The sequence below is a fragment of the Pipistrellus kuhlii genome, unplaced genomic scaffold (genome assembly GCF_014108245.1).
Source record: "Pipistrellus kuhlii isolate mPipKuh1 unplaced genomic scaffold, mPipKuh1.p scaffold_m20_p_2, whole genome shotgun sequence".
In the NCBI taxonomy this organism is placed as follows: domain Eukaryota; kingdom Metazoa; phylum Chordata; class Mammalia; order Chiroptera; family Vespertilionidae; genus Pipistrellus; species Pipistrellus kuhlii.
In genome coordinates this window covers 70524379-70596467 of record NW_023425515.1, presented here as the reverse complement: position 1 = coordinate 70596467, position 72089 = coordinate 70524379, and the positions used below count along the sequence as shown (strand labels likewise).

Here is a 72089-nt window from a genome sequence, read left to right as displayed (position 1 = left end):
GTGAAGGTATGGTAAATTTCCATCTTACTCTTTTATTAGTGTAGACTAGAGGCCCGGTGCACAAATTTGTGCACAGGTGGGGTCCCTTTTGGTGGCATGTGAGATCGGGCTGGAACCCGCAGTCCAATGCCACCTGCAGCTCCTACCTGCTACTCCCGCTCATCCCAGCCCCACTGTGTTTGCCACTGGCTTGTGCCCAATCAGTCCCGAACAGAAGAGGCTCACACGGCTGCAGCAGCACTTGCCAGCCTTGTGTCTGGAGCCCTCTCAAAGGGAGTGGCCTGTGGGATCAGGCTGAAACCAGCTTTCCGACATCCTCCAAGGGGTCCTGGATTGTGAGAGGGCACAGCAAGACTGAGGGACCCCATCGGTGCACAATCAAGGCTAAGAGGGACCACAGGAGGGCTCCAGCACATGTCTGGTCCATCTCACTCAGTCTTGATCAACCGGACCCCAGCAGCCAGCTATTCTAACTGTTGGAGCATCGCTCCCTGGTGGTCAGTGCACATCATAGCAACTGGTTGACCAGTTGACTATCTGCCCCTTGGTGGTCAGTGCACATCATAGTGAGTGGTTGAACAACTTTAATTGGTTGTTCAATTGTTCTGCTGTTCAGTCTATTTGCATATTAACCTTTTATTATATGGAATAGCTTCTGAGAAAATCACATTATAGTTCAACATGATAATTGATGATTAGAGCAATGTATTTTCTTCTCTTTATTCTTTACTGGTTTCTGCTTTTCTGATAATCTTTTAACCATTACACTCTTTAGGGATGCACACTGGTAACATTCTCCAGCCACACATTCTATCTGGAATAACTTATCAAGTAAGGTAATCCTACCTATATGTCCAAAACTCTTAAATTTGTGTTTCTAATTCTAACCTCTTTTCAAGACTCTTGAATTATGTGTCCAACTGCTTAATTGACATCTCTTATTTTCAATATCAACTAGGGGTGTTATTTAATACCTCTTATCTCTTTATGACCTCAGAGAATGTCATTCTCACCTAGCTTTCAAGCAAATTATGTGTTTGTGTGTATACTAACCCAAAAAAAATATATATAAAATTTGAATAAGTAAAAGGCAGTGCTTATTAAAGCGTATTTCATTTTCAAAATGTAGTAGAATCTACAAAGTGTGATTAGTTAATATATATGAGTTACTTTTAATTCCTGTGATTTTATGATTATATAATATATAACTATTCTAACAACAAATCCTATTAACTCTATCTTCAGAACCAATAATGATATATATATATATATATATATATATATATATATATATATATATATATATATATATCAGTTCATTAAGTTCCTACTTAAATCTCTTCAATGGTTTTTCATAATAATTAAAATAAAATTTAAAATCCTTACTGTGAGCTACAAGTTCTATAAGATCAAAACTCCAACTATCGTTCCACCAGTATCCTCTACCACCATCCCTTTGATGGCTATGCTATAGTTGCACTCATGTTTTTGCTGCATCTCAACCATGTTAAGCTGGCACCCATCTTAGAATCTTCTGTTACCATTAGCTGAAATACTACTTCCCTGAGACAAATCTAAGTTTAAATGTCATTTCCACAGAGACCTGTTTTGATGATCCAATCTAACATAGTTACCCATCCGCTCTCCATCACATCAACCTATTTTAATGATTTGCATATAATAAATATTTATATTTCCTTGTGCATTTATGTATTTAAAATTCTGATTTCACAAGTTAAAATTTATCTTTTTGTTCAGTATGTGAAAGGCTCTGTACAATTTTTGAGTGAAAAATTAGAAAGATAATGGGAAACATTAGTTCCTTGTTTCAAAAATTTTATATTTGCCAAAACCAGTTTGGCTCAGTGGATAGAGCACTGGTCTGCGGACTCAAAGGTCCCAGGTTTGATTCCAGTCAAGGACATGTACATTGGTTGCAGGCACATCCCAGGTAGGGGGTGTGTAGGAGGCAGCTAGTTGATGACTCTCTCTCATCGATGTTTCTAGCTATCTATCCCTCTCCCTTCCTCTCTGTGAAAAGTCAATAAAAATATATTAAAAAGAAAGATGTAAAAAAAAATAAATTATATTTATACTAGAGGCCCAGTTGGTGCATGGGTAGAATCCCTAGGCCTGGCTAGTGATCAGGGCCAATCAGGTTCACCACCTCCCTGACTCCTTGCTTGCTCCTTCCCTTGCTCCCTCAGCACCCCACCACCATCCTGGTCACCCGACATGTTTCATGTGCCACCCCCTAGTGGTCAGCACATGGTATAGCGAGGGATTGAACTCCCAAGGGGACACTTTGCATATTAGTCTTTTATATAATATATGTATAGATTCATTACATCTGTAATTTCAGTGTTGCTTTTTATACTTTCTTGAAAGATATACTTTTCTTCTGCAGGTACTGAACAATATTCCCTTATCAATATGGAAACTTACCAATTTATAATGATACAACAGAATGGAAAATTCTTGACATGTTCTTTGTCAATTAAAATAACTTTTACAAACATCTAATTAATTCCTAGATCATATCAATGAAAGCATTCTATTTCAAGTAAGGTCTAAAGAATGAGAAAAAAAGAAATCTTGATATTCTTGGAAAATGTTGTTTTTTTTATATGAGAATGTTAAGAAATCTTAATTATGCTTTTAAAAATAAGAATATATTTATGTTGGGCTATGGAAAAACCATGCTGTTGTATATATTTTTGAAGACTTAGAACACATGTTCTATTTAATTATCTTATCCTGGTAAACTGAGACTTCTGTAATTAAACCTGTAAGCAGAAAAATATGGCCTAGAGAGTGTCCATGCTTCTAGATTCAATCAGATTGAGAAGAGTACCAAAGCAACATAAATGGATGGCAAATACCAGATGAAATGGAGCATGCACTGGGAAGGATACTCAAATAAAGAATATTTTAATGAGCAGGAAAGGGAATACTTTTACCAAAGTAAAAAACTATATAACATTTTTCTGTGGTTTTCTGCTTTCTCCAACTGAAATCACACAGGAAAAAAAATGCTAAGAAACTGCAAAGCCAAATAGGTGACTTTTCTATTAAAGTATTAAATGGTTGTTCAAAGAATTAAAGCCTGAATAAAGGACTACAGGAGTTTTGACTCCTTGTGGAGGCATCAAAATTTAAAAAGCAATCTTACCTAACAATAGACAAACATGTAAAATGGCCATACCTCTGCTACACATACAGCCAATCAGAGTGAGTATACAAATTAGAAGGCCAAAGATGGTGGCCAACCAGATGCTCCAGACATGGAGTGGCCAGGTGGGGCAGGACGCCTGTTATGAGAAGGAGGGCAGGAGCTAAGGGAGCAGAGTGCTGAAGTGAAGACAAGACTGCAGACTCAAGAGTCTGCAGCAAAGCAGCGAAGACAAAGATGGCAGACTTTGGCCAGGGTGTAGGCCTGGGTCCCGGATGCCAGAGGAAAACTGGTGCTGAAAGCCAAGAGAAGGAAGGCCTATTGCATCTATTTCTTCGTGCAATGGGCCTCTAGTTAGCATATAAAATCACTCTGAGTAAGATATTCACAGTGAGCTAATTCTGTGCAAGCATGAGAAACATAACTATGTTAATCAATGTTTAACAACAGTTTAGAGATAAGAAATAGAGCATCAAATGATTCTGGGTTTTTGTCTTAAATTTATTTATACCTAGATCTAAAGTGTATATAATTTACTTTGTGTATACACATTGCTTAGTTAAAAAAAAAAAAGTACTCTTTTTTTTATTTAAATTCTTTATTGTTTAAAGTATTACAGGGTCTCCTTTTTCACCCATTGACCTCTCCCCATCCACTCCCACCACCCCAGTGCTTGCCCCCACCCTGCTACTTTGTCCACTGGTTATGCTTATATGAGTGCAATCAAGTTTTTTGGTTGATCTCTTACTCCCTCCCCTCACCTCCCCACTTGCCTTCCATCATAAGTTTTGGTCAGTCTGTTTGATGCTTCTATGTCTTTAGTTCTATTTTTGTTTAACAGTTTATGTTGTTCATTATATTCCACAAATGAGTGAGATCATGTGATATTTATTCTCTTTTTAAGAGAATGCAGAAGAAAAAAAAAAAAAAAAAAAAAAAAACACCTGTGTTGATCTCTTCATTAACCACAATTATGCAAGACCAAGGTGTTTGCAACAGAATCCCACCTGGAGACCATAACTCCTAATAGCAATGAAGTGCCTGGAAGAAAATAACCTCAAAACTGCTGGTGTAACAACTCCAAACCTTTCAAGATCAGCAAATATCACAAAAAATAACAATTATCAACAACTAGATTGAATAACCCTCTACTTGTCAGTTAAAGGGGGTGTTGGGAAGTGATTCCTGAAGTTCCACACAGGAGGAACAGTACATGTGCCCCAGTCAGTGTCCCTGCCCTGGGGTTCTTAAGCTGGCTTGAAAACTGTCATTATATGGGTGCTTTAAGAAAACTATTAATGCCTGAGCTCCAGTCCCACAAATATTTCTTTAATTGATCTTGAATGGGCTCTAGCCACCAATATTCAAGGTGTACTCCCAGAAATGTATACAACTTTAACACCTGATAGCTCAGTTTTGAAAATGAAATAGTTTTAAAAATTATTTATAGTTTAAAACATCACATATAGTGTTACATGTGTCTCATTTTCCCCCACCATTGAACTCTTCCCGACCAACCCCATCCCCCAGCACATGCTCTTAGTGTCCCTGTCCATTGGTTATGCTTATATACATGCATAGAAGTCCTTTGGTTGATCTCTAGCCCCTGTCTTCCTCTTTTGCCTTCCCTCTGAGGTTTGACAGGCAGTTTAATGCTTCACTGTCTCTGCATCTATTTTTTGTTCCTCAAATTATGTGGTTCATTATATTCCACAAATGAGTGAGGTCATGTGATATTTATCTACCTCTGATTGGCTTATTGCATTTAGCATAAAGTTCTCCATGACCATCCATGCGGTATTGAACGGTAAGAGTTCTTTCGTTTTTACAGCAGCATAGTATTCCATTGTGTAGGTTTACCACAGTTTTTTAATCCACTCATCTGCTGATGGGCATTTAGGCTGTATCCAAATCTTAGCTATTGTAAGTTGTGCTTCTGTGAACAGAGGGGTCCATATATACTTTCTAATTGGTGTTTCTAGTTTCTTGGGATATATTCCTAGAAGTGGAATTACTGGGTCAAGTGTAAGTTCCATTTTTTGAGGAAACTCCATACTTTTTTCAACAGTGGCTGCACCAGCCTGCATTCCCACCAGCAGTGCATGAGGGTTTCGATTTCTCCACATCCATGCAGGCTTGGATGATTTGTTGACGATAGACATTCTGACAGGTCTAAGATGTCCTTTTGATTTGAATCTCTCAGATGATTAGTGACTTTGAACATGTTTTCATATGTCTCTTGGCCATCTGTAAGTCCTCTTTCAAAAAGTGTCCATTCCTTCTTCCATTTTTTATTGGATTGTTCATCTTCCTTTTATTAAGATGTATGAATTCCCTATAAATTTTGGATATTAGGCCCTTATCAGATATAACATATCAAATATTTGATCCCATGCTGTGGGCTTACTTGTTGATGGTTTTTTTGTTTTTGTTTTTGTTTTGTTTTTTTGCTGTGAAGAAACTTTTTTATTTTGAAGTAATCCCATTTATTTATTTTCTCCTTAGTTTCCTTTGTCCTAGCATCTGTTTGAGTAAAAATATTGCTATGACATATGTCTGATATTTTGCTGCCTATGGATTCTTCTAAGTTATTTATGGTTTCCTATCTTATGTTTAAGTTCTTTATCAATTTTTTAAGTATATTTTAGTGTATGCTGTATGTTGGTGGTCTAGTTTCATTTTTTAAGTATTTGTCCAATTTTCCCACACCATTTATGAAGAGACTGTCTTGACTCCATTGTATGTTCTTGCCTCCTTTGTCAAATATTAATTGAGCATAATGGCTTGGGTCCATTTCTGGGTTCTCTGTTCTGTTCCATTGGTCTATATGTCTGTTCTTGTGCCAGTACCAGACAGTTTTGAGAAAAGTGGCTTTGTAATATAGCTTGATATCTAGTAGTGTGATCCCTCCAACTTTATTGTTTCTCAAGATTGTTTCAGCTATTGGGTTGTTGTTTTTTATTCCATATGAATTATTGGAGAATTTGTTCTAGGTCTATGAAATATACTGTTGGTATTTTAATGGGGATTGCATTAAATCTATTAATTCCTTTGGATAATATGGACATTTTAATTATGTTGATTCTACCAATACATGAACATGGTATATTTTTCCATTTGTTTATGTCTTCCTCTATCTCTTTTTTCAACATTCTATAGTTTTCCTAGTATAGACCTTTTACCTCCTTAGTTAAATATCTTAATTTTTTTATGCAATGGTAAATGTGATTTGTTTGTTTGTTTCTCTTTCTGTGAGTCTGTTATTCTAATATATAAAAAACCTGGTGCTGTCATGACCTAAACAACCAGACAGACAACCAAACAGCAAGTTAGGGAGTTGATGGAGCAGGAGCTGTGGGCCCCAGCTGCCAGCAGCATGGCAGTGGGAAGGAGCTGTGGGCACCTGCCTGCAGGGGGTGCACTGGAACTCTGGTTGGAGGCTTGGACAGCCTTCAAACTGGACCCTGACAGGAAGGAGGAGGGAGCTCCATTCCTCACATAATTGGCTGTTGGTTAATTTGCTATCAGCGACATGCCAGCCAGGAATCCCATTTACCAGGACCCCAGACCCCCCTTGGAGAGGGCAGTTGGGAGTAATCAGGCTGTCAGGGGAGGGCAGTTAGGGGCAATCGGCCTGTCAGAGGAGCAGTTAGGAATAAATTGGGGCAACAGGGGAGCAGTTAGGGGCAATAAAGCAGACAGGCAAATGGTTAGGAACCAGCAGTCCGGGATTATGAGAGGGATGTCAGACTTCAGGACACTCAGACATCATCTAAGGGGTCCCAGATTGGAGAGGGTGCAGGCTGGGCTGAGGTACACCACCCACCCCACCCAGGGCATGAATTTTTACACTGGGCCTCTAGTTGGTGTATAAAAAAGCCATAGATTTATGGGTGTTAATTTTGAACCCTGCTACATTGCCAAATTCATTTATTAGTTCTAGTAGTTTTTTGATGGAGTCTTTAGGGTTTTCTATGTACAATAACATGTCACCTGTGAATAATGACAGTTTTACTTCTTTTCCAATTTGGACACCTTTTATTTCTTCTTGTTGTATGATCACTATGGCTAGCACTTCCAGTACTATGTCAAGCAGGACTGGTGAGAGTGGGTATCCCTGTCTTGTTCCTGATCTTAGGGGAAATGGTTTTACCTTTTGCCCATTAAGTATGATATTGGCTGTAGGCTTTTCATATAAGGCTTTTATTATGTTAAGGTGTGATACTCCTAGTCCCACTTTGCTGAGACTTTTTTCAAGGAAGGGTGTTTGATTTTTTTCAATGCTTTTTCTGCATCAATTGATATGATTATGTGATTTTTATCTCTCAATTTGTTTATGTAATGTATCTCTTTTATTGATTTACAGATATTGTACCATCTTGCATCCTCAGAATAAATCCCACTTGATTATTGTGTAGGTCCCTATGGCAATGCACTTGTGGTGTGGTCCTGTGACCCCTGGCTGGGCAGATCAGCTTGATCCAGGGCATCCCGTCAGCACTTTCCCATGGCCTAGACGAAGCACATGCTGGGTTGCTTCAGGTAGTCCCTGCAGTACTGTCCCAGAGGCTGTGGAGAAGTGGATGCAGGTTGCTCTGGGTCGTACTGTCCCTGCCTTCTTGTACCCCAGAGTGAGACATGCACTGGGATGCTCCAGTTCACCCCTCAGAGTGGAAGAGGGACAGGTTGCCCCGGGTCAGTCAGTCCATGCCCCCTAACACCTGGAGTTAAATGTGCATTTGGTTGCTCTGAATGGCTCCAGCAGGACTGTCCTGGGGGCTGGGGTGGAGTGGGCACAGGTTGCTCTAGGTCACACAGTCAGAGCTCCCTTGTGTGCTCTGAGTTGATCCAGGTTACCCTGACAACAGGTCCCAAGGCTGGGGTGCAGTGGGCATTGGGTGGCTCCAGATCAGGCTAGCAGCATAGTTCTGGAGTCTGCAGTGGGGTTGGGCACAGGGTTCCCCCTGGCTTGCACTCACTGCAGGGTCTTGAAGCCAGGTTCTGGGACTCTGGGTCCCAGTGGGCTGGTGAGTAGGCCTGGTATGGGAGTTCATTTTGGCGGCACTTGCTCTCTGCAGTGTGCTGGGAGGTACTGTGCCACTCATTGCCAGGGCCCTGTGGTGGTTCCATGTGGGTTGTGGCCGGCAAATGGCATTCTCTGCCCTTCCATATTGAAAATTGTCTCCTCAGCTTTGTCTAATTTGTTAACTCAGGGTGGATGTTCTCTGATTTAGTTGCTTTTCTGCTCTGACTCTAGAGGAGGTGCACAACACTGCTGCCTATTTAGCCACCATTTTCTCTCAGATTTTAAAATGAAATGTATTTTAATAAACACTGTCTTTATAATTATTTGAAGTGTTATATACCTTTTAGGGACACCCTACATTTTAACACCCACTACCACCACTACGTCCACCATCTCCACCAGGTGATTCTAATGTGTAGCCAAGATTGCAAACTGTTGTTGTTGGTAGAAGCTTCCTTATTGAAAATATCAATACAATTGAAGAGAAAAAATTTCATGGCTTTGAGTTTTAAATTAGCTCTATGATGGACAGAGTAGAAGAAATAAAGGTAAATATCACATTATCTTACTCATTCATGTGTGGAATCTAATGAACAAAATAAACTGATAAATAAAATAAATTCAGAAATATGGAAGCATGGAACATACTGTCAAATCTCAGATGAAAGGCCTAGGGAAGGAGGGGAATATGTGGGTGAGTGGAAAGAGATCAACCAAAGAACTTATATGCATATATGCATATCCCATGGACACAGACAATAGAGTAGTGAAGGCCTGGGGGGGGGGGGGCTAGAAGAGGTCAATCGGCTGGCAAAGGGGACATATGTAATACTTTCAACAATAAAGATTTTTTTTAAACTACATTTTCAAAATATTGAGTGGTCACTCAATGATTAGTGATGAAGCCTAAAACATAATACATAAGAAATTCTGTGAAATGCTGAGCAGCACTATGGAAATGGAGTAATGAAGTAGGGTGGAGGTGGCTTTCCCGACTCCTCACTGGAACCCAGCTCTGCACGTCAGGGCCAGCTGCCAGGTTGGGAATAGCACCATTGGCATCCCCATGAGTATGCTGGTCATGGGCACTATTTGCCACGCCAGCCATGAGTCTTCTCTCAGGATATTTGTAGACAGCATACATGGGCTAGAGGGGGACAACAGATAAGAAAAGCCATATGATACTGTTAACTGTAGCTGGTCTATTGATTCGCTGAGGGATAACCTTTGGGGATCCCTAGAAGAAATTGGGGTATATGTTTTAAGGTCCTATTATAGAAGCAGGGATTAAAAGTTAATGTGATTTCTACTTTAGAACATACAAGTTCTACACATAATACACAAGGGAAGAAATTCAACAAGTAATTTATCTTAAAGACTTTCAAGGTTTCTTACCACTATTGCTAACATTTAAAAAAACAAACAAACAGAAAAAAACAATGATCTAAGTGACAATAAGAATGAACTGGTTTCTCTCATTGACTAAATATGTGTTTGTTTTTCCTTTATTACCACTTTACCTGTATCCCTCCCAAAACTGCCTACTCATGCCGAAACCGGTTTGGCTCAATGGATAGAGCGTTGGCTTGGGAACTGAAAGATCTCGGGTTCAATTCCGGTCAAGGGCATGTACCTTGGTTGCGGGCATATCCCTAGTAGGGGGTGTGCAAGAGACAGCTGATCAATGACTCTCTCTCATCGATGTTTCTAACTCTCTATCTCTCTCCCTTCCTCTCTGTACAAAATCAATAAAATATATTTAAAAAACAAACAAACAAAAAAACCTGCCCACTCAATTGAGAAAAAATTTTCAGGTAGAGGGTGAGTACTATTTGGCCAAAAGTATGCACTCGTTTTATTTCACTGCCCTTCTGCCATAAATGCCAAAGAAGTTATCATCTATCTCTGGTACACACACACACACACACACACACACACACAATATGGCATTGCCTCCTCTCTCAAGGACTTCATAATATATTAATATATAAATATATAAAATATATAAAATATATATAATATATATAAAATATATATAATATATAATATATAATATATATAATATATATATTATATATGTATATGTATATGTATATGTATATGTATATATATATAAAGGCCTAAGTGACCGTTATGACCGAATGACCGGAACAACCAAAATGACCTGTTGCTATGACACAGACTGACCACCAGAGGGCAGGTGTTCAATGCAGGAACTTCCCCCTGGTGTTCAGTATGCTTCCACAGCCAATCTCCCCTGGCTGGCCAACGTCCTGTGGTCCTTTCCCCCTGGGCCGGGCTCAGGCTGGGACAGGGAACCAGGGGTGGGTGGTGGCAGATGCAGCCCCTTTCCCAGAGGGCCTAGGGTTGGCTCCCTCCTCAGGGAGAGCAGCCAACCTCCTGTGCCCTGTCTCTCCCCCGGGCCCATAGGCCCTGATCGGCTCGCCACCCACCCATCGTGGTGGAAGTGCAGCAGCATGGGAAGGAGAAGGAAGGGAGACAGGGAGCCATGAGGTAAGAGGGTGCCAAACCATGATGGCATCAGCATCCAGCATCTGTTCCTTCTGCGCCTGGGCCAGTGACCACTGTCTCCTCTCCCGACTCTACTTGGACCTTTGGGCTCCCATCGGCCTGGCCCCAATCAGCCCTGATCTCTGGCCAGGCCTAGGGGCCCCATCTGTACACAAATTTGGTACACCTGGCCTCTAGCAGAGAACATAGTGCTAATGGTCTATGTAGTGAGATAAACTTGGCATAGATTATAACAAAACATTAATCCTGATTCTCTGTGACTGGCTTGTGCAGTGCAAGTTTACCATTATTAATATTTATAGCTCAAGAAAGATGAATACAATTCATAAAAATGTGGTCAACTAATATCGATGGCCACACTGTTTATAAGACTACGCCAAATTGGGTTTGATATCATTACTGCATGTTAAAATATAGGTTTTATTATTATTAAGGTGTGGTGATGAAGACAGACTAGGAGATAATTGCCACTGAAAAGATAATTTGTTACTCACAGGTCTCAAGAAGAGGGACGTGTCACCATGCGTGGTCACACAGAAAAGCACCAGCATCAGTCAGGAGGCAGAGAGATCAGGAAAATGTGGGCAAGAGCCTAACTTGTGGTTTCTGTGGAAAGAAATAAGCAGTACAAGGAAAACAAGTTTAGGGTTGGCTGTTTGAATAATTTTAGCAAACGTTGGGGCATAAAGGCTGTCCCTTCTTGGCCAGTGCCTGGTCCTGGGGTGACTGGGACAGGTGGATATTGTCCCAGATTATGAGAGCCCTATTAAGGAGATGGTTAGGGGTGGTAAGAGCTCCAGATTGGTTGGTTTACATATGAAAAATACACTGGAAATTTGGTATCTCTAGAAATTAGCTAATCTTGTGAGAAACAGCCCCTTCAAAGACATCAAGGCCCTATGATGTCAAAGCATCCTATATAATAAAAGCCTAACATGCTAAGTATCTGGTTTACTGGTTGGCTGTTCAACCAATCAAAGCATAATATGTTAATGATATGCTAAGGTCGCTCAACTGCTTAATGTGATATACACTGACCACCAAGGGGCACATGCTCCAACTGGTAGGTTAGCTTGCTGCTAGAGTCCAGCCAATCGGGACTGTGTGAGACAGGCTGGACACACCCTGGAGCCCTCCTATGGTCCTTACCTGGCTGGCCAACCTCCTGTGCCCCTCCCTGGCCCTGATGGTGCACCAGTGGGGTCTCTTGGCCTGAGCTGTTCCCTGGGATGTCAGAAAGCCAGTTTTGGCCCTATCCCAAAAACCAGGATGAGGTACCCACTGGTGCATGAATTCATGCACTGGGCCTCTAGTCTGAAAATAAAAGAGATGGTTAATGCACTATAGGAATTGGTAGGACTTTTGGAACTACCTGTAAGCTTAGATTTGTAACTAAACTTACCCAAAAAAAAAACAGTGTGACCTGGAAAACTAACTCCAAGTCTAAACACAAGAGAGTTCTCAGTTTCATTGTGTTGAAGCAGACTCACCACTCATCAATCGTATTTTTAAAAGTGAAAATGATCCTGAACTACAACAAAAGAAAGGTAATAGGGAAAGGTGCTGCAATAACCCTCCCATCAGGCTGACATTAGTCAGACCCTTGTTCAGGAGTTCCATTTTTGAGCTCTACTGGCCCATCCCTAACCCAGGGAAAGGTGAAAAATCTGTCAATTGCCAAAGATGGGAGTAGGAGATGGATTTACCATTGTCTGCACTAATGGGGAGGAAAGCTGACAAAGATCTCATTATTTTACAAAAATAATGTCAAAGCCACACTTTTGTTTAAGAATTCTGGAAGTGCTCAGATAATCAGTCACACACCACCACTCTTCCTTTCTTTGCTTAGAACAAACTCTTTTCCTCACACCCATGGCTTTCAGCCCATGGTCTAGAAATGTAAATTTGGGAAATGGGTGTGACTATTGAGGTAAAAGTCTTTTCATCCATAACTGAAGTTTTGCACATTCTCTCTGAAGTATTCCTTGCAGTAGTAGTTGTGGGCTCAATACCCAGTGTGGGGCATGCATGAGGCAACAGATCGATTATTCTCTCTCACCATTAGTGTTTCTATCTCTTTCTACCTCTTCTTTCCTCTCTAAACTATTTATTTTTAATGGGCATTTGGGAAGAGTTATTTTATGGTATGATATCAAAACCTCTAGGTCTCTATGCTCATTAACCTTATGAGATACTCAGAACTAACCTACTATAAGCCACAATTCTTTTCATTGCCCATCATAACAGGGTCCCCAGACATCTAAACTGTGCCAGATTGTCATCCCTAGAAAAATCCTCTAACCCCAGACTCCTCCTCTCTCTTCCCTGCCTCAAACAGAATCCTCAAGAGATTCATAAGGAGAAAACTGCTTATATTGTCAACTTCTTCATCAGATGTTCTCTCTCTTCTTTGTCTCCTTTAAGACTGCTTCCTCTATGCCCCTTTCCAATGCTAGCCGCACCTCCTGTACCATGCCTACCACCCCTTCCCCCCAAGGATTGCACCAAATTGGGAGCTGGTGTCATCATACAAAGCCCTTCCAAGACTCTCAAAATTGACCTCTTATTAAATAGAAATCTAGATCATACACATGTATTATACAAACATGCTAGCTCCCTAGGCTTATACCATAACCGATGATCCATATTCCTGCTACACTCCTCTTTGGTGTCATCAACACATTTGCCTAGTCCCAACCACATTCACTGAATATACTGTTGTAGGCACAACCTTCCCCTTCATCCCAACTTCTGCCATTACCCTCGTTGAATTCAATCAATATCATTTTCCTGCTAATAATCATTCAGTTTTTCTCACTGCTTACAGTTCTGAGCATGGTCTACACATAAACTAGCCAAATTGGTGCATCTATTAATATTTGCAGTAGCCACTATCTCAGGCCATTCTTACTGGCCTTTTTTCAATTCCTGGAATATTTCAGGTTCATTCTCACTTCAGGGGTTTTGTATATACTGGGCTTCTCTCCTAGAACACTAAGATCTGCCCATCTCTCAAAACTTCATACCCTTGCTGAAACCGGTTTGGCTCAGTAGATAGAGCGTCGGCCTGTGGACTGAAAGGTCCCGGGTTTGATTTCAACCAAAGGCATGTACCTTGGTTGTGGGCACATCCCCAGGAGGGGTGTGCAAGAGGCAGCTGATCGATGATTCTCTCTCACTGATGTTTCTAACTCTCTATCCCTCTCTTCCTCTCTGTAAAAAATCAATAAAATATATATATATTTTAAAAACAAAACAAAAAAAAAAAAAAGCTTCATACCCTTTCCTTCCACAACCCTAATTTCTACTAATTCCTGTGCATCCTTCAGCTCTTAATCCAAATGTCCTTTTAAAGGCAACATTTCCACAATAAACATATCCCCAAATCACACAGTGACTAGAGTTTATTTTCAACTAGAGGGGCAATTTTGCCCCAGATAATATTTGTCAATGTCTGGAAACACTTTTGCTTGTCAAACTGGGGACTGGCATGTGTGAATAGAGGCCAGGAATGCTGCTAAACATCCTATAATGCAAACAACACAGTCTGTACAACAAAGAATTATCCAGCATAAAATATTAAAAATGCCAAGTTTGAGAGACCCTTTAATTGATCATAGTAGTCCCTGTGCATTTCTGAGTCAGTATTCATCACATTTTCATTATTATTTACTGAGTGTCTATCTTTTTTTAAAATATATTTTTATTGATTTTCTTTTACAGAGAGGAAGAGAGAGAGATAGAGAGTTAGAAACATCGATGAGAGAGAATCATCGGTCAGCTGCCTCTTGCACACCCCCTATTGGGGATGTGCCCACAACCAAGGTACATGCCCTTGACTGGAATCAAACCTGGGACCTTTCAGTCCGCAGGCCGACGCTCTATCCACTGAGCCAAACCAGTTTCGGCTGAATGTCTATCTTGCTCATTACTAAATCACAAGGACACAACAACTGGAACACAATGGTGACTAATGCCCATTTATAGGTGGGATGAATAAAAGGTAAATTGACAAGAAAAGAGGTTGGGGGGAGGAAGATCAGTTGGGGAAGTTTCAGTAATTCAATAATGAGGAAAGTTTAGATTAGACTTCTGCAGGTGGAAATGATGAGAGTAAGAGGAAGGAAAGAATCTTTCTTTTAAGAAAAAATAAAAAGGACATGCGAATGGTTAGATATAAGTGGAGTGGTTAATAAAAATCAAAGTGAGAAGAAACTTGAGCAATCTTCACTGGAACTGCTTTATTGTTTTTTATATAAAAGTTATTTGAGACAGCTTCAAATCAAAGACATAAAACAGAACATTAAATTAAGAACAAAATATCAAATATTGAGAGCAATCAAAAGATAAATAATTTTCCAGCAATCTAAGATAAAGATAAGTGCTGTCATTCAATACAAAATATAAATCTGAGTTTTCTGAGAGTCAAGACACAAAGCAAAACATAAATATAATTGGGTTTCATCTTGATGAGAACATCACCAAACTTCATGCTATTTTCTTCTGAATTGTTTTGTTGTTATATTCTTAATTTTCTTATTTATTTCATTGGGACTTTTTTTTGGAATTGAACTCTAAGAAGAATACATCCAAATGATTCTTAAGGAACACTAAATTACAATGCATCATATTTTCAGTAGTAATTTTTTGGAGGTACACTTTTTATAAAGGGTCATAATTAACTAGAGCACATGTGTCAAACACAAGACCCGCGGGCCAAATCCGTCCCGCCAGGCCTTGCAATGTGGCCCGCACCACGCTGTCATCACTGCACTCCGCTGCGTTTCCATCACAATGACAGTTTATGACTGTTCAGTAAACCATTCGGCCTGCGATTTAGGCTGGATTTTAGATTTTGGCCCCTTCTCTGATTGAGTTCGACACCCCTAAACTAGAGAATCATCATGTTATAAAGATCTTTAGATAGCAGTGATTCTCAGCCTCATGAAGGACTTCTGATTTATTGGGAGCATCTTTCAAATGATGTATATGCCCTCTCACAGAGCCAATGAGACAGTTGTCTTTTATTGGATAAGTGCATTCCTTCTTTTTTTAGAGAGAGAGGAGGGGAAAGGGATAGAGAGACAGAAACATCAGTGAGAGAGAAACATTACCCATCTATCAGCTGCCTCCTGCATGCCCCCTTCTGGATTAAGCTAGAAGCCCAAGCATTTGCCCTGGCTGGGGATTTATTCCTGATCTCCAGGTTCCTGGGTGGAAGCTCCATCACTGAGCACACCGTCAAGGCAGATAACCACATATTTACTAGATGTCTATCGCACCATGTGGTGGTAGTACAGAAAACTCTCTTTCCAGCAGTTTGTACAGTTCTAAACAGAGATTTTCTTATTAAACTCAGATGTTAATTTTCTAATTTGCTTCTGGGCTTTAGATGACATTTACTGTAGTGTAATGGCGGGGAGGGAGTATTACTGGTGTAAGAGTGTTGCACAAGTGAACAGAAAACTAAGTGAAGTCATCATTTCTTGCACGGGAGATACCAATTTGATCTAATTAAAGAAAGGCCTTGTATTTACTGAATATAAACTTAAAATCTATCTTTACCACTATCTGAGCTACTTCAAAAAAATCTGTTGAGAGGTTTAGAGACAATACATGGAGTATTCTCAGCAGCGAATATGTCAAATATTAGGTGCTTAATAAACTATATTAATAACAATGATGAAATAAATATATTAAGATATGTTATTTTTAAGTCTCTTGACAAGACAAAATATTAAATGAATATTTATCACTTTTCCCCACTACTCTAAAGGTTATGACAATCCTTGATCTGAAGGAGGAATTAAAACAATTAGGTAGAATCATTATTAAAATAAATTTTTAGACAAGCTATAATAACAGAAGAGAAGTATCATAGACATTTCTAAACCGATGATGATGTGCAACACAATTAGATCAGTATTCCCAAAGAGCCATCATGTGGTGGTGACCTAATTGTTATCATTAAGCAGGCCATCTGAACATTGAAATAATCTCTTGAAAACAACTGAAAATCATTTCTCAGCATAGGTTAATGTGGGTTTGGAACAAAAATTTTCCACTGAAAAAGCCTCCAAAGTGAGAGCACTCAGATTCTATAATCTGAGTATTGGCTGGCACATTGCTGACATTTAAAAAGAATGCACCGCTCACTATCATGTGCAATTTCTCAAACCACCGTTTTGAGGGATGGTTTGCATCATGTCCTAAGCAGAACATTTTTGGGAAAATAAACTATTACTTCTTCATAACTAGAGGAGTTAATAAAAGTCTAAGGCGGTGAGACAGTTTCTTTCATTGGTTACATGCATTGTCACTAAGATGTCCTTTTGGAGAGAAAGGATTAGGGATGGATGGGGGTTGAGTTGGAAACATGTGAAGGTGGTGGTAGTACAGAGAAGTCTCTTTCTACCAGCTTGTGTAGTTCTAGGCAGATATTTTCTTATTAATGTCAGATGTTATTTTTCTAATTTGCCTCTGGATCTTTAATGACATTTACTCCAAACATGACATTTAATAGCTCTATAAAAATAATAATAAAGTTGTACAGAAGAGAAGTGTTTGTTAAAAAGAAGTTGGACTTAAATTCATTTTCCCAGTCCTCATCTTCTCTTTCCCCTTTTGTGTTTTGCCATTGACAATAATTCCAGTGTCCTAACAATGAGAGTCAGGGGGATAAGTCAAAATATAAATTATCCGTATTTATTTGGGTATCTGCTACAGGAAAGACAACATCCCAGTGAAGTTCATTATTAATTGAGATTAGATCTAAGTCTTCGCAGTTAAAATTGATTTATGTTAGCTATTCTGGCTTCCAAAATCAGCTTGGCAAATTTACGACACTATTGTTTGAGAGTAGAGACATAATTTAATAAAACATTCTATCCTAACCCTCGGTTGGATTCACATACTGTCGTGTGCTAATTGCTCACTGATAGACAACAAAAACACTGAAGCTCAGGAATGAAACCTCATGGGTTATGATCTGTCTACCCATTCCTTTGTTCAGGATAGACCCAGACATAGTCTGTGGCTTTAATGTTTTTCTACCTCATGATGCTATTTTCTTACTGCCAAGTTTACCTGCTAGGATTCTCCTCTCAAGCCTCCTTTCTTTTGATATTGTTGTATGTTTCAAATTACATAATCCTTCTTTCTTACCCACCAGTAAAACTCCTGAGCTTTAGTGCATTGATCTCAGCACTATTTACTTCACATGGTATCACTTGGTTCATATCCACATGCCTCCTTAGACGCTGAGGTACTTGAGGACTCATATTCATCTTTGCATCTCCAGCCTCACACAGTACTTGTAACATTATAAGGACTCATTATTTATGGAAGGAAGGAAGAAGGGAAGGAAGAATGAGAGAAAAGAAACTAGGGAGAAAGAAACAAAGAGGGGAAAAAAGAGACATGCAACCCTAAGCAAATGTTTATTAAAATAAAAACAACTTGTAGACAATTTTAAATGGTGAAAACTCCAAGAAATTTTTACAAAATACTTGGTAACACAAAAATAAATGCATAAAGGTGAAATGCCAGGTTCTCTACTTCACTGGCAGAGCAATGATTCATGGTCAGGAAGCTCCAGCAATGACCCGTAACTCACCTTGTATTTATGACCCTAAAGTAAATGAGTCCAAGTAAATGGGACCCTGCCTATGCTACTCATTCATACCTCTCTGCAATGGGGATTTCAGAAGACTGGAAGAAGGAGATTAAGGAAATTAACCATCAGACAGAGGATAAACTAGCAAAATCTTCAATCAAGGTACCAAGGAGATGAGCAAGTGAATACTGAAAGTCAAACTTCAAATTAGCGGAACTACTCTCGAGAAGTTCTGAAAGTGAGAAGTTCAAGTTCTCTGGCATTCGCTGAATGAGTAGTCCTTTTATATTTATTCTTCTCACCCACTCTCAGAGAAAAAAGCCACCCACAGTTCTAAAGATAAGATTTCCTCTTGTCTTTTGACAATTCTCCAGTTTCTGTCTCCACAAATACCTTTCCTGCAATTAACACTACAAGAAAACACTTTAGTCTCCCTCTCTAAATTACCCTCTTTCCTCCTGCCTTAAAACACGCTCACATCTCTCCCATCTAAAAACATAAGCAGTATGATGCAGATATTCCTCCTGTCAACCCACATAGCTTCAGAATCCATTTCTTTTTTTTAACCAGGCATTCCCTTTGTTATTTATCCTATCAAATCTTTTATAATTAACCTATAAAGTTACCGATGTCATTCTAAACAAATCCAAATATCTCATTTGGGTAACATTTATATATTTGACCATTCTCTCCTACCAGAAACTGACATATTGGCTTTTTTAAATTTTATTTTGTTTATCCTACCACCCTTGTCAATTACTCTTTGTTTCATCCCTCCTCTTTTATTCCCTTTACTGAAAGGATGATCTTCATACCTCTGTTTCTCTTTCTATATGATTTCAAACATTCTCTCCATCTCTAACCTTAACCTCTTGCCCAGTTTTCAGTTACCATACATTGAGTTGTGGACTCACTTGATATATACATTTTAAAGAGCTTCAGATAAGGAAAGTGGGAGGACACTAAGTGGAATGGTATGAAATGACATTACATGAATAAAAGAACAGACTATCTTTATATTTGTTATTTCAGATCAAATTGACATTAATAATTAATCTCTCCTCTTCTATACCAAATGATACATAAGATATAATGTTATTTTTTAAAAAAAACAGAATAAAAAGCACTCACATATTTCTGTACAGAACCTGTACAGAATTAGAATACTATAACCCCCTCCAAATTTCCTCATCTTGGGTGCCCAGAGTCATCCTTGAGTCCCCTGCAAAGGCAAGAAACTCTATTGATCTTTTCTTCCACTATGCATTGGATTTCTCCTATCCTTTCCATCTTTACTTTGGACACCTTAGTTGGGGCTTTCATTACCTACTGTATTGATTGCATTAAGGCTTCATCTGCTGTGTTCCTTATCCCTGTCTTTCAAACTCCAATCCAGCGTCAGATGTATTAACAAATATATCTTTCTTAGAGAGATGCTTTCTACATTTTGCCTCATCTTAGAACTGAAAATGGCTTATCCACAGGTCTAAATTGAAGACATTAGAGAATAAGTTCATTTACAAGTTGGAGGAACAAAGTTTGTAGATAAGAGGGAATGTCTTAAAACATTTGACAAATTCTCTCAAAATAAGTTTATACTAGTAGATAAGCTGAAGAAATGTAAGCTAGGTTTTGGCAGAGTAAGGGGGATTTGTGCCTGACTGAAGAGATACTGTGCTTTAAGGCTTGTTTTTGGCCTTGTCCTAGTCCAGTTGTTTATCAGTTATTCATATGAAGGCAAATACATGCTTATATAATCTTTAGAAAACCAATATTTTGAAGATCTGTATCAACAGGACATAAATTCAAAACACTCTCTCTGGGTTTAAAAATATGACTAATCTTGACATAAATTTTAAAGAATAAAGTAACCTGTTCTAGAATAAGAATAAAATCAATTGTACAAGGTCTGGAAAGAAAGAATTTGGTTTAAAAGCAACATTTATGAGAATGAAAAAAAAAATTTAGTAAACAAAGATTCTAAATTAATATAGATACCAATGACATGACCTAAGTAATAGAATCTAAAACTACCCTACTATAATATTAATTGTCTTTTGTATAGAAGATGCAAAAGCAATTTGATGTTTCCTAAGTTAAGAGATGAGGACTAGTTTGTTGTTATTCTAACAAAAGATACATGACATTGGTTCTACATCTACCAGCAAAGGAAAAATGCCACAACCTCCCAGGATCATCTTTCCTACTATTCCTATCAAAGATCCTAGCTCTCAGTAGAGATTCAATACTTTTTGCTTGAAAAAAATTAATAAATGAACAGGTGGTGAGATAGTAGCCAAACCTATTGAGAGCACAATTACCTTCCAGAAGTTGTAAATATTTAAGTATTCCAATTATGTGTACATATAATAAATATGTGTAAAAGTAAAGAAGGTTTTAACCTTCTTTAAAAAGTTACAAAATGGGCAAGTGCAATTGATTTGTTTAAGAATAATTTTCAAAGGCAGTTGAGGGAACAGAATGTAAGAATGAACAAGACATAAATATATCTCTTCTGGCCAAAGTTACAAATTTTATTTCAAAGAGAGATTTCGATGTAATTGAAGCTGATAAAGGCTATTTTTCCCCAAGTTCCAAGAAAAACTTGGCCTTTGTAGAGCCAAACATATTGAGGCAATGTAGCCTGGTGGAACTACTCCAAAGCTGCATAGGAACAATTATGTGGCATTCAACTCTACATCCATCCACTGAGTAGAATCTCTAATTAAAATGGGGAGTGAGAGGGCTCACACGTTCCTCTCCTCTCTGGCATATATCTTTACTTTCCTCTCCTAAACTTTGAGGGTCCCCATGAGATCTGCAACCAGGGGAGCATTGGGCAGCAACAACTTGTCCCGGGATAACCCCCTGAACCCTTTCCAAGGTCCCTTTTACTCTGACCTTTCTGTGAGCTAACAGCAGCTCCACCATGGTTCACTTCTTTTCTGTAACATTTCTCTGGAGCCAAAGCAGCACCACCTAGTCTCTCTCCTGTTGATTATTCTACCTTAAGCCCTTCCGTTGTTTCACTGTTCCCAGATTTAATGAACTTTCAAAATAAAATAAAATAGGGATTGAGTTACACAGAACTGTACTTTCAAATACCACTTATCATTGGTGATGATGTGAGAAATGGAAAAAGTCAATATAACAACTATTTATTGAGTGCTTAAAGTTCTCTGTCTTCAAATAAATGACTTGATGCTTTCAAAGTGCTATGAAAGAATGACACAATATGCTATATCAGGGGTAATCTTTCAGGTTATTTAATCTCCAGCCAAGTGTACTTTAAAGTACATCTAAAAAGTGGCACTAACAAGACAAGGATCTAGATTTAACCAACAATCTGTGAACTATAATACGAAGGTATCTTAGAGATAACTTAGTAATAATGGTATACAAGTTGACCTGCAAACATCAGAGATAAAAGTGAGCTTTCACTTGTGCCAATTCTAATTATTAGATAGTGACTGTTAAATGTACTATGATGAGAAGGATTCTGAAGCTTTGACTAAGCTAATAAGACAGAAGTACCATATCAATCATGTCCATTAGCGATAGAAATCAACAGCATATTTCCTATGGCTGTTCTAAGCATGTAACATGCTAATAAGTTATAAAATTGATAAACTTTCAAACACCAAAAAGCATCTTTTTCAAGTTTTCAACCAAGCTAACCTTAGTTTAAAAGATAAATAGCACAGGAATTATTTGATCTGAACCTATTTATAATACTTTCTCTTGAAATGTTCTCTCTTTGCCTTCAGCACCCATGTCTATTGGCTGAGTCTTTAACTTCTAGTAACCCAATTAAATATTTTTTAAACTAGGGTTTATGATCCTAGGGTTCTCCACAACATATAGGGCATATTTTATATGCCCTATCAGCCTTCTGAAAGTGTTTTATTTTTATTTTTTAATATATTTTATTGTTGTTTTTACAGAGAGAAAGGGAAAGGGATAGAGAGTTAGAAACATTGATGAGAGAGAAACATCCACCAGCTGCCTCCTGCACACCCCCTACTGAGGATGTGCCCACAAGCAAGGTACATGCCCTTGACCGGAATTGAACCTGGGACCTTTCATTCCGCAGGCCAACGCTCTATCCACTGTGCCAAACCAATTTCGGCTGAAAGTGTTTTTTAAAGTGAAAGCTATGTAAGCTGAAAACATTCAGCCTCACTTAAATTTAAAGGATGCTTAAATCTAATGGCATCCCCTGAACCTTCTACCTTCTAAGTAATGTTGCCCCCTTTTCAGAGACCATGCATTTCCCTTTCTCAGTCTTTCTACTTAATCCAAAAGAATAAATCTAATAGGAAATATTCAGGGTGAAAAGAGTCTTAGAATATTTATTTTTCTCCCCTACATTTTTTCAACTATACTTCTCCTGTTACTATAAACTTCTCAAATCAAACCTCCACATATTAAATGGAATACAATAGGTGTGCCATAGCATCATTTCTCTTGCCCACCTATAACAGATGCTGCTCTTATAACTAATATTGGAAAATTATGTCAATTAAAGAGGTCAAACAAAGGAGAGCTTATCTGGGTAGGTACTATTTGTTACCTTAGCTTAAAGGCTAAGTTACTATTTTAATGTAGGCAGAGGAACCATGATATTAATTCAAAAATGCTTATTTTGTGAACACAAGATAATATACCTTTGGTTTTCTTTGCTATAGAGATAAACGACACCAACATACTTGTTTGATTCTTCTCAAGAAATACACATTTTAAACATGTCTAATGAGTTACTTTCATGGTCCCTGGGGTCATTTCCAAGGAGAGATACCACTCTGAAACATGAAGACAGATAATAAAACTTGAAGTCTGTTTCTTAACATTACTTCTCTGAAAGCAAATTCACTGAAAAATAATTTGCTATGCTTACTTGCTTTGTTGATTTTCCAAAAGCATGTTTAAGAATAATATTTTTGCCTGGCCAGCGTTGCTCAGTGGTTGAACCAATTCACTGATTCAATTCCTGGTCAGGGCACATGCCCAGGTTTCAGGCCCAATCCCCAGTGGGGGGCATTCAGGAGGCAACGATCAATGTTTCCCTCCCATAGATGTTTCTATTTCTCCCTTTTCCTTCCTCCCTCTCTAAAAATCAATTTAAAAATGTATGTTTTTTTAAAAAGAATAATATTTTAAAATATATTCAAAGAATTTGAGTATAGATTCCTTAGGAACATATTTTTTTCTTGAAAATTCATTTAATATTCCTTAAAACAACTTTTTATGAATTGAGTAAATATGGTACATTTTGTGAATTACTCATTTGATATTTGATCCTTTGGCAATGACATTTTGTGAAATTGGCCTTTGTCAGCTTTTGTAAATTGGTTTTGAGTGAAACAACTAGCTTCCATATAGCAGAGAACATTATGTCACATGATATTGTAGAATAGTGTAAAACAAAGAATTATTTAGCATAGGGCAGTTGTCTCAACCAAAGAAGATTATGTTTCCTAGTGGACATTTGGCAATATCTGGAGATGTTGTTTGTTGTCCTAACTTATGGAATGAGGATGCTATTATGTCTAGCAGGTAAAAACCAAGAATACTGCTAAACATCCTATAATGGACAGGACACTCCCACCTCTCCCCCAAAATGTCAATAATGCCAAGGTTGAGAAACCCTGAGACACAGAAGATATCTTCTTCTAAATCTCTTCTACATCTCTCTACAACATTTGGGGTAGGTGTCCCCATCACACAACCTTATAATTAAGAGTGATTTTTATTTCATTTGAATGTGTTTTGTTTTTTGAGCCTAGTAAATACTTAGAATGAGTCAATGGATAGGAAACAGGTGCTGAACAACTGGGTTGGGTTCTTGGGATATACAGTCTCATATGGCCTTTGGATATCTGGCCCCAAGGGAAGCATGCCTACAAGCAGAGTCAAGGCTGTAAACTCCAAATTTTTCTGAGTTATACTTTCAGCCTCTTCTAACCACATTTGGCTCTTTAGATAAAAATATGTGTTTTATAGGACCTATGAGAAAAACAGGTGCTCTTTCCATGACCCCCTCCCTATGTCATTTATAATATAAATGTCAAGGATAAGAAGAGAAACTAGAAAGGGAGTGGAAGTGGCTCGTTTTCTCACCTCTCCTCTCCTATATTCTCTCTTCTCTCCCTTTCTGTACAGACTACAGAATTTCTTTCATAGAAAGAAGAAATATTTGGCTCTAAAGGAACTTACAGGTTGTTCTAGCAAAAGTACAGAACCAAAGAAATGAGGAGGGTACCAACAGTACATGTAATAAGTGTGAACAGTTTTGAACTATTTAAACAAGCCCTGAAGTCCAGGAAAGAAAGAATGCTCAGTCAGAAGAGAGTGTCTCTACTTCCAAAGATAAGATTGGCCCTAACACCTAATCCCAGAGGAGAGCCTTCACCAAGGTCTGTCCAGTAGAGTCTAGGTGCTGAAGGTAGAAGAAGTCATAAAGTTGAGGTTCCTCCAGTGACTAGCATGTCCTATCCTCCCAGGACCACCAGTTGAAAATAGCCAGAGAAAGGAAATGTGGCTGGTATCTTGGGAGCATTTTTTTTCACTTCCCTGGAGTCAAAGCAAAAAGAATGGAAACACAAAGATGAATACTATGGTTTTAGTGGAGGGAACAAATGGCTTGAGTAATGAGGAGAAAGTCCAGCACTTCCCTTTACAGGACCAGCCACTTTTGAACAGCTGGGATTTCCTAAGCTTGGACTTCAAGATTAGAAGGAAAATAACCAAAGTGTAGGTTAAATCAGCTGAACAAGGGAGGAGACAGTGATGTCATCCTGACTTGTCTCTAGCCTGTTTGAATGAAGGAACAGAAAATGGAGCAAAATGTCAGAGTTGGAAAAGACTTCAAAAGTTGTCTAAATTTACACTCCTCTTTTGGAGGTGAGGAAATAGACATGCAGAGTCTAAGACACTCACAGATTGTCACACACACTAGTAAAAATCAAAACCCAGCCATCCCACTTCCAAACTGGTATTCTTTTGACCCCATTACCATTTTTGGATAAATACCCTATACCCCATGCACACTTGACTAAAACACCTCTTTTTTCACCATTGTTCTGTAGATAATATTTGAAACCTAACACATGACAGTGTAAAGATGAAATACAAGGTAAGAAATACTAGCAAATTATGTATGGAATTTATACAAGACTATAAAAGCAAATCCAAGTTATTAGCCTCATGGAAAACTGCTAGGAATTGAACATACAAATATTTCTGGTTATTTTTCTATGAGTTGGCCTTCCAATTAATGCAGTAGTAGCCTTTAGTATATGGTATTGGTGCCTTAAAGGCTTAAACCAATTAAAATAAATTTCTAATGAAAAGTTGTGATGTGAACTCCAAAAGGCAAATGTGTCCATATGGAATCTATTGTTGAGTTGGGCAACTGATAGTGGTTGCAACATCTAGAATATTGTGAGGATATAACTATGACCGGGTTAAGTGTAGATGATCAGAATTGAGCCAAAGCTTTCAATGCACAGTCATATAATCTTACTTTAATAAGACTCATGAGATTATCCCTAGAGTAACACCACATGTTCTCTTGAGCACAATAAATAGTCAACTGATCTCTTTTTCCAATTTCAGTCAGCTCTGTAAACAATATGATAATTAAAACATTGGATTCCAAAATTTTCAGCTGCCTTCTTATTACTTTCTAATACCATTCCCATCCTCTTCACAACATCCAAAAATGACCTACATGTAGGTTTACTTATAACTAATTGTGTTCACCAAATATATCCTCAAAATTCCTACAACACTCTTTCTAAAAGGAGTGACAAAGGAGTCATGAATAATCTTAAGTATCTCTTAAAATATCAACTCAATATTTTGAGTTTTGAAAAAGTGACCAATTTGCCAGGGTGTCTTAATTAACATCTGATGAATTTTAATACATCTGGGTTTTTTTTTTTAGTGTTTTGGAATATATAAAAATAAAAACTGGCATCTTTGTTGTGATCCCCAGAAAACCTATCGTTCCAGAGAAAGCCAGATTACATCATGAAACTGTTGCAAAGGTGTAAATGACATTGTTTTGAGTAGCAAAATCAAGTCTCATATGTAGTCTCAGGTGTTGGATGGTGCTTTCCAAGAAAGGACTAAAGACAGTGGAATAAATTTTTATCATCAACACTGGCTGAGTCTACTTCCCAGGCCCTCTCTATGAGAACACATGAACTCAAGTGGCTAAATTATAAAGCCTTTTACTGATATTATTACAGTCTCCTATGCACACTTTCCTAGATTTAAAGGGGCATTTAGAATTAGGATTGTCATCTAGCCACACAAATACTTTTAACAATTGTTACTCTGATGTCTAGGAGCATATAAAGATTAGGCCAAATAAGAAAATAACAGGGGCACTATTGTTATAAACTACCAGGTAGTTTACATGCCCCTCAGGTGTCTATTTCTCTTCACCAATCACCGAGCAGTGCCCACTTACGAAAGCCCCAGCTCCCTTGCTCTGCATGGGGATAGCTATGAGATATGACTTATGCTCTACAATTGCTCTATGGGATCAAGCTGTAGGAGTTTGCCTAAGATTGTACAATTGCTGGGATTTTTTTCCCTTCCTGGTCTTGGTTCTCCCACTCCTTCCCAGTTTCCCTGGAGCACTTCCTATTATAAATAAACGTATATACCACTTTTCAACTCAGGGTCTGCTCCTGGGGAACCAACCCAACACAGTTGTTTACATTGTAAAAATTGGTATGCTCCACATAATCCAGAATTCTAGCTTTTCTTGAAATATGGGAAGATCGATGGCAACATGGAGCCAACATTTTCATATGTTAACAATCAGTGTATAAATGTTCAGGTTCACCACTGCCTTCACCCACCCATCCCACTCATTTCAGTCACCTGCCTGCCCTGTTGGCTTTCAAGTTGGCCCCATGTAATAGGCAGAGAGAATCATGGCACCTAAGATGTCTACTTTCTAAGCACCAGAACTTGTGAATATATTACAAGCCAAAAAAGAATTTTCAAATGAGGCTAAGGGAGTAGAGCTTGAGATGAGAGGAGTACCTTTGATTTTTAAAATGGGCCCAATCTAATCATATGAGGTCTTAGGAGTGGAGAAGCTTTATCAGCTGTGGTCATAGAAACATCAGGACATCACTGGCTTTCAAGATAGAGGAAGGTGGGCCACAAACCCAGCCTTTGAACCTCAAAAAGAGCAAGGAAAAGGATTCTGTCATAGAGATTCCAGAAAGCAATACGGCCTTTTTTAGATCTTGATTTTAGCCCAGGGAGGCCCAAGTTGGACTTCTGACCTACAGAACTGTAATATAAGTTTGAGTTGCTTTTAAGCCACAAAGTTTGTGATAATTCATAACAGCAGCTATAGAAAACAAATATACTCCATGAAGCAGAGATTATATCTGTCTTCTTTTTTCATCATTTACCAGAGTTCCTGACATTTAAAAGGCATTAAAAAATGTGTGTTGAATTATTGCATTATTATAACTTTCTCAAGCTTTAAAGAGTAAACCTTTAGTAAATAATAGAGATCCAATTTGTTTATTTTACGTTTTCTATAAATATAGAAACTTCTATTACAACTCAGCCAGAACCTTTTAATACTGAGAAGAAATTGTCATCTTTTCCATTGACCTTCTCTAAACAATACAGGCTTTTGATTATTTTACTTTTTGTACTTTTTAAAATTGTGTGTTAAGCAAAATGCTAAGAATGGATGATAGCACTGTAAAGACTAAAAAATGTAGAAATGTCTTCCCCATAAAATGGGTAATAAAACTCTTTCAGGTCCGGGGGTAAAGAGAAGCATGGAGATTCTGTGGTGACTTGACGTGGTTAATCTGGTGGCAGAGGTATGTATCTGAGGTAGACACAGAGCTTGCAAACATTTTTCATGTCCCCCAATGGCTATTTACTATTTCTGTAGAGAGGGAGTAATATGGAGGTGGATATCTGGTAATAAAATAGGTAGGGAAAAGAAATTATTCTGACTTGTAGCATAGAAATTGCCTTTTCTTTTTCTTTTCTTTTTTAAAAATATATTTTATTGGTTTTTTATAGAGAGTAAAGAAGAAGGATGGAGAGTCAGAAAAACCGATGAGAGAGAAACATTGATCAGCTGCCTCCTGCACACCCCCCACTGGGGAATGTGCCCCCAACCAAGGTAAATGCCCTTGACCAGAATCGAACCTGGGACTCTTCAGTTTGCAGGCCAACACTCTATCTATGGAGCCAAACCAGCCAGAGCAAAATTGTCTTTTCTTATTATATCTCACATTTGATTATAACCTTCCTAGATGAGAATTTTATATACTAAAACTTTTAGCACACTGTCTTACACATAATAATTGAATTGTTAAATTTTGATTTTGCACATTGAGTTATGTATCAAAATAATGTCCTGGGAATAGCAGTGTTTTGTAGGGACTGGAAAGACAATGTCTGGAGTGGTGGGACATGCTAACCTGAACAAAAGATTTTAAGTCATGAATTTGAAGTAAAACTAAATTATGTTTGGCCAAAACCGGTTTGGCTCAGTGGTAGAGCATGGGTCTGCGGACTGAAAGGTCCCAGATTCGATTCTGGTCAGGGGCATGTATGTTGGTTGCGGGCACATCCCCAGTAGGGGGTGTGCAAGAGGCAGTTGGTCGATGTTTCTCTCTCATCGGCATTTCTAGCTCTCTATCTCTCTCTCCCTTCCTCTCTGTAAAAAATCAATAAAATATATTTTTTTAAAAACTAAATTATGTTTTAGACAACAGCATTGTAGGTGACAAACACAAGTATAGGAATAGTTAGAAGAAAATACCTGAAGAACTGTTGGGGAATGACGTGACTTCAGGTGTCCATATGCCAGTGCAAAGAGAATGAGTTCAAAATTTTTTAAACAACAAGGTCAAAGCAATCATATAGAGATCATTCAAAGCTGGTAAGATGAGAACTATGCATAGACATCTTCTGATCATTTTTAATGTTCTTTGCGAATAAGGCAGAATGTGAAGAAATTTTGAGAGAAGAGAAATGAACAGTAATCATAACATTTAATATAATACTTCATGATAAAAATTAAATACTCTTACTAAGATCCTGTATAAAACCTTCTCATATCTTATGAAGTAGGAATTACTATTACCATCTTTTACTGATTAAATTATTCCAAGGGACAAAATAACTTCCAAATTTACTTAGCTTCCCTGTGATGCATCCATATGAGACTCTGCTCAATATCTTCTGGCTACAGATTCTCAACTTTTCTTGTGTTTCCTATGTAATGTAAGAGGTACACGGAGTTTTTAATGAGACTGAGGATGTGGGCAAATATTGATTAGGAATCTGTTGAATGAGCAATAGAAGCACTGATCTGGATAAAGTCAATGAAATAATATCTGGTTATGAGATGACCTCTCCTGCTTTCCCATTGCTTAGCCCTTTGCCATAAGATGAATGATCCTGGAATTGCTGACTTAATGTGCATTAACTGCACACTCAGATGGAAATTTGCGTGCAGCAGGCAGTCTGGTTTTGAAACTTTGAGAAATACAGCCACCTGTTGGACTTTGTTTGGTATCACACTTCTCTGGTCATCCTTTGTTTTTTAATGTTCTTTGCAAAAAGGCTGAGTGTTTTTCTTTCATAAGCAAAATTTAAAGAATAAATAAAAGGATGATTACCACAATTTTAGGAAAAATAAAGATAAGGCAGTGGAGCTCCTTATGTGGTCTGTTGAAAATATGGATCTATGTATTAATAATGTGCTTTCTCTAGATACTGGTATAGTCTAAGTAAGCTGGAAAAATAACTCATAAGGAAGTATAATGAATAAATTAATATTTTAAAAACCCCTTCCCTTGCAAAAAAAATTTAAAAAATAGGAATTCACTCTTTTTCACTCCACTCCACACTGGTCTTTAGAGCAAGGGTTGGAAAACTTGTTTTGTAAAGTTTTTCAAAAATTAAATAGTTAAGGCTTTGAAGGCTATAAGGTTTCTATTGAAACTACTCAACACCGTTGCCATAACACAAAATAAACCATAGATTATAGGTAAACAATGAGAAATAAAACTTTGTTGACAAAAACAGTTGGTGGGTCAGATTTGGCCCCTGGGTTATAGTTGTCTGATACCTGACCTAGAATACAGCAGGCAAGCTGTTCCCTCTGCCAGGAGCACTCTTTTTCCAAACACCCACATGGCTTATTCACTCATCTCCACAAGTCCTTGTTCAAACATCATCGTTTCAATGAGGCCTACCCTAACTATTCCATTTAAAATCTCAACTCTCAATTTCTCCTGCTTTCTTTTTCCATCACACTTAGCATATTCTAATATATTATTATGTTCTTTATTTATAATCTACCTCCTCCCACCAAAATGAAAGCTCCATTAGCACAGATTTGTATTTGCTTCATTTATGAAATATCCCAACAGTTATAGCAGTTCCTTATGTATAATAGATACTCAATACATATTTGTTGAATGAAAGAATGACTTGTAGTATTTGCTCAAAAAATAAATAAATAAAATATCCTCATTTTGTTCAAGAAACTGACTCCCAATGGGAGTAAAGTGAACCAAGAAACCAAGTGAACATTGCACAGTTTAAAATTTTTTTGTAAGCCTCTTTCTCACACATAAAAGTGGTAGAAATATTATTATTAAAGTCAATGATAAGATCAATGAATATATAGCCCAGTATAATTCCAAAAACTATATTTCATTTTACTTAAGCCTTACAATGACCTTATCACAGAAACAATGTCATCCCCATTTTATAGATAAGAAAACTGATTCTCAGAAAAATCAATAACTTAGTCACAAGATTGTATGAGACTGGACTAGAAGGTCGGCATATTGATTTTAAAGCCAATGCAGCTGTCAGCCAGCCTTACCTCATTCCCAGTCCCTGGAGAACTCCTCTTTCCATAGATAAATTAGCCTCAGCAACATCTCAATCCTTGGGACAAATTGACTTTATGTTAAAAGAATTTAATTAGCTTTTACTGAAACAGGGAACTCAACATCATTCACTTGAAATTAAAGAAGGGGCTAGAAGATTTCCCCCATTCTGATAACCTACTTTCTTTTTTGATTCAACAGCCTGATCCCTACTTCTAACCTAGTTGTTTAATACTTGGCCAACTCTTGTATACTCTGACCCTAATCCAAAGCTGGAGACATTACCAGCTCTTAGTGTCTCTCCCAGGGTCTAGACTTCTGCTCACTGCCTAAACCTCTGTTCCCTGATAAAAGAGTTCCTAGGTGTTGACTATTTCCCACTCCAGATTTCCAAATAGCACCCACTTCTAGATTCTTTAACCTTGTTTATGAATGGGACATCAATTCTTCGAATAATCTCTTCCCCAATCAAAAGTACCAACTTTTTCCCTATATCTCTTTTACATACAGTCTGTAACAATAACATCTGGTATTATATTCTCCTTTTATTGAAGATCTGCTGTTCCCAAAATGCTGCACTAAAACAAATTTCCATATAAAAGGCATAAAAGCTATTCTCTGCTTTCTATTGGACAGTTTTGGTCAAAATGCGGCCAATTAAGGGCTCTTTATGAAGTAAGACTTCCAGGTAGAAATGAAACTAAAAGTGTTCTTTCTATACTGTCTCCTGACTTATTATTTCTGAATAAAGAGTTCAACGTAAACTTACAGCAGTGATGATAAAGCAAAACAGTAATCTAAAATGGAGGAAGAAATAATGTGGCTTGAGGAAAACTTGGAGAAAGCAGAAAAGGGTAATTGAAAAAATAGAATAGGTCTGTGAAATCTCCAGCTTATATGACTAGAGAAAGAGTAATACCACTGATGAGAGAAAAGGAGTGATTGAAAAGTAGAGTAGGTGAGACACTGAAGATAAAATCAATTGATGAATGTAGATCATCAGAGAGGCAATTAAATATAAATTATTGTATTCTAGGGAAAATCACTGTAGACTTTCCAAAATTGCTTTTACCCTTATTGATGGTGACACCTGAGGTACTTTGATGCAGTATATTCATCTCTGATTTGACAAATGAAACTGAGACCTAAAGAGAAAATAACTAAGATTCGCCAGATCTGGAGCATGAACCCAACTCTCAGGACTCCTTGTCCAGTATGCTTTCCACTTGAACATCTGGCCTTTCAGGCCAACTGTAAAAATTGATAACTTCATCTGAATGTGATTCAGCTAAAGTCATTCAAGTCAATATAATACAGAGAGAACCTGGCCAAATAACTTCTTAGGAGTAAAATTAATGTTTTAAAATTAATTAGTACAAAGTTAAAGTTTAAATACCTTGATATTTTGTTTCATGAGAGAATAAAATATTTGTGGAAAAATTTATCAAATAGAAGTATTCCAGAAGTAGGTTGGTCAATCTGTTTGTCTCCAAGCATCCACAAATTCCTATTGACTAAATTAAACTCCATGAACAAGAACCCAACCTCTGTACTTTCCCATCACTAATAACCAAACATTCATTTTTTTGCATGATTTTTTTTCAAATGTCAGTGATATGAATGATTGTCTTTGAAATGGCCCAATTAGTTACATTTAAAGCCAACATCTGCTGGTACTTTTATTTAATTTCCAAAGCAATTAAAGTATTTTGCCCTCTGGTGTGTTTCTAATAAAGATAATAATATTTTAGACATAAATCAATACATTGTACTTACATAAAAGTTTTCACCTGAGAATGCAGCATGTCTTGGCTTTAAATTCTCTATTGAACTGATTTCTGCTTATCTTGGCCTATGGGAAATGCTATTCTGACTTTACCAAAGAGAACCCAAAGTCCAAGACTTGTCTAATGAAACAATGCATTAATGACAGTTCTTTGAAGAGGAATCAGGGCATTTGATTTGCAATGTTTAAATGGACTTTGGATGCCAGAATATAATTTCTGTCCAACATGAAGCTAGCCTTCTTCCTGCCTTAGGGGTCAAAGACACTGGAGAATTGGCATTCTTACGACAATTCTTATAACAGTCTTTCTTTTTCATTATGATCCCAAACATTTGCAGCCCCCACCCAACCCCCCCCCCAAAAAAAAAAAACAAACTGGTTTCAATGTACTTAAAATAATAAAGAAACCTTCATGGTGTGGGGAAAAAATTCTTAGCGGACTCTGTAGTGCAATGGATAGCGCATTGGACTTCTAAAATTCTTTTCTAAGTAGTATTTAGCAGATGCTCACTGACTACAATTTTAAGTTTTCACAAAAGAGCTTACAACTGGTTAGAAGAATGCCTGGAGCAAAGATGAAGAATCTTGATTTGAACAAGGTCTCTCCTGGTCAACTTCTTTTCATTTCATATGGCCTTTTTGAAAGTATTTTTACCTCTATATTCTTTCTTCCTGAAGAAAAAAAAAAAATCAACCCAAAGCTATGAGTTGTGGCTGAATAAAGTAAATGTCCATGCAAGAGGATGGGGAGTAGAGTGAAAGGGCAGAAAGGGTGTTCACATAGGATATCAGGCCAGCTAAAGCTATCAGAGCCATGCAGGGGAGGAGAGCATCCAGGTGAGGAGGGCTGCTTAAGGTGGAATACCAGGGCTTGAGATGAGTAAAGAGGATACCAATAACAAGGGGTAGCCAGCAGGAGGTGTCAGAGCTTAAGTAGGATGAGGAAGTCATCTTATGGGAGAGCAGCCCACCTTAGGTTATCACCAGGCAGGGTGAGGAAGATACCTATGCAGGGACACCAGCAAAGTCATAAGGTGGTGAGAAGGGTGTCTATGCAAGAGAGAAGCCCAGAGATATTGGAGCCCAGCAGGGCAAGGAGGACATGCACATCTGGAATGGGATATTAGTGGTGACAAAGGCAATGAGAGATTAGATACATATAGGGAGATTAACAAATATATATGTGCATACACAAATAGGCATATATACACTGAGTGGCCAGATTATTATGATCTCTGAACGCATAATAATCTGGCCACTCAGTGTGTGTATATATATATATATAGCCCAGTGCCTGCTGGTCAAACTTCTGGTCGAGGGGACAATTTTCATATTAGCCTTTTATTATATAAGATATACCCCAAATGGCCAGATTATTATGCATTCAGAGATCATAATAATCTGACCACTCTGTGTGTGTGTGTGTGTGTGTGTGTGTGTGTGTGTATATATATATATATATATATATATGAGGAGAGAGAGAGAGAGAGGGGGGGGGGGAGGGAGGGAGAGAGAGGTATCTCACTGTCAATAAAGGGCAACACAAATGTTGAAAGAGAAAAAAACTAGAACTTAAAAGTACTCAGTAATTTATGTTACCAAATTTACTTCAACATTTTTAATATATAGGTTGTGGGAAGAACATGATATAATAGAAAGAATGTGGTTTTTAGATTCAGTTTCAAGTAATATCTGGGTTCAAAATGTTGTCATCCACTGAGTGATCTTATGAAATCATGATAAAATCTTTGGTACAGAAAGTAAACAAACAGCAAGGGACATTTGGCAGTGTCTGCAGGCATTTTTGGTTGTCACAACTGAAGAGTGCTAATGGCATCCAGTGGGTAAAGGTGAGGGATGCTGTTAAACATTGACAATGCACAGGCAGCCCCCACAACAAACAGTTATTTGAAAGGGCTGGATCATGTACCTCCAAAATGTATCTGTTGAAGCCCAAACGGTGGTACAGGCCTTTCACAATGTGATTAAATAAAAATAAGGCCTTTAGAGTGGGCTCTCATTCAGTCTGTCTGGTGTGCATGTGAAAAGAGGAAATGTGATTACACGAAGGGAGGCCAGGGATGTGCTAGCACAGAGGATAGAGGCTGTGAAGACACCGTAAGAAAGCAGTCACCTGCAAGGCAAGGAGAGAGGCCTCAAAAGAAGCCCACCTGCCGAACCTGACTTTTGATACCTGACTTTGAACTTCCAAACTTCATAAATGAGAGAAAAGGAACTCCAGTTGTGAAAGCCACTTAGTCTGTGGTATTTTGCCATGGCGGCCCTAGCAAACTTATACAGTTATCCAGTCCCAAATGTCAATCATGCCAACGTCAAAAAAAACTCTGATTTATGATATACAAAAACAGTCCTGAGAAAATCATTTATGGGAATGAAAGAAAAGCTGGATAATATCTACCATTAAAATGGCAAACAGAAGGTAAGAAAGGAAATAGGTTTCCTTCCCCATAAAATTTTGTTTAAAAATTACTCAGTGGAGAAAATCATTCTCTAGACATTATGTGCTGACGGGCCAGTGCAGTTAATGTTCTCTCTTCTGGGCTGTAAAGTCAGTGAAAAAACAATTATAAAAATAAAATCAGTCTGATTGGGGGCTAAATAGGTTTTTATTTCTCTGGATATTTTTTCAATAAGACCAAATTTGCAACATCCAAGAATTTAATTTCTACATGCATTTGCTCAAAAACGTTTTCACCTAGCTGACTAACGAACCCCAGCCACGGCTTAATCCCAAAGTTCCTTTCCCTTGGCTTAAAAAGGAAAGCATCTTCCTCAGTCCAATGTTTTTATAAGAACTTTTATGAAAGTTAAAATGTGTGATACAATATAATTATTCTCTTTTTTTAATATATTTTATTGATTTTTCACAGAAAGGAAGAGAGAGGGATAGAGAGTCAGAAACATCGATGAGAAAGAATCATTGACCAGCTGCCTCCTGCACACCCCCTACTGGGGATGTGCCTGCAACCAAGGTACATGCCCTTGACTAGAATCAAACCTGAGGCCTTGCCGAGACCGGTTTGTCTCAATGGATAGAGCGTCGGCTTGGGGACTGAGGGACCCGGGTTCGATTCCGGTCAAGGGCATGTACCTTGGCTGAGGGTATATCCCCAGTAGGGGGTGTGCAAGAGGCAGCTGATCGATGACTCTCTCTCATCGATGTTTCTAGCTCTCTATCTCTCTCCCTTCCTCTCTGTACAAAATCAATAAAATATATTTAAAAAAAAAACAAAAACAAACCTGAGGCCTTTCAGTCCGCAGGCCGACACTCTATTCACTGAGCCAAACCGGTGCCGGCTAATTATTCTCTTTGTTGGCTTGAAAGTAAATGGATTTTAAAGATACCCCAGAAAGTTAAACTATAAAACTTCTAGAAAAATACATACAGGAAGTATTTCTCTGACCCTCACTTAGGCAAAGGGCTTAGTTTTGCTCTTATTTAGGATACATACAGGAAGTATAATATTTCTCTGACCCTCACTTAGGCAAAGGGCTTAGTTTTGCTCTTATTTAGGATACAAAATCACTAAACATATAATAAAGAAATGGTTAATTAAACTCCAAAATTTTTTTAAGTTTTGCTCTTTAAAAGGCATTCTATCTAATAAAGAGGGTATATGCTAATTGACCATTATACCATCACAAAGATGGCAGCGCCCACTGTCAATAAGGAGGGAATATGCTAATTGAATGCCACGCCCTCAGAGAAGGCATCACCAATAGCCACAAGATGGCAGTGCCCAGTCCCTCAGCCGGGGCAGCAGGCACACAGCATGGCCAGACCTGCCCCCAGACAGGTCCAACCGCTCCATGCACCTGCCTCCAGAGTCCCCAGTCCCCTCAGCTGCTTAGCCTCCCAGGGCTGGCCCGGGGCACAGACAAGCATAGGAGGTGACTGCCCAGCTGATGCCTGAGGTACAGGCAAACTTTGGATGGCAGCTGCCCAGCCACTCAGGGCTGCCCAAGGCTCAGGTAACCAGGGTTGGCTGAGGCTGGAGCTGCCAGAAGTTGTAGCAACAGAGGTGTGATGGAGGCATCACCTTCCCTGGATCCCTGGGTTACCTCCTGCCCCTGAGGGCTCTTATTTGAACATGAAAAAAGAAGATAATGACAAAAACACATAGAAATTCTCAATAGCATTAGTCAACAACAAGATGAAAATTAAAACTATAATCAAATACCAGCACATACTAAAATTAAAAATGCTTACATTTCTTGATATCACCAAGTGTAGGGTATGAAGCAAGTGAAACTCATACATTATTTGTAGGAATATGTAAAATGGCATAGCCATTTTGGAGAAGAGTTTAACACTTTCTCATAAAGTTAACCATACACTTCCCATATGACCAGTACTTCCAATTTTGGAAATTTACTCAAACAGGAATGGAACCTGATATCCTTTGGTGCTCGGCCAACGCTTTAACCTCTGAGTAGCACTGGCCAGAACCTGTTACACTATAATATTTTAGAACAGGTAATGGTTATACAACTCAGTGTCTTCCTGTGGTGGGGCTAGAAGAAATGAATGCAAAGGAGCACAGGGGAGATTTTGGGGTTAATGTGAAAGTATCTTGATTGGGGAGATGGTTACAAAGTTGTATACATTTGTCAAAACTCATTTAACTGTATATTTAAAAATGAATGCATTTTATTGAATGTAAATTATACTTCAATAACATTGATTTTTTTTTAAATATAGAGAAGTAAATGTGTAAAGGTGCCTATAAATATATGTTTTTATATGTGACTACTGAAAAAACTGTGAACAGCATGAGAGTAACAAATTATTACCCATTGAACTAAACAGGAAAATTGGATATAAATAAATAAACAAATGAATAAATAAATTGAAAATAAAGAGGAAGGAGATATTTATAGTATATAGGTATAAATCTTCACCAACATATGATACATTCTGATTACAAAGGAGAAGAATGCAATGTTACAGTGGAGAAGCATGGCAGATACAGTTTTAATTACCTGATCAGAGTAAACATCCTATATAATAAAAGGCTAATATGCAAATCAACTGAACAACTGAACAACCCATCGCTATGATGCACACTGACCATCAGGGGGAAGATGCTCAATATAAGAGATGCCCCCTCGTGGTCAGTGCACTCCCACAGGGGGAGTGCTGCTCAGCCAGAAGCTGGGCTTACAAGCAGGCTCATGACTGGTGAACAAAGCGGCAGTAGTGGGAGCCTCTCCCACCTCAGCAGCAGTGCTAAGGACCCCTCAGGGGATGTCTGCCTGCTGGCTTCGGCCCACTCCCTTAGGTCCAGACTGTGAGAGGGCGCAGGCCGGGCTGAAGGACCAACCTCGCCACCCCCTTCCTCCCCCCCAGTGCATGAATGTCCTACATCGGGCCTCTAGTCATTACTAGTGTAACAAGTTGAAATCGTGTGCCACCTCACAGGGTTAATGAGAAAAACTGCATCACTTCTGTGCCATTCCTGCTAAATATGTATAACCAGAGGTGCTACCATATATGTATATCATGTCAACTTGAATTTTTAGAAATGCAGCAAAGATCTCAGCTGTGTCCTTCTGGGTCAGCAGATACTCCACACCAAGTATGTAGCATTGGATCACTCTTCTCCTTATCCACTCACTCCTTCCTGTCCTAAGTGTCCCTGACCTATCATCTCTTTCAATCTATTTGCTGACTGTTTTTATATTTTTAGATATGCCACACACTTTTATACTTCCTCGGTGTATGGATAAAAACAAATAGCAAAATAAATATTAGTAGAAGATTTTATCTGGACACTAAATCTCATATCTTTTAAAAATGTCAGGCTTTACCAAGCATAAAGCCTCCATTGAATAGTGGATTGTAAGCATCTGGTACCCAATGGCCTGTGACTCAGTTACAGGCTAACGTTACAGTCTCTGAACTCATCAAGAGTGTAGCCTCTAAATTATGACTTCTATTAAGCCTCTGAAGTAAGAAGATATGAGGCAGCACCTGGAGTCAGGGAGTATGACATGGGGTCTATGGTCATGCTTGATAGCGCAGGAGCTGTGCAGGAACCTCAGCCACCTGGAGATCAGCACAGAATGACAGTGGCAGCTGCAGTGGAAGAGAGAAGAAATGTTTCTTTCCTTGCTGTACTGCAAGGCCTACTGGGCACTGGCCTTTTGAGAGGAAATTTCAATTTGCAACCTCACTGTGTTCTTTGGGCAGCACATGCATACTGGCTGACTTCTGTAAGGGTTGTAGTACCATGGCTTCTCAGCTTTTTGTTCTTATTTGAACAAAGAACTCTAAATTCCGCTTTTAACACCTCTCATGAGAGAAAATTAAATCTTCAATCTCTGGGGTGCTCTACAGACCTACAAACTTTGATCTCAACCTAAGAAACGTAGTTTTTTCTGATGGAATAAAGGCTACATCAGAAACAAATACACCATTTTATTTTAAGCTCCAAAAAGGTACCTAAATGTTTGAACATTCCATCTTTGCTCATTTATTTTAGAAATGGAGTGATGGAAGCAAATACCTAAGACTAAGATGAGCCTTAGGGCACAGATCCAAACTAACTCATTACTTTAGGAGCCAGATCTAACATCTTATTGTAAATCTAAGAATGCTCTGTGTCATTGTTACACTGACCTTTAAATAAATGCATGCTATTAATTACTCATTCATACAACAGGGTGTGTTTATAATAATTATAGTCCAATACAGGCTGATTTTAGAGCTGAAATCCCCCAAATCAATAATTTAGAATTATTGGGAAGAGAGCTCTGACTTACCTATCACCACGCATCATTCACTGGTCCCCAGTGCCTTCGATTGGCCCACACTTCTCTACTGGACAACAGACTGATCTACAAGTGAGTGCATTCTAATTAATAGCCCCTAAAACACAATGAGCTTTGAAAATACGTTAAAAACAAGAAAAAAAATTATTAGAAAATGTTTTTTAATACTAAAAATAAAATGTCTGAAATTTAGTGATTTCATAATGGTTACATGTGATTAGATTACCCATAATCCAAATAAAACAATAGATCAAAATCTACATGGAAATAATTAAAAGTTTTAAAATGAAGCTTGGCCCACTGTGTGTCATTTAGGAGTTACTCATTTAAGTGGCTTGCAGGTCATTTTCTCAGCTTCCAAGCTTTGTATTTTGCAGGGGCAATCTCTTCTCTTTGAAAAGCAGCTCAATGCAAATTAGTGTTAGTTACTTTTAATGTTTTTAAAAGCCTGTTGATTCACAATTGTTCTATTTTTTATTCATGTATTCTCTTTTCTTTTAAAAAATAACTTTAATAAGGAAAGGATATTATATCAACATTGTTCATTTTACTATTAAAGAAAATTGTTTCCTTTAATGATATAGATATTCAGACATGTTCCTGTTAATGAATATTTGGGCTGTTTCTAGTTTGGAAGTAATCTTATTAACACGAATATTCTTATACAAATACTTTTGTGAACATATGCACTATTTTCTACACATCATGTTATGGACTGAACGTTTGTCTACACCTAAGATTCACATATTAAAATCCAGAGGCATAGAAGCATGGAACAGACTGTGGAATCTCAGAGAGAAGGTGGAGGAGAATGGGGGAGTGGGTGGGAAGAGATCAACCAAAGAACTTGTAGGCCTATATTCATAAGCCATGGACACAGACAATAGTGTGGTGAAGGCCTGGGGTGGGGGTGGAGCGGGCTAGAAGGGGAGAAATACTAACCTCCAAAGTGATGTGATTAGAGATAGGGTCTTTGGAAGGTGTGATTAGGTCATGAGAATGGAGGCCTCGTGAATGCGATTAGTGCCTAAAAGAGGAAAAACACTCCTGTTTCTTCTCTACGACTCACACTGAACACTCCTGTGTCCAGATGTGTGAGGTTTTCCAAACAATTCTCCAATTCTCTGGCAGACATCCACTGGGTGTCCACCAATTTAAACTCTAACACTAACTTCCTGAGGATAGTGTCAGATCAAACAGATTAATCGCCCCTACTTCAGACAACACCACATGGGTTGTTCCCATGCTTCTGACTGAAATCAGAGGTTCCCACAACTCCCTCCTTGGGTTTGATTAATTTGCTAAATGGCATACAGAGTTTGGGAAAACATTTAACATATTATAATCCCGGTTGTTTTTTTTTAATAAAATTATGTAACTCAGGAGCAGCCAAATGAAAGAAGTACCTCAGCAAGGTATGTGGGAAGAGAAGCAGAACGTCCATGGGCTCTCGGAGCACACCATCCTCCCAGCACCTCCACATGTTTACCAACCGGGAAGTTCTCTGATCCCCGTACTTTAGAGATTTTTATGGAGGCTTCATTATGTAGGCATGATTGAGTAAATTATTGGTCATTGGGGATTAATCCAACCTCTAGCCCTTCTCTCATCCTCTGATCTTGGAAGGTGGACCTGAAAGTTGCAACCCCTCTAATCACATGACTGGTTCTCCTGGCAACCAGCCCTCAAACTTAGGGGCTCTCTGAAAGTGACTTCACTGATATTAACTGAAAGGAGATTGTTTTGGAAAAACAAAAGACACTTTCTTTATTCAATCACTTAGAAAAAAATATTGCATTCTTTATATCTTTTTAAAATTTATTATTTATAATTGACATATTAGTAGTGATTTTATATTTATACTCCTTATGATATGATTACCACAATAAATTTAGTAACCATCTGTCACCATACAAAGCTATAAGGATATTACTGACCTTTTTTTCTGAGCTGTACATTGCATCCCTGTGCCTTATTTATTTTATATCTGGAAGTTTGTACCTCTTACTTGTATTCAGCTTTTTGACTCATGTCTCCCACCCGCTTCCCTTCTGGCTATCATCAGGTTGTTCTCTGTATAGATGAGTCTAATTCTGTTTTGTTATTCATTCATTTGTTGTTGTTGTGTTAGAATCCATCTAAGTGAAATCATACAGTATTTATTTTTTTTTTTCTGACTGGCTTATTTCACTTGGGATAATAAACCTTTAGGTCCATCCATGTTGTTACAAATGGCAGGATTTCATTCTTTTTTATGGCTGAGTATATTACACAGGTTGTCCCCCAAAAATGAAAACACACTTTACCAGCTGATAGCTCAATTTTGAAAATGAAATGCATTTTAATAAACACTGATTTTATAACTATTCAAAGAATGTGTATATATATTTTGGGAATATATATATATATATATATACATATGTGTGTGTGTGTGTGTGTGTGTGTGTGTGTGTGTATCAAACACCTCTTTTTAATCCATTTTATCTATTAATAGACACCAGGTTGCTTCCATTTTTGGCCATTGTAAATAATGCTACAATGAACATAGGGGTACATATGTTTTTTCAAATTAGTGTCTTTATTTTCTTCAGATAAATACCTAGAAGTGAAAATTGCTGGGTTGTATGATAATCCCATTTAATTATTTTGCGGATCCTCCATAGTGTTTTTCACTGCAGCTGTACCAATTTACAACCTCACTGTACATGAGGGTTTCCCTTTCCCCACATCCTGACTATTACGAAGCGAGTCCCCAAGAGATGGACTACCGGAGCCAATTTGATTAAGCATGCTAGAATTTATTACAGATTCGAATCTGGACTCAAACCATGGCTGACGCAGCAGCCGGTAAACACCCAGGTGAGAGCCCCGATGGAGGGGCAGTCCCTCCAGAGCGCTCACACAAAAACACAGACAAACACACACCTACCGCGGCCAGTCAGGCTCTTCGGAATGGGGGTCCCTCATGGTCCTGGCTGGGGATTCCAGTCATGATCCCCAAGGACCACCAGGGAGCCGAGTCCGATGCAATAAACAAAGAGCCATCTCTATGCTAGCATAGGCTATCCCACTCATGCCGGCAGCATGGCGGAAGAGAGCGAATATCGCCCAGTCCAGGAGTTTTATTCAGGTAGGTGATGTCACTGCCTCGGCTAACCCTGATTGGCCCCTCAGGACTAAATTCTAAAGACTGGGGACAGCCTGCAGGGTTGGTTCCCAGTCACACCCTGCTTGACACTGGAATGTGACCCCATCTTGCCCATAATACAAAAGCAGAACTAAAGGTTATCTACAGTTTCTACCCCTGTAGAAACTACTGAAGCTACTGAGTCAGTGGGAGTCAATCTCCTGCAACTACCCTATTGTTCAAGCAAGTAATCGAAGGTCGAAGTCAGATAGCAAGGTTAAAATTAAAATTCAAACAGCAGTTTTTACCCAAGTATGAGTGCTACCATATTTCACTGACCACACTTGTTACTTGTTGTCTCTTTGATAATAGTCATTCTAACAGGTGTGAGGAGATATCTCATTGCGGTTTTGATTGGCATTTTCCTGGTGATTAGTGATGGTGAGTATCTTTTCATATATCTGTTGGCCATCTTTGGGGAAATGTCTTTTCAAGCCCAGGACAGTTCATCCACACAGCTGGCAGTTGATAGTGTCCATCTATCAAAGCACCTGCATGTGTCCTTTCCAGCAAGGTGGACTCAGATGGTCAGATTTCCTATATTTTAGCCAGTTTCCTTCCAAGCAAACAAACACACCAGAAGCACCAGGCAGAGGCTTTTTCTGACCTAGCTTAAAGTCTTCAGCCAGTTGATAAACATTAACTATAGCACCACTGACTTAGCTCTTCATGATTTGCTTTCTCTGTCTTTGTGTCTATTAAAAAATCCTCTGAAAAACTGTGAAGTATTTCACAAAAAGTACGAAAGTTTAAAAAACTAAATATTATAAAAATATAAGTTTTTATCTCTCTGACAGGATAGCTTACTGAGATCTCAGTTTGCAATTTGATCTTGTATTTTTCCTCTCCTGTTCCATCAAGGTGGCCAGTATTTCAGTCCTTTGATTCAGAGACATTGTGGGACCAAGACAATGTTTATTAACATCTTTGCTTCTGTCTTTTATTTTCAAAAGACTGGGCTAAATGGTAATGAGACAAATCATGCTTTTTGAGGAGCCAGTATGAGAACAAAAGAAAGAGAGCTGTACCTGGTGAGGCCCTACGTCTCATTCTCTCCCAGGTTTTCAGGGGGGGTTACTGACAAACTGCCCCAGTGTGTGTCAGGAGCTGGACAACTATAGCCCAGGGGCTGGCACCTGTTTCCATAAATAAAATCTGGAGGGACACAGACATGTCTACTCATGAATATATTACCTAGGGCTGCAACTATTTTTGCAACTGTTGAATTGAGTAATTATCACAAAAGCCTATTCCCATTGGCATATTTACTATCTGAACAATTTTACCCCTAGTCTATGTGAAAGACACTCCCTGGGGTCGAGTGTTCCAAAGTCTACACAACCACGCAGCAGCCCTGAAAACAGACACCTGGCAAAGACTAGCCTGGCTACTGAGGCAGGAACCACTTCACATGACTTGTGCACCTCTGTGGGATCATATTCACGTGACTGTACCAGGATATATCTTAAAAAAGGATAAAATCATGAATATACAAATATAAAATGAACACATCGGGGATTTTATTTAACCCAATAATTATTGATGGAACCAGTAAGATATATAAAAGCAAGCTCAAATGGAAGTTTAACTTCCAGAGATTTATATTTTCTATCTGACAAAATTAATTTACATTGCCATAAACAGGAATCATTTACTTAGTTATGCACATAATACATTTACATAATTAGTAATGTTCTACAAGTTAAATATCTCTGCAGAGTTATAAGATACATAGTCAAACACAAGCAAAAGAAGAAATAACAACATGGATGAGCTAGCCAGGATTCTTACTAAATTGCAAAGTATTGCACAGTTTTTCCCTATGAAACCAAAGACCATAGACAAACTCCCAAATATGTTGCTTTTTTATAACCCTTGGAACATTCAAATGACCCTTAGGAAGCTGTGTAATGACTAAGATTAAATTATTTGCCAAGCAGCTGTGTTGGTCTCAAATTCAGAATAAATTTGATTTAAATAAAATAAAGTATGTTGATATTTCTTGAACCTCTGAGTTTTTGGAATAAAATTCATCTATTGTATTCAAGTTCCTTGACAGCAACCTTGTCTGATCTACCTCTGTTTTCTTAGACCTGGCAACAGATAAGTAGGTAATTGGAAATAGAATGAATGCTAAGGAACAAGAGAAAATTGGTTATTTCACACAGTTAAGTAAAACTTCAAGGGGCCGGGAGACACCTCAAACTATGTACTATGCAAATTCTGACCTAAGTACACTATGTTCCGAGCAAAAGAAGTAAAAATCCAAAAGAATCTGATATGAAAACCCAGAAGTTGAAGAGTAAGCCTTGAATCTACCTGTTTTCTAAGAAAACTGATAGAGAAGAGTTTCAAACAAACAAACAAAAAATTATCTTCTCTTGTAGGGAAAAAAAAATGTGCTTCACTGGAAAACTCTGTGTTATCTGGGCCCTTGAGAACACTTTCAGGATTATCTGATTCCAGCCTTTTATTTCCCTGGAGGTAAGAAGTAACAATGCGAAATAATTATTTTCTATTGATGTATAATACAAATTATGTTCTGCCCAGTAGAGGTTCAACTGATTTCCCTTTCCCTCCTGTGGAAAATCAATTTTGCCTCCATTTGCACATTCATTTCAATATTCCTGATTTAGAAATGTGTTGTTTTTGTTTGTTTTTTCAGATTCTCTCTTTAAAAAAAAAAAAAATGTTTTTATCAATTTTAGAGAAAGAGGAAGGCAGAGGGAGAGAGAGCGAGAGAAACATTGAACAGAGAGAAACATCAATTGGCTGCCTACTGCACATCCCATATTGAAAATGAGCCCTGGAATATGCCCTGAGCTGGAATGGAACCCACACCTTTTGGTGCACCCAACCAACTGAGTGACACTGGCCAGGGTAAGATTCTCTTTTGAACCAGTTTTAACATCTATTTGGTATTCTCACTGGTTAATGAGTAGAATAAAATTTTTACTCCTATTAATTTTTATCTTTATGAGTTATGATTTTAACCTTTTTGAAAAAATTACATTTTAACATTTTCTAAAATAGTGTTCATTTTAAGAGAATGTGAATATCCAATTCAAAACATAGGGAGGAGGAGAAACAAGAGATTGGGAAGGGCATCCCAAGCTGTCAAAATTAATTGGGAGCTGCATTTGGAATAATTATTAGTGAGCTATAAGGATGCATTTAAACATTTATGCTCATACATGACACCAGCCCACTGGTAATGCAACAGTTTTCAGGTGATACTCTGAAAAGCTGCCTGTAGGTATACTTTAAAAGGATCTACCCCATTATCGCCATCAAAATGTCAAGATGAATGTGGAGATGAGCCTAATCCAAAAGTCAATTTTCTATTTCTTTTTCTATTTACATGTATTTCCTTCATCCACTGCGTGTTAAATATCAGTGGAAAAGTTACACTAGTGTTAAAATAGGGCTCAGTTATCCAATTTGAAACTAATAAGTCATCTCCTCTGGGTTTTCCCATGTGAATCATTAGAGTAGCTCACTTCCTACAGGATTGACTTCACCTTCCGAAGACAGAAATCAATAAGATAACCTCAAGTTTATGTCCAAAGGACCTTGTTTATGTCCAAAGGACTCAACAGAGTTATATGCAAGGTTTCTATCACATCTCATCTCTGGAATGCAACTGCACTAGTAATCCTCCAGGGAGAGAGACTGAGAGCTCCAGGGATAAACACTGAACGAGCTTCCTTCTAAGTTATAATTAGGTCAGCTCTGAGGAAAATAACACTCAGGCTGGAAGAGAAATGCTCACTTGGTAAATAAATGCAGTCTCTCCCCAGACACCAGAGCATTGTCTGGGGAAGAAAATTTCCAAGTTCAATATTCAGGAAAATAAAAGAAGAGGTAACACGTGATGTCCCTGGGGGTTTGTCAAGCTCTAAAAACAACACATTATGTGCAAGAAAACACCAAATGTTCCCCAAGAATCAGAAACAGTAATCCTGGCTTATGACTCCTTTCTACAGCTGCTCTAAAGGGAAAAACATATTACAGGCTTTCACCAGTAGAGGGGAATACTATCCTAGGGAAAACATGCAATATCCTTCTCCGCATCTTTTTCACTGTGATTTTCCTGTGGTGTAGGAGACAAATGTTTCTTCCTTGCTTTTCTCATTTGTAGAATGTTTAACAGCAGGAAATTTGCTCCTCTGTGCCTAGAGCATAATTGTTTTGCTGGAGCAGGAAAGAGAATGTGGTGAATCTGGAAGGGGAGAGTCCTCTGGGAGTTGTCAAGTATTGTAAAGAGGAGCTTCCTGACATATTTGCCACTCACTCCTGCCTCAAATTCCCCAATCCGAAACTTAGTCTAGAACCTCTGTCGTTCCTACAGAGCTCCTCCCTGTGGGAGACTATTATCTATTCACAATCAGAAGGATGGATAGGTATCCATCCTTTGTCCTACAAGAACTATGGATTTTAAAATGTCTAGCTGTTTTCCACTTAGAAACACCATCAGATGATGGCTTTCTTTTCCAGCATTTCTAACACTGCATGGATTTCATGGAGGGAAGCTGTATTCTGACCTGAGTGGAATTCCACCGGGAGTGCCCTGGTGCTGAATGAATGGGGGGATCCATTTCCTGTGGGACACTAGGACTGGAAAAGCTCCCTGCCAGACCAGCGTTAAAGCCCCTCCCACCGCCACAGCAAGCAGAGGTCACTGCTGATCTCGGGAAAAGAAAACCTGGTATCCTCAGCAGAACACCAGGCAGCATCTCAGGAGGGAGAGAGGGAAAGGCCACATTGTCCAGCCACCAGTCTTGAGAGAAAGAGAGGGAAAGAGAAAAAGGAGGAAGAGGGAGCAAAGAGAGAGGGAAGGAGGAAAAAGAGAAAGAAAACAACAAAGAGCTTTCTGGTTAAAAACACTTAGGGAGGAGGAGTCTGACACCAGAACCCAATGTATATGTTTTGTTGTGTATAAACATCATGTAGCAGTTTGGGCCCAATCGAGAGACAGAAACCACAGTGACTTAAACAGAGAAAGTTTAACATAAAGGATTATTAAACTATGACCAAAGAGTAGCTGTAAGCTGTCTTTTAAACCATATGTGGAACCCCAGGACTGAGAGAATACCTAAGAAAGGCCAAATTTGGACGGGGGACCTCTTCCCCAAGGCTGAGCTCAGACTTCATTGGAGAAGATGAGATTGGAGGCAGAGAGGTGTGCGGGTTTGTGTGGACCAGAGCTGCTCTCCAGTTGCTGGGCACGGAAGGAAGCCACCTTCTGGGGCACAGGCTTCCGCAGTCTGTGGCCAGCCCTCCTAGCAAGGCTGGAATACTGGTGAGCCACAGCTCGCAGCCTGGGATGTGAGCATGCTGAGGAAATGAAGGTGGCTATGGGGGCCTGAGCTGCACTGTTCTCTGTCAAGAAGGAAGCAGCAAATGATCACCAAGCTGGGCTGAACGGCAGAGGGGTGGAGAGTCACACATGCATCTGGGTTCTTGTCTGGGGCAGAGGACAGTCCTGTGTCCTCACACCCACAACTCTCCCTGACTCTGCAAACACTGTAACAGGAGGTCCCCTTCCTCCTGCCAGGTCCTTGCAGCACCCTGTACTGAGAAAGCTGGACTTCATGCTCACTGTAAAGAAGAACTGCTCCCAGGAAGTCCATCCTTTGTTCACAGCATAACAGATACTGGAGGGTAACGCTGGGGCTGAGAAGCAATAAATGGGTAAGTGGCACATTTGAATAAGAATATGTATGTAATTAAACACAGAATGTGACTCTGGTGATCCTCAAAAAAATATTTTTGTATTCCTAAATACAAATACAATTTTTTTTTAATTCTTAAAGCACTAAATGCAGATGCCTCCAGGTATTGATAAATAGATTCTTGGACTGGATGGACCCTAAGTGACCATTAAAACTAAGGTTCTGAAGTCTAGCAAGCCAAGCAAAAAGGTCCCACCACAGCCATATACAGGAGTGAGCTCAACTGTAATTTTCTAATACCCTGTACCACAATAACCCTCTGATACGGTTATTAAAATTTCTATATTGCACACAGGGGAGGCCACTGGGATTCAGGGGAAGTTAATTCTATGATGATCGGACTAGAAAACGTCTCATTAAGGAAAAGTTAAATGGGCTTCAAAATACTTTTAGCATTGATTTCTGGCTTACCATAATAACTGAAGACCTTCTAAATAGGAGAGGATAAAATGGTCCAGATCTAAAGGCACACAAAAAAAATAATCTAGTAGAATGACAGAACTATCACTATAGGAATGGGTAAGAGCCAGGTTTTGTAGTCAGACTGCTCAGGTTGAACTTAACAATGGTGCAATCTTGAGCAAGGTGCTTCACCTAACCTCTCTCAAACTCAGTTTCCTCACTGGTGAAATGGAGATGGTCAGCATGATGCCTCTTTAGAGAGATGTTGGGAGAATAAAGAGGCAAAATATCTGTGAAGTACTGAGGACATACCTGGCACAGAGCCAGTGCTTTAAAAGTGTGGCAATCCCTGTAGTTTACTTTGTACAGCAGAAGAGGCAGGCAAAATTGAGAAAAGGGTTTTAAAAAGTGAAATTAATGCTGAAACCGGTTTGGTTCAGTAGATAGAGCGTCAGCCTGTAGACTGAAAGGTCCCAGTTAGAATCCAGTCAAGGGCGTGTACCTTGTTTGAGGGCATATCCCCAGTAGGGGGTGTGCAGGAGGCAGCTGATCAATGTTTCTAACTAACCCTCTCTCTTCCTCTGTGTAAAAAATCAATGAAATGTATTTAAAAAGTAAAAAATAAAAAGTGAAATTAAGACCATCTTTAGAAATTGGAAAGAGGAAGACATGACTGTCCCGACCCGTGGGGCAACAACGGGGGTACGCAGGAACCACCTAAGAGAATGAAACAAACAAGGAACACGGAAGAACGGAGGCAAGACAAGGTTCTGATCAAGCCTCGAACTTTATTCTTTGAAATGGCTGTATATATACAGCAGAAACAAGGGGGGGGGGGGGCAGGGTTGCCTATGCAGAGGGATCTTTGGCAGTGTACAATTGGTTTAGGCACTGAGTGACAAGGTGTTAAGGTATCTGGCAACACAGGATTGGCTAACTGCCAGGGCGGTGTAACATTCCAAGGTGTAATATTCCAAGGCTGGGCTAGCTATGGGGGGGGAGGATCAGGAAGGGGAAGTTGCAAAGATGCTAAGTGGTAGGTTAATCTTAGCTTCTGGCCAAACCCTCAGGGCACCGCATAACTTCTGCTAGAAGGAACTTAATTCTATTTCCTTAAGACGGAGTTGCTTGTCTCAACTCTGATGGCTCCCAACACATGACAAAAATGAAAACATATTTAGAATTCCATGTCTCTAAACTGTGTGAAGCATGAGGCTCTTCCCTTAAAGACTAGTGCAGATATTTTTTTAAATTTATTTTTTAAATTTTTCACCTGAGGATAGAGGATATTTTTCCATTGATTTTTAGAGAGAGGGAAAGACAGAAAGAAATATGTGAGAGAAACACATGATTGGTTGCCTCCTGCACGGGCCCTGACCAGGGCCCAGGCTTGGGAGCAGTCTGAAACCGAGTTACATGCCCTTGACCAGAATAGAACCCAAGACCCTTCAGTCTGAAGGCCAACACTCTATCCACTGAGCCAAACCAGCTAAAGCAAAGATTAGTACAGAAATTTGAAGGAAGTCACAGCATCCCACACTTTCCACAAAATAAGAAAGTGCCTCAGCAGATATGAGGTTCTATTGTTCTCTCAGGAAATTAGAGCAGAGGTGGTCAGTGAGTGCCTGCGCAAGGGCATAATTACATGGAGTGGGATGCAGTCAGGTTTAGATAAGGAACTTTACATACAGAGATTATTTATATTTATGGGGTTTTTATGTGTTGGGTTGGTTGGTTGGTTGGTGATTGGTTGTTTTTACTATATTGGTTCCTACTGCCTTTTGAAAGACTCTAATATTATTGAAGATAAATGTCAGAATAGGTGAACAGGTGGCCAGCAGGCAGTTACAGGAAATGGCAAACCAGCCTGTAGAGCAAGGGTGGGGAATGTCTAGCACCTGAGCTGTGTAAGGCCAGAGAAATCATTTGGTCTAGCCCTGCCAAGACATTAGGGGTGAGTTAATTAAATGTTTGGCCAAGTATAGCAAGCTAATTTTTAAGTTGATAATTTTGTATGGCCCGCAAATGATGTTATACACATCCAAATGGCTCTTGGCAGAAAAAAAGGTTCCCCACCCCTAATGTAGAGTATGAGGAGTGAAGGGTGAAATTTAATGGGCATAGTAGAATCAAAGTCTACGGGTGTCGAACTCAATCAGAGAAGGGGCCAAAATCTAAAATCCAGCCTAAATCGCGGGCCGAATGGTTTACTGAACAGTCATAAACTGTCATTGTGATGGAAACGCAGCGGAGTGCAGTGATGACAGTGCGGTGCTGGCCACATTGCAAGGCCTGGCGGGACGGATTTGGCCCGTGGGCCTTGTGTTTGACACATGTGCCCTAGACCATGGGCTGTTACTTTATAAGGTCTAATAGGTATCTTTTAATGTCCATTTCCAAGGCTTCTTGCTGAGGATTATATTGTTGGTTTAGAATTTGTGATCCATCTGAACTTCTTTCATATAAGAAAAGTAGTCATCTGCAGGTCTTATCAAATAAATCTTCTCCTTTCTTGATCTCAGTGAGTATACCATTTGTGTTCATTTCTACTTATTAAATGAGTGACTTATGTTCCAACATTTTGCATCTAGCATTTAGATATTTGAAGGTAAACATACTTATTGCCAAATATTTCCACTCACTCTAACAATCCAGCAGTCTCAATCGAAAATTTTTTGGTATATCCCCAACTATAATAATACTAGAGGCTCGATGCACAAGATTCACCCCCTCCCCCCTTCGCCGGCACCCGTTTCCCTCTGGCACCTGGGACCGGAGCTTCTATCATAGCCCCAGCTTCATCCAAAAGGTCGCCCAATTAATTAGCATATTATGCCTTTATTATTATAGATATTTTCTTATTTGGAACTTCCATTGAATAACACACTTGCACACACTGCTTGTGAAAAATAATTGAAGTTAGTCATGCTTTCTTTCTTAGGCAGCCTCATTTTACAGGAAGCAAATGAATGGAATAAAGGTCCTGCCCTTAATTTTCTCAATCCAGCATGCTTGAAATGATTGCATAGTCTTGTGTTCTACTAGGACAATTCCATTAACTGTTTTTATTCTTTTTTCTGTAACGATATTAAAAATCAGTATTTTCGCCGAAACCGGTTTGGCTCAGTGGTAGAGCATCGGTCTGTGGACTGAAAGGTCCCGGGTTCGATTCCGGTCAGGGGCATGTATGTTGGTTGTGGGCACATCCCCGGTAGGGGGTGTGCAAGAGGCAGCTGGTCGATGTTTCTCTCTCATCGACATTTCTAGCTCTCTATCTTTCTCTCCCTTCCTCTCTGTAAAAAATTAATAAAATATATATATTTTTAAAAATCAGTATTTTCTTTCTTGTGCATGTCTGTGCACCTATTTTTGTTCGTTTCTACTTTTCAGTTTTTCCACTAAAATTTCATCCTTTTAAATTTTTAAAAATTCTGCCCACTTATTTTGAATCCTGATAAGATTATATATTAGCAATGTACTTTATACATATTAAAATAAACATTTCTTTCTGCATGGTGAGGAAAACATAAATATACATTTATACTTAATTTTGTTAATTAAAACAGCTTACCTCAGGGATAATTCTATTGAGTCATTAAAGGCTATTATATGTACATATAGGCCCTGATAAATAAATCACAGGCACTATTAGGAAGTCCAAATGCAAGCCTCTACTATTCATGGATTTAACTGCCCTTTGTTCACTAAAATTGTAAGTTTTAATAAATGGTATCCACAGATTCAAACTCTAGCCAAAGACAGGGCTAGGGTGGATGTTCACACAGGAGGCACAGTAACTCTCCCTGAGCATTCTGCGTTTTGAGCACATTTATGAGGAAAGTATGTTAGCATTGTGGTTGTTAGCACCATAATGAAAAGACAACAAAGAACAGTGTATGAAAGCAAGACTCCAAATAAGTAGAAGTGGAAGTCAAATTGTAGGGTGTCTTTTTGAGGCGGGGATGGAGGGGGGGGGGGTGTGCAGTTGTTTCCTTGTTGATTTTAGAAGCTTACTGCCCAGCCAACTACCAACCAATAAAGACTTTGCTTTCCTGCCCCCCCGCCTCATTTCTCCCCCAGCCTAGGCTCCTTCCCCCGAAGAGAGAGCCTCACTGCATCTTTGCCTCCAGCCTCCAATGTGTCTTGCCTAAAGACTCACAATCAATATGTGTCAAAACAAAATCTGAACCCATTTCCCTGGCCTCATTGGTCTCTGATTGGCCTTTAGGTCTATCATATAAATGCCCAATGTGTGGCTGGCCTGGGAAATAGAAGGCAAATACCACCTCAATCCCTTATCTGGAGTTCCAAAATCCAAAAAACTTTAAAAACCAAAAACAAAAACAGAAACAAAAAAACAAAAATGTTTTCATAGTTTTTGGTAAATTCCTATGGTCATAAATCTGACCTGAATGGACATAACAATGTTGATGGTGTTCATTTATCCCGTTGAGTGTGAATATTCATACATTTTACTAGAGAAATGTTCATGTGTCTCATCATTGTCTCCGCCCTTTGCTGTGGGTGTATGCTGAGACACTGTGTAAATAGGGCACTCACACAGGGCCCCACTCCAAGAAAGGTCCTGCACTGGTCTTGAAGCTCTGCTGTCAGAAGTTCAATAATTTTTGAAAGGTGGTGTTGCATTTTGTATTGAGGACAGGTCCCTGCAATTATACAGCTAGTCCTGAGTATAAGCAATGTAGTATCTTTCTAAAATCTGAACAATTATGAATTTCAAAACACATCTGAACCTAAGGGGACCAATACTACACTACTGTATCATTGCTATTTACACTAATACCACAGATTGAATGCCTTAGGTAAGCAAGTGATTTTCTAAGCACTCTGTACATGTTAAATATAACACCATGAGATATTTCCTACATGTTAAAAATTTGAGTAAAGTAAGGTTCAGAGAGTTCTCCTAAAGTTTTTCAAATCACCCATCCAGTAGATGGCAGAGCTGGAATTCAAACTAACATCTGCCTGACTCCAGGACTCACGGAAGAATACTTACTCTCCTTGAAGGCAGGCGCTTTGGAAGTATTGGGGTGAACCATATGACATGGCCAATATTCTATTGTTTTGACATAGAAAAACTGCTATTTGATCTGGCACCTTTTATTTCATTTATCTTTTTCTTTTAGTTTAAAATGATGACCAAACTAGTCTTTCTGCAGAAATAAATGAAAAGTTGCAGTGAAGTCAGAAGAAAAATTTATGTAGTCCAATTTAAAGCAAGTTGCATGTCTCATCTAGTCTCACCAGAGATGACATCACTGCTCCTAAATGGGGAGGACCGGTCACATGGGAGACCCTGTTTTTATTGTGATCAGCTGCAGACGATCAGCAAAGATGACCTCATCTGCAGCTGAGGAGGTTTGACCTTTGCCCCTTTAAGCATGTAAAGCAGAAAAAAATGCTTCACAGGCTGAGGAATGTAAAACAGACAAGCATCCTTCAGCCTGGCAGAGTTTATCAGGCATGTGCTGAGTGCAAACGCTCAGACTTGGACATGATGTAAAAGCCATTAAGAGAAAGAACAGTGAGTAGCCTGGGAATTGGGTGGGTCCTTTGGCATTTCTTGGTAATACTAGAATAATATATTTTTCACTTTCCAATAATAAAAGATAAGAAGTGAGCCTTTTAAAAAATTATGCTTTTATAAATCTTCCATAAGGTGATGGTAGAATTTAAATTCTCATTGTAATCAGCTTTCATGAGACTATCGTAGACCTAATCAAATCAATTACAAAGAGGTTAATTGCCTAGTTAAAAAAAAATGATGACATACTCTCCAGCTAAATATTTTTACTATTGCAGTGATAGTGAAGTTTTGACACTAGGAGCCTGGGTTATCCACTCACATCTGCCCAGAAGTGTGTAGAGGGTCAGTGGGGGAAGTTGTCTACAGAGTATTCTTTCCCTGGTCGGCGTACTTCCACGGAACAACTCACAGACAGAACAGTTTCCAATGCTACAGATTTTTTTTTTCCTGTTCAAGAGCTCCTTAATAACCAGAAACGCTTAATACTTTAGGATTTTTTACATTTTCCCCTTGATATAGCACTCCTGGGCACCATGATTGGAAGCTCTCAAAGTCATCTTAAAAGAACAGTGAACCAGTAAAATCCAAAAAGGTTGTTCCCATCTCCTGGCTGGTAATTGTTCATCAATATCTCCTAAGTCATACAGCCTGTGAGAAACAGGTTGTCTGTGTTTCATTTGCAACTAATTGGAGAGATGGAAGCCTTCCAAAAGGGTGCTGAAATCTAAAACGTGAGATATGTTTCTCCCAGGTTTAAAAAAAAAAATGCAGTTCATTATTCTAATTCTAAGCTGGGCAGTTACCCAACTAAACGGGCCAAGTCCTTTGTGTTTCCTGAATGATTTTTATCTTACCTCCTGCGTCCCACTGTCCAAGTGGAATGTATCACATTCCTTCAAACGGAGAACCTGAGAAGACCAATTGCTTTTAAAAATGAGAGAAAAACAGCTGATTTAGGAGGTTAGTGTTCTAATTATTCACTCCATTTTTATTGTTTTTGTGGTGCTGGTGGTGGTAATTGTAGTTTGTCCAATATATTTCCATTGATAAAATCCTGTTCAAAATGAGATGTCAAATGTTTTTAAAAAGTGCTTATATTACAGCAATAGTGTTGATAAGTAGAGATTAGAATTTTAGAGAGTTTTCCTTGGTTTTCCCTCAGCATACCAGAAAACAGTAGTCACTACAATTTATCTTCTGGGTCCAATGAACCCTTTTAATTTACATATTATAATTTCATTTTTGAATACTTACAGAAGTAAGCATAAAGAGATAGTGTAAAACTTTATTACAGAAAAAGAAATTCAGTAGGTATTACTATACCTTTACTAGGGCCCAGTGCATGAATTTGTGCACCTTGAAAGGAACTGTGGGCCTCGAGACTTTGGTGGGCACAGGAGCCAGTCTCAGCCCATCCTCCACACCCCTCCCTGGCTCCTCCCACCTTGGTCCCCAGTCCACTCTCTGCTGGTAGCCTGCTCTTGCTGGAGGTGCCAGCCCCACTGGCACCCACTGACAGCATGGAGCGATTGGGTCCGGAGCCAGCAGCGGGAGTGAGCAGCAGATCTGGCTCTGGCAGCAGGTGTGTGCTTGGCTGGACCACTGCGAATGTGAGCAAAGAATTTTCAGTAACTACCAGAGGCTCGTCCCGATGACAGCGACCAGAGCCCCCACTTACCATCTCCACCATCCTGCAGTGACCAATGCCCACTATGTCCTGTGCACACCCCCTAGTGGTCAATGCACATCCTAGTGACCAGTTATTCGGTGGTTAGATTGTTGGGTTGTTCCACCATTCGATCTAGTTGCATACTAGGGTTTTATATATATAGATGTCTTCCCCCTCCCCCTCACTCTTTAGAGTTTATTGGGTTTATAACTGGATGAAATGAATGGATAAATAAGTTGTGGTTTATCCATGCTCAGCATAAAAAGGACTAAGCTATTGATACACTCAACAACATGAATAAATTTCAAAATAATTATCCTGAGTGAAAGAAACCAGGCCAAAAAGAAAATACATTCTGTATGACTATTCCAGTTATATAAAATTCTTAGAAAAGTCAAGCTAATATGCACCAACAGGAAGCATATCATTGGTTGCCTGAGAATGAGGGAAGGAGGCAGGGAAGAACAAAAGAGAGAAATTACAAAGGGGCAAAGGAAACTCTCCTGGTGAAGGATATAGTCATTATCTTGATTGTGGTGAAGGTTTCATAAGTGTATACATATGTCAGAGCTTACAAACCATATACTTTAAGTATGTACAGTTGAATGTCAGTTTATCTCAATAAAATTGCTAATGTATTAATGGGAAGTAGGCATGGGAAACAAAAGGGCCAGGCCCGGGAGGAACAAGGAATTGCAGTCAGGCCTTTACACAAAAGCCAGAAAAGAGCAAAAGGTAACTCTGCCAAATGACAGGCCTGCCGTTAATGGGTTAATGCATTAATGCAGAATCCTTGACAAGGAGGGCTGCCTGTGGAGAGAAACTAGGTTAGCCAGATCAAGGGTATTTTCCTGGGGAAGTCTTCTAGGAAAGGATTACTCACTTGGGGAGTTTAACGTGAGGGCCTGTCTTAGGCTTTGACCTTTAAAATCATAACAGTGATTTTAATTCATCAGAAAAAAATAGGTATGGATGATTTCATCTGGTTTATGCCTATTTAGCAAGTAAGTTTAAAGGATCAGGAAATAAACAGATACCACAACATGGAAAATTCTAGGGAAATCTTCACATTCTCTTTATTTCATAGGAAAAATACAACACATAAGGATGATGGTGTACACCAGAGTTTCTCAGCTTTGGAATTAATGATATTTGGGGTTGGATAATTTTTCCTTGTGAGAATTATAAGATGTTTAGCAGCATCCTGTCCTCTAACCACTAATACCCTTCCCCCAGCTATGACAATCAAAAGTGTCTCCAGATGCCAGGACTGGTTTGACTCAATGGATAGAGCGTCGGCCTGCAGACTGAAAGGTCCCAGGTTCGATTCTGGTCAAGGGCATGTACCTTGGTTGTGGGTACATCTCCAGTAGGGGTGTGCAGGAGGTAGCTGATCGATGTTTCTCTCTCATTGATGTTTCTAGCTCTCTATCTCTCTCCTTTCCTCTCTGCAAAAAAAAAAAATCAATAATATATATATATATATATATATATATATATATATATATTTTTTTTTTTTTTTTTTTAAGTGTCTCCAGAGATTGCCAAATCTCTTTTGGGGTACAAAATCGCCCTAATTGAGAACAATTGCATTAGATTCTGTAATATGTGATACAAGTTCAGAAATTTTAAAGACGCAGCAATGAATTTAGAAATATTATTTGCTTAACATCAGAGAAGGTTGATATCCTTTATAAACAAAGAGCTTTTTGAAAACCAATAAAAATGTATGGCTAAAGAAAGAAACAGAAAACCAATAATAATTTTTAAAATTCCAAGTCAATTTACCACTGGTAAAGACTTTTAAAATTTAGATTACTTCATGTTTGGTCCTCTCCACTGTTTAATGTGTTAGGTGAATATTCTCAGATCTCATTGCCTAAAGCATACAGTATGTCAATCAGTGATAGCAACTGATCATTTCTCAACCAATAAACATCTAGTAGCATCAAATCTTTCCCTAGCATTCAAACAATAGTAGCCAGTTATTAAACAGTTCTAATGCCCCTTATGTAAAATCTCTTGGGATAACTATTATATTTGAAATAATCTTATGTTAACATTAATCAAATGAGATTTAAGTGACCCTTCCTGATTTATCCTGGACTATAAATAGCCCAGAACTAGCCAAAGCCGGTTTGGCTCAGTGGTAGAGCGTCAGTCTACGGACTGAAAGGTCCCAGGTTCGATTCCGGTCAAGGGCATGTACCTTGGTTGCGGGCACATCCCCGGTAGGGGGTGTGCAAGAGGCAGCTGGTCAATGTTTCTCTCTCATGAACGTTTCTAGCTCTCTATCTCTCTCCTTTTCTCTCTGTTAAAAATCAATAAAATATATATTTTAAAAAGCCCAGAACTAAAAAAAAAAAAAAAAAAAAAAAAAAAGCTCAGTCATATACCCATGTGAATAGAGTGTGTGAAAATTATAATGATATCTTCCTGGTTCGTTGGCTTGCGTGTTTTTTAAACTCAAATTTTAAACTCAAGTAAAACAGGTTCATCACTGTTTAGGTTATTTCTGAGTTGCATACATTCTCTCCATGTTTTTCCCTGCCCTCCTTCCCCCCATTCCTCCATTCAATTTTGGCTGCCATAATAAGATAGACAAAGTGCAAGCACACTGTTTTTGCATCTGTAGTAGAAACCTTGGCAGCAGACAGTAACTGCTCTGGGTCTGTCAAATAGATGCAGATATTCTCTTTTTGTAATTTTCATTTTGTACTTAATTCTAAAGCTTTCTGGTATACATATATATCAATGCACACCATATTAAAATGTGGGAGAAACATAATGAATAAATTAACTAAAAATTACAGTAGGTAATTCCAATCCTAAATAAAAGAAACACTGTAAATGTTTTCAGAAAGCCTCTAAATGTGGATTCTTCAAAGGAACATTTGTATTCAGGCCATTTATAAAAGATATATTGTAGACGTGATCATTTCAGGCCCTTCCACAATGCAGAGAAAGGATTTATTTGCATGCTAATGTGTGCCAAAGGATAAGTAATTCCTCCCCTTCTTCTCCTGATAAATACTGATCACAAAGCTTAGATTCAATGTCAAATTAATCTCTGAAAGCTGGTAGTCAAAGTCACTGCTGGGGAAGAGAAAAGCTTTATGCCTCTAGCTGGGCAGTGGACAAAGCCAAGGTTTCAGTCGAGTACGAGGCTTACATTCCAGCTGCGCAATCATCTCCCTCTGTGACCTCACTCTATTGATTGCACTTCCACATTCCTATTTCTTCATCTATAAAAAATGGCAAGAGAAGTTCCATGGATGAGGGGGCAGATCTCCATGTTCATATTCAAACTATAGATCAAATATTATAATTAAAACCACAGCATTACCCAGTCCCACAAACCAACAGTAGATGCCATAATATTATATCATTTGTCACTAATTATCTGTTTATATTCTATCTGGTCCAGACACAAAAGCGATGTGTTCTTTAACCGGCACAATAAATCCAACTGGAATGTGCTGCTGACATTGTTCTGTCCCTGCATTCTTTTAACTCCTTCAAAACAGAATGATCTGTGAGCAGCATGAAAAAAAAAAAAAAATGACTGAATATACAGACTGTGAAATTCTTCTTTTAAGAGTGAATAAATTTAGTTTTAATCCAAACTCCAATTATACTTTTAATATTACTCTTCATCTGAGAATATGGAAAACAAACTTACTTGTATTATGCTAATTAGCTGAAAAGAGAAAGTTGCTTTTCGTGCAGGTTCTGTGAATAACTACCTATGTGAACTTGGACAATTATGGCTGATTTATAAAGGAAAATTACATAATTACTAGAGGCTCGGTGCATGAAATTCATCCACGGGGGGGAGAGAGGGGGAGTGGTGTCCCTCAGCCCAGCCTGCACCCTCTCCAATCTGGGACCTTTCGAGGGATGTCCAACTGCCCATTTAGACCCTCTCACAATCCAGGACTGCTGGCTCCCAACTACTCAGCTGCCTGCCTTCCTGATTGCCCTTAACCGCTTCTGCCTACTAAACTGATCACCCCCTAACTGCTTCCCTGCCAGCCTGTTTGTCCCCAACTTCCCTCCTCTGCTGACCTGGTCACCCCAACTGCCCTCCCTTGCAGGCCTAGTCACCCCTAATTTCTCTCTCCTACAGGCCTGGGTCCCCCCCCCCTCCCCCACAACTGCCCTTCTCTGCAGGCCCAGTTGCCCACAACTCCCCTCTTCTGCTGGCATGGTCACCCCTAACTGCCCTCCCCTGCAGGCTTGATTGCCCCCAACTGCCCTCCCTTGCAGGCCTGGTCCCTCCCAATTGGCTTCCCCTGCTGGCCATCTTGTGGCAGCCATCTGTGTCCACATGGGGGCAGGATCTTTGACCACCAGGAAGCAGCCATCTTGTATGTTGGAGTGATGGTCAATCTGCATATTACTCTTTTATTAGATAGGATAGAGGCCTGGTGAAGGGGTGGGGGCCGACTGGTTTGCTCTGAAGGGTGTCCCAGATCAGGGTGGGGTTCCCTTGGGGCATGGGGCAGCCTGTGGTGGTTTGCAGGCTGGCCACAACCCCTGGCAACCCAAGCAGAGGCCCTGGTATCTGGGATTTATCTTCTACAATTGAAACTTTGTAGCCAGAAGCGAAGCCAAGACTCCTGCTTGCTCCCTGGCAGCAGCCATTTCTGTTGCTATTTATTTATCTTCTATCATTGAAACTTTGTAGCCGTAAGTGGAGGCATGGGCCTCCACTTACCTGAAAAGAGAAAGTTGATGTCCAACTGCCCATTTAGACCCTCTCACAATCCAGGACTGCTGGCTCCCAACTACTCAGCTGCCTGCCTTCCTGATTGCCCTTAACCGCTTCTGCCTACTAAACTGATCACCCCCTAACTGCTTCCCTGCCAGCCTGTTTGTTCCCAACTTCCCTCCTCTGCTGACCTGGTCACCCCAACTGCCCTCCCTTGCAGGCCTAGTCACCCCTAATTTCTCTCTCCTACAGGCCTGGGTCCCCCCCCACCCCCCCACACACAACTGCCCTTCTCTGCAGGCCCAAGCTTTCCACATAGAGTGTGTGGAAAGCTTGGCTTCCTCCATCGCTGGGGTCAACTGTAGCCTCCTGCTCTCTGCAGCTTTGTGGCTGGCACCATTCCTGTTGGGATTTATCTTCTATAATTGAAACTTTGTAGCCTTTAGTGGAGGTCTCGGCCTGCCAGGGTGTGCAGAAAACTTGGCTTCCTCCATTGCCATGGAAACCCAAGCCTCCCTCCTGCTTGCTCAGTGGCTGCAGCCATCTTGGTTGAGGTGAATTTGGATACTCGTTCTTGATTGGTTGGTGGGTGTGGCTGGTGGGCATGGCTTCTGAGTATGGTGGAGTGATGGTTAATTTGCATATTACTCTTTTATTAGATAGGATTATGTATATATACACATATATATGAAACTTTATAAAAACATTGAAAATAATTATATGATAAAGTAAAAAATCCTTAAGAAAATTTTTTGCATTTTTATTAACCTAGGAACATATTTGCACCAAGTAAAGAGGCAAAAAATGAGCACAAATTATATGTTTAGTATGATGTCATCTACCGAGAATAAAAATGCTGAAACTGGAAGAAAATTCACCAAAATATTAGCAATAATTGTTTTATTTATTGCAGTGGAATTGTTAATGATGTTTTCTTGTCACTTTTCTCCACATTATAATATTCTCTAATACCCATACATTATTGTATAATCAGAAAATAACAAACTTATTTCTATTAAAATATAGTCAATATACAATATTATATTATTTTCAATTGTACAACATAGTTATTTAATATATATACCCAACAAAGTGATCACCACAATAATCCACCTGTCACTACAAATTTACTACAATATTATTGGCTATATTCCCTATGTTGTCCATTATATCCCCCATGATTTATTTATTTTATAACTGGAAATTTGTCTCTATCATTCCCCTTCACCTTTTACACACTTCCCCCACACCTTCTTTGTCTTTCTCTGTCTGACTTATTTCATTTAGCATAATACATCTAGATCCATCCATGTTGTTACAAATATTAATAGAAAATTTCCATTGTTTTTGTGGCTAAGTAATATTTCATTGTAATATATACCAACTTTATTTTTCTACCTATTCATCAACCAATGAACAGTTAGCTTTCTTCCATACTGTGAGTACCTATCTATACTAATAAAAGAGTATTATTAGTATAGATAGATAAAAGAAGATCTCCTAGTCTAATATGAGATAATAAAAGAAGATCTCCTGGTCTAATATGCTAATTAGACCAGGAGACCTTCTGGATGTCCTTCCAGACAAAGCCATGGTGGCAGGGCCGAGGCAGAGGCGATTAGGGGTGATCAGGCCAGCAGGGGAGACCAGTGGGGATGATAAGGCAGGTAGGTGAACAGTTAGGAACCAGTGGTCTCAGATTGCGAGAGGAATGTCCGTCTCTGGGATCAGTCCTAAACTGGCAGTCAGACATTCCTTGAGGGGTTCCAGATTGGAGAGAGTGCAGTCTATGCTGAGGGACCTGCTCCCCCTCTCCCCACTGTGCATGAATTTCATGCACCAGGCTTCTAGTGTATATATAAAAGCGTAAGTGACCAGCCAGAAGATATGATGTGCAATGACTTCCAGGAGGCAGATGCTCAACACGGGAGTGGAAACCACAGGCATGGAAACATGGAACAGACTGATGAATCTCAGAAGGAAGTGGGGGGGGGGGCAGGAAGAGATTAACCAAAGATCTTATATACATACTAGAGGCCTGGTGCATGAATTCAGGGGGGTGCCTCAGCCTGGCCTACAGGGATTGGGCCAAAATTGGCTTTCTGACATCTTCCTAGGGGTCCCGGATTGCAAAAGGGCACAAGCCAGACCAATGGGCCCTGCCAGTGCACAAATCCATGTACCAGTCCTCTACTTATAAATAATACTGCAGTGAAATTAGGGGTACATAAGTCTTTTCAAACTAATATTTTTGTTTTCTTCAGATAGATACCCAGATATGGAATTATATGGTCATATGATACTTCTATTTTAAATTTTTGAGAAATCTCAATATTGTTTTCTATAGTATTTGCATCAATATATAATCCTACCAATAGTGCACATACTTCCCTTTTCTACACATCTTCACCAACACTTATAAGTCACTGTCTTTTTTTTATAATAGCCAATCTGATATGTATGAGGTAATATTTCATTATGGTTTTGCATTGCCATGATGACTAGTCATGCTGAGTATCTTTTCTGTTCTGTTGGCTATCTGTATATCTTCTCTGGAGAATTATCTATTTAAAACATTTGCCCATTTTTAATCAAAAAATTTTATGTGGATGTATAAGATCTTTATATATTTTTGCATGATATATCATTTGCAAATATCTGCTCCTATCCAGTGAATTATTGCCTTTTTATTTTTCTGATGTTTTCCTTCACTGTGCTATTGCTTTTTACTTTGATGTAGTCCCATTTGTTTTGTTTTTGTTTTTGTTTCCCTTGCCTTGGAGACATCCAAAAATATACTTCTAAGAGCAATGTCAGAGAGTTTACTGCCTGTGTTTTCTTTTAGGAGTTTATGATTTCTGACCTTACATTTCAGTTTTTACTTTATTTTGAATTTATCTTTATATGGTGTAAAAAAAAAAGGTCAGTTTAGTTTAATATTTTTGCATGTAGTGTCCTGATGTCTGAACACCATTTATTGAAGAGACAATCATTTTTCAGTTTTATATATTTCCCCTTTTTTCATAGGGTAATTGACCATATAAGGCATAGGTTAATTTCTGGGTTTTCTATTCTGTTTAATTGATGCATGTGTTTGGTTTTGGCCAGTACCATACTGTTTTTATTACTATAGTTATGTAGTATACTTTGAAATCAGGAATCATGGTACCTCCAACTTTGTTCTTCTTTCTTAAGAATGCTTTGGCTATTGGAGGTTTTCGTGGTTGTATACAAAGTTTAGGATTATTTGTTCTTGTTATATGAGAAATGCCATTGGTATTTTGATAGGGATTGCATTAAATCTATAGATTGCTTTGGTTAGGATGGACAATACTAATCCTTCCAATCCATGAGCACAATATGCATCCATTTATTTGCATCCTATTCCATTTCTTCCTTCATGTCTTAATGTTTTCAGAGACAACTCTTTCATCTCCTTAGTTAAATTTATTCCTAGGTATTTTATACTTTTTGATACAATTATAAATGGAAGGTTTTTCTAGATTTTTCTTTTTGATATTTTGTTAATCTATATAAATGCAACCAATTTCTGTATATTAATTTTATATCCTACAATTTTACTAAGTTCATTTATCAGTTCTAATAATTTTATCTAGTTTCTAAGGTTTTTTTTATATGTCGTATTTTGTCACCTGCATAAGTGATACTTTTACTTCTTCTACCAGAGAACAAATAAGATAAACCTCCAGAATGGGATGCCACATTGGAGGGTTTGCTGGCCTGGGTGGAAAAATTGGGCTGGCTGGGTCATCAGGGGAATGTCAGGTGGGGCAAATAGTGAATAGGTAATGCAGAGTGTCAAACCTGGGACCCCCCCATGGGCCAGCTGAGTATAAATAAAGTAAAACAAGGAAATATGGTATCTGCCAGTGCTTCCATCTGTTGGAGAGATTCCCAACTAATCTCTGCCAGCTCTGGCACATGCCCTAAAATTAGGCAATATACCATTTCGCCCAGGTCCTTGTCAAGCTGATTTCTCTGTGCTGGGACTCAGAGTGAATGAGTTTGTGAGGCCCTTTAAGAGAGAATTCTTGGTTTCATACCTTCCAGTATTCAGCTTTCCAGAATGTAAGCCTCACTGGTTTTCAATACCACATGTTATGGAGTCTTTTCTTACACATGCAGGCCACCTGGGCTGGGGAACCCAACGTGGGTATCAGACACTTGCTCTCCAGATGGGGCTCCACAGTCATGACTTCCCTCCTACGTGTGATACACCGTACCACTGCCACTCTTACCGTGTCAATGCGATTTTTTCCTTATATCCTCAGTTGTACTGAATCTGCTCTGCTAGTCTTCATATCATTCTCAAAGGCCATTGCTCTATATGTAGTTGTTTTGGGTGTTTCTGTTGGAGGAAGTGAGCCCAGGATCTTTCTACTCTACCATCTTGACCCCCTTCTGAAAATAACAAACTATTTATGACAGAGAATGTGTAACTCCTTGCAAAAAGAGCACTTTATCTTCCATCTGTTAATTCTTCAAACAGTGGTGCAATTATTCCTGAGAATGCTCAGATAATCTTACATACAGCCAACATTTCAGCATCAAAAGAGTCGTGAAAATCCAAGCCTTGCAAAAATAGATTCCTAGTTATTATTTATTTCCTCTGCTAATTACTACAGTCAATGATGCAGAGATCAGGGTTGGTAGAGAACAATTGCCCTTGCTGCAGACCAGGAAGTCATCAACTCCTGTAGAAGAAGCAGCAGGGACATACTGGGAAACACTTTTTAAAGAAACCACAAAATGACTTCCTCAATGACTAGAAGCTGTGTCTAGCAAATGTTTCAGTAAACCTCTGTGGCTTTATTAGCCAACCCCCTTCCCATAGAAAACCACCCCCTGTCACACAGAGAAGTGATTAAGCAGTCAGCTCTGGAGCTGCCACAACTGCACACATGCTCCGAAAGAGCTTTCCAGTGTCTTTCTGAAATGTATGCACAGAGCTCTTTCCTAGTATCACTATGGCCCATTTCCTCACAATTCTGTGTTTATCAAGCACCAAGTACATGTCAATGTCAGGAAATTTAAAAAAAATAATCTCTTTATTTATAATATAAAAGTTTAAAGCAAGCAAAATTTGACCCAATCTGGCTATTAGTATCTTCAGGTTATAATTTTATGTTTGCTCCAAGGGCTTATATAAAGATGCTGCATTTTAGAATCAAAAGGACATAAACTTGAATCGTGACAAAAATATGTATCATATTATGTGGGTAATTCATGTAACCTTTTTGAGCTCTGACTACTTATCTACAATGGGGATAATAAGACTAATAACATTTAAAATTCCTGCCAGATTATTGTGATTCTTGGTAATTATTATTTGCCTTTCTTGTTACTAACATATGTTAATTAACAATATTATGGAAAATATTATTACAACTTCAAAAGCACAAAGAAAATAGAATAATCAGTATATCTGATCAGAGCAGTATGCTCCTGAGGAAATTTGATGGAGAATAGCTCATTAGTTCCTCAGTTACTTATAATAAACTGAAATCATTCCAGACCTTTAAATTGTGTTTTATGTATTTCTGACAGGCACTAATTCTAGCATACAAGCTCCCTAAATAGGTTACTGACCTAAAAAAGGGTATCCTACCAGAACCACTGCTCTATGATTAATCCAAACTACTGGGGGATAAATCTCACAAACTACTGAATTTTGGCTAAAACCAGAAATAGGCAATCAGCTCAACCAGCTTGAACCATCCTCATCAAGGAAACAAGTAAGAAGATTTTCCTTGTGTCCTCAATCATTGTTTTTTACATGGCACAAGTTAATCTATGAGTTGATACTCAGTTTCCTGATTCTTAGGCCAGGATTGATTCCCACCATCTCATGTAACTTAACAGACTTCTTTCCAATGGACTAAGTTTAATATTTGGCAGACTAGAATAGAGAAATTTTCTTATATTCATTACATTGTTTTGTTATACAGTCCTGTAGCATGTGAAATGACAAATTTGTTTTAGTAACATTTTTGGGGTTAATATAAACAATAGATGTAACAGGTATATAAAAAAAATACACAAAGAAATCATATGTGGATACTAACTAAAGATCACTTGGATGATAAAGTAAATCATCAAGATTTCCCTTTCTAGCAAAATGAGCCCAAAAAAATGAGGAAAATATGGCTTACCAGGTTGATGGTTACCCCTCACCTGCAGATGAATTATCTTACTTCCCACATATTTTCTGCCATAAAATGCTTGATATTCAGATTAATTAAAATGTGGGATACCCACTGTTTGCTGAGAGTAGAAGAGAATTCTAACTCTGTTCACAATTCGTCATCTGTGTTTTTCAAGCAATGATAGGATCTAGAGCAAGGAAATATTGTACTAATGACACACAGTAGTTATTCAATATATGTTTGTTGACTGACTGACTGGACTGAGCCTGTGTCTTGGTGAAACTCAGCCACCATCAGTTTGATGACTCAATCCCATCTGTTACCTTCCTAGTATTCTAGCTCTTCCAGGATTCATGGCCTTTCTTTACTTCTGGAAATTCACTCACAGACCTTAATTTATATCCTTGAGCATCATAAGTGACACATTTTGGACAAAGGTACAATTTGCTACCTTGTTGGCTCTCCAAATGTCATCTCTTCCTATCTTCCACCTCACTCTGACCTTCTGACTTGCCAAGACATTGCATCAACCTAGGTGAGATAACATGAAGGCTATCTTCACCAGGGTATCACTTTGGTGAATGTAAGGTGTACTACTAGATGTCTTTTGCTTATCAATTTTGCATGACAATTGATAAGCAGAATTACTCTCTTAAATGATTTACATCTTACCGATTCCACTTACTCATAAAACCTGTGACCATCCAAATTATATCAGGGTTTCATGCAGTAATCTGTCAAATGCGGCAAAGAAATAAGCAAACTACATTTTATTTATCAAAATAGAACAATTAAGTCACCTCAAAACTTCTCATTTTCCTTAACAAAGTTGTTTGTTAAGGAACATGTGTGTGCAAACATGTTAGTTTGTAAGTTTGGTTTTTGTTTGAATAAGTTAAACGATTATCTCTACCCTCTACCTTTTTTTCCAGTTTAAACAACAGGTCAGTCAACAAATTACCTTTTATTGAAAGTTTTAACCTTAAGCTCTTGCTTAATCTTATTTTTCATTGAGTCAAATAGCCTAATGGGCTGAAACAAATAAGTTTGAAAAGTTCCTTTAGTTTAATACATCAATGACTCAATTCATCAAGGAATCTGCAAATCCTAGTATTTTGGCCATGACCATTAGAATCTTACCACTAAGAAAAACCAAACCAAACTGCCAGTTTGCTAACTATAAACACAAGACAAATGCTTAGGAAAGTCCCCTGGAACTTGGGGGAAAAATTAGAGAAATTTGTTACCTTCACAAAATAATGGACAACATTGTCATCAGTTTTTCAAAATTCCTTGGGAATCATTGAGTGATAAGTTGTTTTAAGAGCATTTTTACTTGCTAAGAGGAAGCTGACTCAGGGTTTCACAGACAAGTTGATGCCAAGGTGAGGCAGGGCAGTGCTTCCATTTCTCTACCTCGATGCTCCAGTTCTTTGGGAAATTGGCTTAATCTTCCTCAAAGGTTCACATTAACAGAAGGGTCACGAGGTCATGTTTGTTCGTCTAACACTACATCCTGCTGCTGCAATGGCAAGCAGAGGATTCCCTCAGAGGAAAGGGTGATGTTCATAACATTTCTTGTTAACAATGAGATGAAACACTCCAGTGAAAATATTTTTTCTAACATTTCTTCCCTGCATGAGAATATATGAGATTGCATTTAATATTTAAGGATAAAGGAATATTACAACAATTTTCTCCTCTTCAACTTCAAAATCAAACTGGGTCACAAAATCTTAGAACTGGGTAATTTGTCAGCTTTTGCCAGTATCTTGATTTAAAGTCCAGGGAAAGTAAACTATTGAGTTCATATATAATTACATTTAAATTTATCTTCATATATAATTAATAGAGAAAGTCATAAAAGGAGAAAGATGGTTGTAGTCCTTTGATTGCTTTTAATTGCCAAAATGCTTCCTTTTGAAGTAGATCATACTCTTTTCTCACACATGAAGGAAAGAAAGCCTCCTTTTTCCTTTTTCTGGGAGTGTGAGGTGTCCGTCACGGGGACTGGGCTGGAGGAATATTCTGAAGCATTTAACTGTGGTTGCCCATGAACCACAAAGCACAGGAACTAAACAACCACAATCTATATACTTTGTTCAATTTTGCCATTAGTATTATATCAGTACATATTGTTAAATACCTTTTACTGCTCATTCAGAGAGTGTAACAAAATTTTAAAATTTACCCACTGATTGATCCTTGGCCTTTACCCTTGAAATTGCGTTAACATGCACATTGGCTTCCTATATGAGGGATCAGAGGCAGCTCTGTAACAAGCAGCTGATAGTCCCTCTCTAAAAAAAACTACTTGAAGTGCTGAACAAATAAATGACACCCCCTCTCTCACTGTAACAGGAATAGGAAATGACTGAATAACTTTCAGGTTCTCTGAAAACAGAAGCAGAAAGGTAAGGTCAGGACTCAACTTTTTATGTGTCCCACCTTTTCCCTCATTGTTCCAAAGGAAAAGCCTGTTAGAACAGGAAGAAAAATTAGGACAAGATCAGAGATGATTAAAAGAATGCACTTGTGAGAACATAATAAAAGCACTGGTGCAATAAGAGCAGGGTGGCCATGTGTACTGAAGAATATAAATGGAAAGGAGACAAAAAAAACTATCATATGTAAGAATGGTGTGACAAAAAATGTGAGATTTATTAATAATAACAATAGTTAAATTAGTGTACTTTGCTAAATTCTATACAGACACTGTTGATTTTAATCTTCATGACAACCTGGAGAGCTAATTACTATTGGCTCCCTTTTGTACGTGAGGAAATAAGCACATTGCTCACACAGCAGGGAATTAGTGTAGCTGGGATTCAAACCAAGGCTGTCTGGACACAGAGCCAACTCTTTTACTAGTCATCACAGCACCGTATTGCTTCGGAGTCTCGCTTTTTTTTACTAACAAGCTATGTGATAACATCCATCTACCTCAGTTTTCTTCAAAAAATGCAGTGTGATAGATTCTGTGTGCTTGTTTATGAGTCTGGACAAGGTAGAGCATTTTTCTGAAAGGTAGTGTCGCATAGTGGTTAGGGTATATCTGAATTCAGAATGGCAGTATCCAATTTCCAGGTCTGATCTGCCCTAGCTATCTGCGTGACCTTGGGCAAGTTACATAATGTCTCTGTGCCTCATCTTCCTCCATGGTAAAATGAGGGTGTGAATAATTCCTATACCATGGTTGTATTATGAGAATTAAGTGAGTTGTTATTAGTAAAGTGGTCAAAATAGTAACTGGCACATAACTAGTACCAAAACATTTTGGTTAAGTATATTTTAAAAATCTGAATAGGGTAAGGCAAAAAGTGTTTAAGCCAGTATAAATTGACAACTTGCTGTTTCGTAATCAATATTGACTGTCTCTCTATATAGCCCATGTTGGCCCTCTACTAATTGTTTGAACCAAAAATTTGACCTTTACAACTTTTGTAAAGGATCTCAAATATGGTCATCAGCACTCAGTTCTTTTCTTCTTTTCCACATCACATTCTTCTCTGTTGTTTCTCTTCTCAGGCTGGTTTCACCTGTGGGGTGGTTTTCAGTAACTACAGGTCTCCATCATTCTTCAGCTATCCCAGTAAATGAGGTTCTTACTACCAGTCTATACAACCAAGTCCCAGAACTGACTCTCATTGACATGAATTGTGTCACTTGATGAGCCTGGAACCAAATACTGTAGCCAAGAAATTAAATGTGCTGGTTGGCCAGGCCCAAGTCACTCAGCCTAGGAGAGATAGAGTCAGTCTCCCCCAAGCCACATAAGTGGAGAGTGGAAGAAGGATTATATCTTAAGGAAAATAAAGGTGTTATCATGAGAAGATGGGGTAACTGATGCTAGGGAGATGAGACAATAAACCTCTATCACAATGGCCAATAAATATTTTTTTGCCACAAAAAAATTTGCACTGAGAAATAGAAAACTTATTTACATACTTTGAAAAGTAATGACAAATGCTTATGCCAAGGTTAAGAAACTCTCATGTTTTTGTTCCTATGGAATCCACCCCCTAATGAATAGAAAAATGTCTTTCATAAACTGAAATTTTTAAAGAAATTTTCCACTTTTTAATTTTGTTAACTATTTGGCAAATCTTATTTGGGAACTTCATTAACCTTGTTCCTTTTAGTTCTCTTCTTAATGACAAATGAAATATAAACTCAATAAAAGCATGGAAAACCAACAGACTTGTTGAAAGTGCAATGAGTTTACTGTTTTGTTTTCATTTTTCCATGATGACTCCTGGGAAAGAACCACTGGGATTCATGTTTCTTTCCAATCCTTCCCTCCCCAGAGTGAGATCATAGCTTATTCTGTTCTTATGCATTTTCTTTACATTAGCACCCTTCTTCCCACTCAAACACATTGAATATGTCCACAAAAATCTTAGTTAGGATGAATAAGCAAAACCTTAATGTCAAAATTCATATAGGAGAAATGTTGCTATTTTATCTTCTTAAAATTGAAAGGAACAATCATTAAAAAGCCAGTTTTAGTTTCATGTCATGAAATCTTAGTACAGTTCAACAGAAGCACAAGATAAAAGTGGTATTTGCAAATTCCCTGTATTTCATACTGTGGTTAATGTTGTCATGCATTCTTATCTGGGAATTTTTCTGTACTCTCCTATGGCAATCGTCACATTTTAAAATGCTTATCTTCTACAGTTGTTTACCTCATCCTTTTGCTAAGTCACTGGAATGATATTTCTAAAGAGTTACTTTAGATAAAACTTGCCATTGACCTTATTTCAAAAAAGTGTAGGCCATTTTATAAGCCATAGTAATTCTTCGCAGCACAAAACTGATATGACA

General features: G+C 38.6%; 1 long non-coding RNA gene across 1 annotated transcript; it reads left to right on the top strand.

The window, feature by feature from the left end:
• The first annotated feature begins 28144 nt into the window (after positions 1-28144).
• Positions 28145-48714, top strand: LOC123652776. The gene is made up of 4 exons (XR_006742269.1): positions 28145-28214; positions 43337-43405; positions 45412-45508; positions 48582-48714. It is a non-coding gene; the product is annotated as an uncharacterized LOC123652776 (long non-coding RNA).
• Positions 48715-72089: the final 23375 nt, after the last annotated feature.